This window comes from Coenobita brevimanus, chromosome 90 (genome assembly GCF_032717465.1).
Source record: "Coenobita brevimanus isolate Jiangsu-jjx chromosome 90, ASM3271746v2, whole genome shotgun sequence".
Lineage (NCBI taxonomy): Eukaryota > Metazoa > Arthropoda > Malacostraca > Decapoda > Coenobitidae > Coenobita > Coenobita brevimanus.
Genome location: NC_137043.1, coordinates 24,730,931 through 24,790,930, shown reverse-complemented (window position 1 = coordinate 24,790,930; position 60,000 = coordinate 24,730,931). Strand labels below are relative to the sequence as shown.

At 43.2% G+C, this 60,000-nt stretch overlaps 1 protein-coding gene across 1 annotated transcript; it reads right to left on the bottom strand.

Moving 5' to 3' along the window:
• Positions 1 to 13,355: 13,355 nt before the first annotated feature.
• Positions 13,356 to 35,968, bottom strand: Oda (Ornithine decarboxylase antizyme). Its single transcript, XM_080281643.1, has 5 exons — positions 35,934 to 35,968; positions 30,238 to 30,338; positions 27,699 to 27,880; positions 22,179 to 22,419; positions 13,356 to 15,677 (listed from the first exon to the last, which is right to left on the bottom strand). Exons 1-5 carry the CDS (start codon positions 35,966 to 35,968, stop codon positions 15,568 to 15,570), a joined length of 669 nt encoding a protein of 222 aa, XP_080137769.1. The 3' UTR covers positions 13,356 to 15,567.
• Positions 35,969 to 60,000: the final 24,032 nt, after the last annotated feature.

Genomic DNA, 60,000 nt, shown 5'->3' with positions numbered 1-60,000 from the left:
GAACAGCAGAAGCAGAATTGAAAATGAACTGGGAATGAAAACTTGAGGAATACCAACTTGCCTGTACAATGATCCCTTATTTATTGCACATAACTGGAACCAACCATGATGCGTGATAACAGAACTGCATGATAGCAAAAGCACAGAACCTATAGGATTTATTCTGATTGGTACCAGGCATCCCAAGCGCAAGCCCAAATTTTCCCTTTTATGGCAATTGATACCCACTAAATAAATACATACTCTTATGGTAATTGTAATGCTACGTGTTTTAGGGTCGGCTTCCCGTCACTCTAACGCCTAGTGTGTAGCTGGGTTCTCTTTCTAGACCGGAGCTTAGACAAATAAGAGAGAGGCAGGACACAAAAACTCAGGGCAACAACCTTACATATGTAAAATGCGTGGCTTGAAGAACAGTGCCCCCGAAGAATACCATAGTACCCCCGACGACAGGGCAGGCCAAACACAGCTTAGTATGCCCGAAAATGCGCCGACACCCCCACTCGGACCCCACGGGGTAGCCGCCACCAGTCACCACCACTCCCGGCAACAGCGACATATGTCAGCCCGGGCCGTGCGCCCCTGTGTCATGCAGCCACTACGCCGCCGCCACCGTAGGAGAAGGACACTACCTTCGCGGAGTGGAATTGCTGAGCCAGCTAGGGGTGGAGTTAGAAAAGATACTCCAGACGGCGCCCCTCTGGTAGAGACGATCTATGGTCGCTCCCAAAGTGTTCCGGTAGAGACGATCTATGGTCGCTCCCATCCTCGTGAGACGATCTATGGTCGCTCCGAAAGTGCTCCTGTAGAGACGATCTATGGTCGCTCCCATCCTCATAAGAATATCTATGGTCGCTCCAAAAGTGCTCCGGTAGAGACGATCTATGATCGCTCCCATCCTCGTGAGACGATCTATGGTCGCTCCGAAAGTGCTCCGGTAGAGACGATCTATGGTCGCTCCCATCCTTGTGAGACGATCTATGGTCGCTCCGAAAGTGCTCCGGTAGAGACGATCCATGGTCGCTCCCATCCTCGTGAGACGATCCATGGTCGCTCCCATCCTCGTGAGACGATCTATGGTCGCTCCCATCCTCGTGAGACGATCTATGGTCGCTCCGAAAGTGCTCCAGTAGAGACGATCTATGGTCGCTCCCATCCTCGTGAGACGATCCATGGTCGCTCCCATCCTCGTGAGACGATCCATGGTCGCTCCCATCCTCGTGAGACGATCCATGGTCGCTCCCATCCTCGTGAGACGATCTATAGTCATTCCGAGAGTGTCTTGGTAGAGACGACCTATTGTCGCTCCCTTCCTCGTGAGACGATCTACGGTCGCTCCGAGGGTGTGCAGAGAGAGGTGAGTAGAGAGACGTCCCCACGGCAGGAGACTGGAGCCCAGGCTTCCTGTCCCAGAGTGACCCAGACAGGCCTCCCAGCCTCCCCTGGTCTCTGTTCCCTACGCCTGGCTCTAGAGCAGACGCAACTGACAGACCCCAGTGGAAGTCGCTGCCGCAGCCCTCCCCTGTTGGCGCCCCTAGACGCTGGAGACCGCAGCCCACAGTCTCTCTCGGTTCTCCCCAGGACACCCGGGCGTGATCTCTCTATGCCCCCACGACGCCGGGACTTATCACAGAGGTTCCTGGAGCTATTCGGCCCCAGTCCCGAGGGCCACACGCCTGAGCCAAGCCCGGAAGCCACGGGAAGCCCAGGATGCGAGAGGACGCCCTTACGAGTTATCCCGTGCCCTCTCGGCACGCCTCGCATTGGCGGTGTACCTAGCCCGGCAGGATCGCTGACGACGTGTTCCTGCCTATCCCCCTGATGAATACGTGTGATATTGTAGCACGAGTGATTTAGGTTAAGTGTGATTTCCCCTAATGTAAGTATTGTGCAGTGATTTCATATAGTGAATATCGGGGTAAATAAGATCACAGTGAAAAGTTAAAGGACGAGAGTGTGAAACAAGATCTGATTGACTATACGTGTGAGTGACATCCCTGTCATACAATTAATAAACCTGTGCCGCCGGGAGATTCCCCTATAAAGACATACCCCCATTACTGTGAAGGAATATTGTGAAAGGAAGTATTAATAGTATTCTCTCCCTCCCCCACGCTACCCATAAATCTTGTTTATCACCCTCTCGCACTCCAATATCTCGAGTAAGTGTAAATCAAGAATAAAATCAATTACCAAGGTCTTTTGGCTAGTGGAAACCATATAAACTCCACGGCTAATATCTGCCGCCCTCCAGTATTACCATAACTTACCCCTAGCCGTCACAAGTCACTCCCCGCACCTTCCCTATCTCCTCATAGTGAGACTCAACCCCCCTCCCGCGCCCCCCCCGCGCGCCTATATTTACTGCACTCCTGATACACTAGGATTGTTTGTGTTGTCATTACTATCAGAGAAGCAAGTATCCTGCGAGATACACATATCCTAGATAAGGTTTTATATTGCTATATATTGTGCTGTAATATCTGCTGATTTGTCCTGTGTCTGACTGTGGTAATATACGTGTAAAGGTTGTTGCCTAGAGTTTTTGTGTCCTGCCTCTCTTTATTGCACTAGCTCCGGTCTCGAAAGAGGACCCCGCTCCACGTTAGGTGAAATAGGAACGAGAAGTCGAGCCTAATTTCACCTAGCATTACAATGTGTATTACTGAATTCTGCAGTGGAACGGGTAGATGTCACGAATACAGATATACTGGACAATTATAATTCTTAGGCCTAGATATGGGTTATTAGTATCGCGCAGGATACTACTCAGGTCAAGGTCGAGTAAGGTGAATAGCGCTTAGGGCAGAGGGGTTATATGCTATTACTGCAGGAAGTCCAAGTTTTATATATTGGTGGAGTGGGTGGGGCTATTTCACTGTTGGTAATTATTGCTTTAACACTGGGGTCTGTGTATGATCTTAGTATGATGCGGCGTTATTAGTTGGTAGCATATTCACTGTAATAGACCCGTTTTTCACTGCCTTGCCGTGTTCACGGTTTCACTGTTACCTTTACTCACTCCACCACTTATATATTGTCACTGATGCTTTTCTCACGGATTTACTTTATACTGTTAATTCACTGCTCTGGCTTCACTCCACTAGGTCATGGACACTGTGCTTTCACTGTCACTCCTTTCGGGTCTGGGCGTCGTGGCGGTCAGGTAACAAGCGGCGGAGGTGACTCAGTCTCACTACTGACGGGGCAGGGTTCCGCCGGGGGCCTCTGTGTTCAGGAGCCACGGGACCACGCGTACGGGCGTCCTCTCTCATTTGGGGCTGCTGGTGGCGAAGGGTCCCGCACTTTCAGGGCTTGGGGCGGGAGTCCGGCCCTCGGGGCTGGGGCCGAATAGCTGCCTGAACTTCTTGCTTAGGTGCCTGACTGAGGACGAAGATCTCCGGTGTCTGGGTGTAGGGAGGTCCTACCCAGGGGTCCTGGGGGCGGTTTGGAGGTCCCGAGGGCTGCAGTCCCTGGTGTTCAGAGCCGCCGTCAGGAGGGGACTGCGGCGTCAGCCTACGTTGGGGTCCGTCAGGCAAGTCCTCTCCAGATCCGGCGCAGGAAGAAGAGCCTGGTGGAAGTCATGGGGCCTCTCCAGTACTCCTCCAGGCTGGAGGCTCCCTCTGGGTCGTAGGTTGGTGAACAGGAGTCAGCACCTGACGGAGGAGCAGCTACCAGCCGTCTCCTGCCGTAGGGCCCGACTGGCCGTGGCCTTCTGGGGGTGCAGCTGCGGGCTGTCGCTAAGGCCTGGCTACTGGCCATGGCCTGGGAGAGAGAATGGCTACAGGCCGACTCAGGGGCACCTTCAGAGCGGCGACAGGCCGTCTCCTGATTCCCTCTGGAGTGGCTACAGACCGTCTCCTGCAGGAGGGTTGAGCGGCTACAGGCCGTCTCATTAGGGGCACCTTCAGAGCGGCTATAGGCCGTCTCCTGATGAAGGCAGGAGCGGCTACAGGCCGTCTCAGGGATGCTGACTGGAGCTGAAGTAACAGCTCCACCCCATGGTTGATTGTGGTCAGCTCGCCCGGAAGGTAGTCTTGTATTCCTGCTATGGTAGGAGCAGGCGAGCTCCGGGTCATAGGCGCGTGGCCCGGGCGGACTTATGTCGTTGTCACCCTGAGTCCCGGCACGCTGTCGGTGCTCCTCGGTGGGCTCCTTCCGGGGGTGTTAAGTCGCCCTCCGTGGCACTATACTGCATTTTGGTATCATAAACACACAAAGGCATGGTTAGATTAATAGAAATTTATGAAAAGAGCACAAAAAGGAAGAAACATGCACCATTGTAGAGACCTGAGATGGGCTTGAGGTATGGGGTTCCGAGGCTAGGGGGTGGAGAGTTGTCTCCACCACCTGCGATTAACCTCTCGGGTAGGGCCTGATCTTTGGATCTCTCAAAGCCACTAAAAACCACAGACACTGCACCATCATTGTCAGCCGAAACCAACTCTGGCATGCGAAATCAACGTTTTTGAGCCGAAAAATGCGCTGTTACGACAGGAGTGTAGATATTCACCTTGCAGTGATAACAAAACTGCTATAACTTAATGTACTATAACCAAATGATCACTGTACAGTATACAAAATAAGTGATCAGCGTATTAAACAGCTGAATCAAGTAATCTGCATGAAATCTTAAGCTTCACGTCATGAGAGGTTGAAAATGGTTAGAAACTTTTCTGACTCGTTTCTTTCATTAGGGTCCATTGTATGATAACTGTATTACTAGGTGTTTTGGGGGTTGCTTCCCGTCCCTCTAATGCTTAGTGTGTAGCTGGGTTCTCTTTCTAAACCGGAGCTTAAACAAATAGGAGAGAGGCAGGACACAAAAACTCAAGGCAACAACCTTACATGTGTATTACTGAATTCTTCAGTGGAATGGGTAGATGTCACGAATACAGATACACTGGACAATTATAATTCTTAGGCCTAGATATGGGTTATTAGTATCGCGCAGGATACTACTCAGGTCGAGATCGGGCAAGGTGAATAGCATTTAGGGCAGAGGGGTTATATGCTATTACTGCAGGAAGTCCAAGTTATATGTTCGGGGAGTGGGTGGTACTATTTCACTGTCGGTAATTATAACTTTAACACTGGGGTCTGTGTAGGATTATAGTATGATGCGGCGTTACCAGATGGTAACATATTCACTGTAATAGACCCGTATTTCACTGCCTTGCCGTGTTCACGGTTTCACTGTTACTTTTATTCACTCCACCACTTTTATATTGTCACTGGTGTTTCTCTTACTGACTTCCTTTATATGATTAATTCACTGCTCTGCCTTCACGTCACTAAGTCATGGACACTGTGCTTTCACTGTCACACCTTTCGGGTCTGGGCTTCATGGCGGTCAGGTACAACGTCGGCGGAGGTGACCCAGCCTCGCTACTGACGGGGCTGGGTTCCGCTGGGGGCCTCTGTGTTTAGGGGCCACTGGATCACGTGTAGGGGTGTCCACTCTCGTTCGGGGCTGCCGGTGGCGAAGGGTCCCACGCTTGCGGGGCTTGGGGCGGGAGTCCGGCCCTCGGGGCTGGAGCCGAATAGCTGCCTGAACTTCTTGCTCAGGCGCCTGACGGAAAAGATCTCCGGTGTCTGGGTGTAGGGAGGTCCCACCCGGGGGTCCTGGGGGCGGTCTGGAGGTCCCGAGGGCTGCAGTCCCTGGTGTTCAGAGACACCATCAGGAGGGGGACTGCGGCGTCGGCCTACAATGGGGTCCATCAGGGCGAGTCCTCTCCGAATCCGGCTGCAGGGAGAAGAGCCCGGTGGAAGTCACGGGGCCTCTCCAGTACTCCTTCAGGCTGGGGGCTCCCTCTGGGTCGTAAGTTGGTGAACAGAAATCAGCACCTGATGGAGGAGCGGCTACCGGCCATCTCTTGCCATAGGGCTCAGCTACTGGCCATGGCCTTTTGAGGGCACAGCTGCAGGCCGTCACTAAGGCGGGGCTACTGGCCATGGCCTGGGGAAAGGAGAGGCTACAGGCCGACTCAGGGGCAACTTCAGAGCGGCTACAGACCGTCTCCTGATTCCCTCTGGAGTGGCTACAGGCCGTCTCCTGCAGGAGGGTTGAGCAGCTACAGACTGTCTCGTTAGGGGCACCTTCAGAGCGGCTACAGGCCGTCTCCTGACGAAGGCGGGAGCTATCTCCTGTAGGAGGGTCGAGTGGCTACAGGCCGTCTCGTTAGGGGCACCTTCAGAGTGGCTACAGGCCATCTCCTGAGTCCCTCTGGAGCGGCTATAGGCCGTCTCCTGCAGGAGGGTTGAGCGGCTACAGGCCGTCTCATTAGGGGCACCTTCAGAACGGCTAAAGGCCGTCTCCTGCTGAAGGAGGGAGTGGTTACAGGCTGTCTCCTGTTTTCCTCCAGAGTGGCTGCAGGCCGTCTCCTGTAGGAGGGTTGAGTGGCTACCGGCCATCTCGTTAGGGGCACCTTCAGAGCGGCTACAAGCCGTCTCCTGACGAAGGCGGGAGCTGTCTCCTGTAGGAGGGTCGAGTGGCTACAGGCCGTCTCGTTAGGGGCACCTTCAGAGTGGCTACAGGCCATCTCCTGAGTCCCTCTGGAGCGGCTATAGGCCGACTCCTGCAGGAGGGTTGAGCGGCTACAGGCCGTCTCATTAGGGGCACCTTCAGAGCGGCTAAAGGCCGTCTCCTGATGAAGGAGGGAGCGGTTACAGGCTGTCTCCTGTTTTCCTCCAGAGTGGCTGCAGGCCGTCTCCTGTAGGAGGGTTGAGCGGCTACCGGCCATCTCGTTAGGGGCACCTTCAGAGTGGCTACAGGCCGTCTCCTGAGTCCCTCTGAAGCGGCTACAGGCCGTCTCCTGCAGGAGGGTTGAACGGCTACAGGCTGTCTCATTAGGGGCACCTTCAGAGCGGCTGCAGGCCGTCCCCTGTAGGAGGGTTGAGCGGCTACCGGCTGTCTCAGGGGTGCTGATTGGAGCTGGAGTTACAGCTCCATCCCGAAGTTGGTTGGGGACGGCTCGTCCAGAAAGTAGTCTTGTATTCCTGCTATGGTGGCGGCAGGCGAGCTCCGGGTCATAGGGGCGCGCTGCCCAGGCGGTCTTATGTCGCTATCGCTCTGAGTCCCAGCGCGCTGTCGGTGCTCCTCGGTGGGCTCCTTCTGGGGGTGCTAGGTCGCCCTTTGTGGCCCTATACTGTATTTTAATAACAAATTCGGTATCTCACTGTACAAGAAAATCTTCCAAAGACAGTGGTGTGATTGTGTATGAACACTCAATATCCATAATGCTTGGGTCAAAAGGCCTTATTGAAAATGCAAAATTTTAGAACGTAGAATCAGAATGATGGCAGTAATAGGAATATCATTTCATAAACTGGTTATAGGTAAAAAGTATTACCTCCCCCCCACACACACGGTCTTTAAAAAACAAATCTTCAAATATGCATTGATCGGAGTAGCCAGGTAACATCAACACATCATCGCATACAGTATACTCGTATTTTGGAAAACAGATTTTAAAGACTGGGTCTTCATATTTATGGGGTTTACTGCACTACCGGTATACATGGTGGTAGGTTGTGGTGACCATCATCACTTCGATGTACCTAGGAAGAAAATGTGGAAGTTGATAAACCAAGCAGTGAGGGATGCCTTCTATAACGAGAGGAGTAAAGGTGTGGTTGAACAGGGAGCACAGAGCTCTCAAGAACAATCTCTTGAGAGTTACTGATTAAGTGTGCGGATGGACAGGGGGCCCTCCAAGACATAAGGTAATATTGTGGTGGGATGTGGATGTAGGAGCCACAAGAAAAAAAAGAAAAGAAAAAAAAAAACTTTTCCGGGAATGGTAGACAGGTGGTAACAGAGAGCAATACTTGGCTACCAAACGTAGGGCTGGAAAAGAGGTATACAGGACAAAATCTGAGTCTCAGAGACTTTTACTGGATAACCTAAACAGGACTGAAATGGAAAATATGGTATTTAAGGTGACGAATCAGATGAGAGGGGAAAATATAGTATTTAAGGTGAAGATAATCAGATGAAACAGGAAAATATGGTATTTTAAGGTGACAAATCAGATGAGGAGGGAAAACAGGGATATCCTAGGTGAGCAATGTGTGAAGAATGATGAGAGGAAGGTAGTGGAGGACAGTGAGGACATTAAAGACGCCTGGAGAGTGCATTATAACCGGTTGCTGAATGAGGAGTTTCACTGGATCAAGGAAGGTATGTCAGCCGATCCACTGTTTGGCCCTTGGCCTTTGGTTGGTGCTTCTACCGTGAGCAGAGCAACTGACAGGATGCAGTTGGAGAAGGTGATACGTGTGTCTGGACTGATTGCAGAAATGTTGAAGGGCTCAAGAGATATAGGAATGGGGTTTGTTACTGATCTGATATATACAATTATATATGAGTGTGTTGTCCCAGATGACTGGCTATAGAGTACAATTGTAAATGTGTAAAGTGGAACGGTGATGCCCTGGAAAGAGGAAATCAAAGACATAAAACTTTTGGGCCAAGTAGCCTAATGAAGAAAATGAGAGAATCCTAGATGGTATAATCAGAGAAAGAGTGAATACTGATGAAATGCAGTTTGGGTTTATGTTAGGGAAAAGGACCACTGATACCATTTTCATTGTTCGACAGCTTCAGGAAAAATATATAGGAAAGAAAAGGCATCCGTGCTTTGTTTTTGTTTATTTGGAGGAGGCCTTTGACAGACTTCTTACGGAGGTGGTGAATGGGCAATGAGAAAGTTTGGAATCGAGGATTGGTTGGTCAGAGTGGTTATGGCTATGTATGCGGATGCTCGCACCCACGTGAAAGTGAATGGCGATTTGAGTGATATGTTTTCCGTGAACGTTGGCATGCTTCATGGGTAGGTCTTGAGCCCCATATTGTTTGTCATGGTGCTTGAAGCTCTCTCACACAGCTTGAGAAGTGAACTCCCATGGCAGACGCTGTATGCCGATGATTTGGTGGTGACTGCAGAAAATTGAATGGAGGTAAAGGAAAGATTTACGAAGTGGAGAGACAGGAAGGGGCACAAGAGTTTGAGAGTAAATATGGATAAAACAAAAGTGGTGATATCTAGGGCTGGTGTGGAACTGTCAGAGAGAGGGAGAGTGGCCACGAGCAGTTTGCCACAAGGGTGTGGGAAGTAACTCCATTTTGGGCAGTATTTGTGATAAGTGGGTGTATAATTTTTTCTAGTATTAGTAGTAGACTGTGAGATAATGCCGATTTCGTGTGTGTGGTGTGTGGGAAAGGGCATATAGAAACTGTCTGGCGTGAAACAAATGATCTTTCTCGTGAGTCTCTTGAGTGTGTGGAAGAGTTTTACTATTTGGGGGACATATTATGTGCTGGAGGTGGGACTCGGTGGATAGGGTAAAGAGTGGTTGGAGGAAATTCAGGGAGCTGTTGCCTCTCCTGACATTGAATGTCCTCTTCCTCTGTGTATGTGGCATGTGTTTGGTGTTCAACGCTGTATTTGCGAGAACTGAGGAGCAAGGGAAGAGGATATTTGTAGGCTCAAACATACAGAAATGACAGTGATAAGATGGATGCGTGGTGCGTCCTTGAGTGTGAGACCTGGGAGGGCTAGGTTCATGACTGAACAGCTGAGAGGAGGGATGGGACTAGAGTTTATTGGCGCTGTGATAAGGAGGAGCAGATTGAGATTGTTTGGGCATGTGGAGAGGATGGAAGACAACTGGATGCAGAAAGCGAGAAGTGTGAACGTCTGGGGAAGGGCTGGGAGAGGCAGACCGAAAAAGCCCTGGGATGAGGTCATAAAGTGTGACCTCAGGGATAAGGGGTCTGCCAAATAGTGTGGAGAGCTGCCACTAGGTGAACAAGTTCGATGCATGCAGGCATGCTGGAGCCTTTATAAACGATACGATATGACAGTAAATAACAAATGGTGTTGATATGAAGTTCGATACTGATTAGATGGATGTGCAGTGTGTCCTTGAATGACAGGCCCGGGGGAATTGGAATTGCAAACGACCATTTGTTATGGAATCCGAGACAACGTAGGCCTGCTCCACACCTGTAGTCTAGCATCGACACCATCTTGAATACTTTTGTCCGGTGGGACACAGATGAGTTATCCTGAGAAATAGGGATCTGTTTCATGTATAATTGTAATGGGGTCTATAAAGCTCGCGATGCATAGAAGCAAGGCGGGTATACTCTTTGGCTAAGTGGTAACATGCTCGCGTATGAAGCTCGAGGGGGGGGGGGCAGAGATCGAACCTCGGCCGAATGGTGTGATTAATTTGTTAAGTTTCATTTCGGTTATTAGTTATTACAATGGTTGGCAGCGGTGGGGTGTGAGGCGAGGCTTGGAGGGCAATGAACTATGTTGTTGGTTGGCTGACAGGGTCCTAGTCCTTACATCCCTGGGATATACCTGTCCGGTGTGGTCCGCAGCGTCCCCAATGGTGGCATCCGATACTACGCTACCGTGTGTTAGAAACTCACCAAATTAATCACCAATGGGAGAAATGAGTGATGTAATCGATAAAAGCCTGCGTTGCTTAGTGACATTCCAGGGATTTTGTCTGGCTCAGTGGTGCCGTGTGCGCATGTCAAGCGCGGGGGCTTGAGATCGAGTCTCGGCCTGTATGGTGTGATTAATTTAAGTTTCACTTCGGTTATTACATAACCAAGAATTTTCAACTGGAATAAATTCTTGGCTGTTCTCTGGCCATTACATATTGTGAATATTATCAGTACACAAACACGAGCAATTTTTTGGACCACTGACACTGTGAACCCTCCAGCATAAAGATGTTATATGGATGAATGTCATATACTGTATGCAAATGCTAACACCTGCAAATACCAGTCTCTGTTCATTATAACATTCTATAGAAGGAAATACAGTAAAAGAAATTTCTTGCCATAATGTTAAGAGCTCCAGATAATTTGTGAATGCCTTACCCTACCACTATTCACTCTTAGCACACTGGTTTGAGCTCTCATCAAAAGACGTGTCCATTGCTCTGGTGTCCAAACGCGATATTTTTGGGCAAATCCAAAATGAGCCTTGTGCATTTTTTTCTGGTATCATAGCTAACATGCCATTTCACCTCCTTTTGGAGATGCTGAATGTTGTGTGATGCCTTTTCCAGGATATTAGTGTGGTTTCTTTGTAACTCTGCTCGTCATGCAAGGAGTCTTTAGTACATCTTACCTCATAAGAGATCTGTGACCTTAGAAGTGCCATTTGATGCAAACTTTAGGCTGCAGTGTTGCACTTGCATTCTGGGATATTCTTTAACAGGGACCTTTTCTCCTTGTACAGTAAGGATTCTGATCTTTTCCTTAACATGCTCTTCCCAGGCATCTTGAACAAGGACTTTGAAGAACTGGGGGTCCACACACACACACACACACACGCATTTAAAAACCAATTGGACAGGCCTGGAAATGGTGCACATGCAACCTCCTGAAATGGAAGCCCCATGAGCACTGAAAGCTTATGGCTGGCAGTGTGTGACAGCAGACCTAGGATTCACCAAGTACAGTCAAACATCAACTGGTGAATTTCAGAGGTAGGAAAATGCAAGAAAATCATTCATCTTTGGCCCTATCTCTAAGAAAGTGTGTTGAAGACTTTTTGCAGTGGGCATATTTTGTAAAGCTTCCCCCCCCCCCCCCAAAAAAAAAAGAACCATTGTCTATGTACTTACTACCTCCTGCTGAATGCACATAACTTCAGGAATTATCATTTCAACCCTTTCAGCCCCAAAATATATATTTTTTATATTCTGGCAATGGACACGTAATATTTTTCAGCTTGGTAAGATGTCCTCTGGTTGAATGTCAAGCACATGGTAATTATGTACTGATGTAGTACTAGCTTGATTATGGCACAAAGATACTAGAAAACTTGGTTACGTGCAGAAGCAGGTGTTGTAACTATACCACCACTGCTTATCTAACCACCATGACTCACAGAATACTTCTAACCTCTTCAGTTTGAGTACATACTAATCTTTTCTACCTACTACCAAACAACTTCATTTACCATGCAGACCCTTCCTGTTAAAGGGTTTAATGAAGGCTATCATGCCTCGATTCATAGTAACTTTTAATCAGAAAAAATATTCCTGGATGCAAGAATGAAACAAAAATCAGATTGACAGGGTTTACAGACAAATAAAAATACTTTTTCCATCAGCGAATTGCAAGAACTTAGTAGCAGAGTAACCACAGTCTGTCTAGCAAAGCAGACTGATAAACCACAGGGATACACTTGTCCTTGCAGGGTCACCCTGTGTAGTAATTGATGTTCCCCTGTGGTGAACAGCACCTTGTCAGTGAAGTGCAGGGATAAGTGTGGAGGTTGATTTCTGGATGGATGCCACATTTGCAAATCTACAAAGTTAACCGACACCACAGTAGGCTCAACGTAGTTATTTGGTTACATAGCTAACAATCAGCATTGTAAGTAGTTTCAAGGGCTGTGAGAAACCACAAGACAGATCACTCAGTGTGGAGTCACCTTAGGAAGAGGCAGGCAGCACCACCTCATGGCAGTGGATGATGGTCACAACCACCTATCACCAGCAAGAGCCTTACAAAATGTGGTTTGATTCAAATGAGTAGTTTATTCTTAGAGCTCTAAGATTAAACATTAAATCATTAAGTGGAATGAAAGCCTCAACAATTAGATAGCCATTTTATGGAATGCCTGCAGTTAGTTGGTATGGTCAGGGTGCTGAAGAGGGTCACCTTCATATGGTGGCACCATGATGATTAGGCAGTGGAGTTGCCTAAATATAAAACATCACTCAATCCCCACCATATCCAACAACAAAAAGATGGTGTACTGCAGAAGGACAGCTTTGACCTGCAATCTACTGGGCTATGTTCAGATGAGCCTCGGGTTGGAAACTGTACTACTAAGAACAGTCAGCCTGCATACTACATGAAGGTGAAACTCATTCTGTCTTCCTGTGCTTCAGAAATTATAAAAAATTGTGAGCCTGCACTCCACACTGCAATTCAAAGTTTAGGTGTTCGTTCCTTAGAGCTCTGCTGTATAAACAAGATGCTACACTTGTTTTCATCACATAGCCGTAAAATCACACTTTTGTACTGTATAGTAGGACTGGTCATATTAAAACATTTGTATTGTTGTGTGATTTATTGAATAACAAAAAGGATCCTTGTAATACTAATCTCCCAGTAAAATGAACTGTAAGATAAATCCTTACTTGTAAAAACCTTAAAAATTACTTTCAAGTGAGTGACTAAAAAAAAAAAAAATGGTGTTGAACATACCAACTCCCAATCAACGCCATGAAACAAATGAGCATCTAATCATACTGGGGATTCTACTTAAAAAAATTATATGGAATGAAATAGCAACTGTATACTGATATTTTATTTTTTTTTTGTCATTTTGTAGTTTTCCACTTTTTTTTTTGGTAAGCTTTTGTTATATTTCCCAAATATATACGTGCCTACTAGCAAACAACAGGTCAGATGTCGTGTGGAGGGTGAGAGGGAGGCCACCCGATGCCAGGAGTCACCAGCAAGCAGAGGAACACAAACGAAAGTCCTGAATGCATTAATTTAGATTAAATGAACTGGTACAAGCCAATCCTAAACTGTCCCTTTATACATCTAGGGGTCTGAGGCCAGGCTACTGTAGTACAGTGCATCTAAGGATAGATGATCAGTCTACTTCCACTGGTGGCATTACATAATCGAAAAACCTCCAGTTACATCTAGGGGATCGAACCTATGTGCATGTCGAGGCCATCACTCCAACTGGGGCATTCTAAACACCAAACCACCAGGTGCCCTATGAAATGAACCAAAACAACACTAAAAATTCAGAACTAAATTAGAGGTACTGCAGCCACCATTAACTGATAAACAAGCACCACATCATTACTCAACTACCAGCTTCTCCATCCTCATATCTTCCATCTAACAGACAGTACAGAGCCAAAGTAAATAAGAGCATGGCTGGACTTTCATATTCGTCAATTATTAAAACATTCAGTGATTGTACCACACACATACAAACATACACAACACGCCCAGCAAATGTGCAAATCTTTGGTCCTCAGGCATTACAACTAGTCTATAAAAAAAGTAAATTCCCATACTAGCATGATTTACCACCCATAAAATACTGATGCAACAATGCACACTCCCACAATAAATCAATTATGAGCAAGAAAACTACTGTAACATTATCCTCACATGAATTATGATCAGAGCTAAGTGAAAGTGACAAGTGATGATTTTGATGCAAGATGTGACCTGAAGCAGTCAACTGAAGTTAAGCGATGTGCTACCACTGAACAACTATGGACCTTAAATTCATCACACTACAGATACTGTAAACCAAAACTGGGTATTCAGGATACGACTATTGCACAAGTAAGACTTGAGACCAGTAATGATAGAAGTTTGATATCAAAGTCCCTGATGAACAGAAACTGGTCAATATACCAGTTGGGAAAAAAAAAAAAAAAAAGTGACCAGTACCCATAAAAAATTCTGATATCCATATGGCTGCTGCAGAAATAATAAGACTTATGACTAGTACTGAAAAAATTTGGTATCCTTGTGCTTGCCCCTGCTTCCCATACACTGGCACCCCCTTCAATGCACCTGCCACAGAGCCACCTTCCTCGCCCCCCTCCACACCACCTGACAACGTGGGGATTGGAAAAAAAAGAAAAAAAAAAAGAATGTAGTTCCTCTCTCTGCCACACTCAACCAGGCAACACCAGTCTTCCAAAAAGCTCAAAACTTTACTTTCCCTCCTGGAATAATACTTTGTATCTGCTGAAATTAAACTATACAAAAAGTCTAATCATGCTCAATTTATATTGTATGAAAAAAAATAGCAAGTAAACAAAGGACAATGCTAAATTCATTATCTAAGTAACTGAAAATGTGACGAGCACAAAAATGAATACGCTTACATTATACAAACAGTATAAAACTTAAGGTAAGGATTCTGTAAAACATCCTGTCCTGTCAACCTTGCTTCCACTAACTTCCATACATAATATGCCACCAGGATTTACAAGTTGTTGCTCATAGTTCGCAATTCCCACCAAGATATCATTTGGGGTTATCTTAACTAGGATATTTATGCATACTTCCACCTTTAACCCCTCCAAACTGATGTTTTTTTTATTTTTTATTCCTAATAACTGCAGACAATTTTATTAAATTTGGGGGAGACTTCTGAACTGGAGAGGTAAAATGTACCATTCACTTAAATCTATGACGAGAGGTTTCCGCCAGGGTGAATAAAAATAGAGCAAGAACAAAATAAAACATTTCACCAGACTGAAGGGGTTAATATCCTAACAATCAAACAGGGCAAACAACAACATATTAACCTAAAATTTCTGCCATATACATGATCATCAATTAAGACCTCTGGTTAAACTACAATAACTGAAATCCCTAAACCTACCATTCAAAAAATTTAAAACATTATGAGCAACCACAACTATCCTGTATGGCAGATTGTTGTTTTAAGTACTGAACAAATGGGCAGCTCTAAATCTAGACTGGAGAGCCAGGTGTAGCCTGGGTGGATGTGGGCCGACGGGTGTGCTTCACTCGATCTCATACACCATGGAGAAGTGGTCAGGGCTGGGCGGGGCAAGTGGGTGGCCAGGTGGGAGGGCCACAAACCCCAGGAACATGAACGTTCGGATGAGCATTGCTGCAGGAGGAAAGAAGGTCATTTGCCTGATGAAGGTACATTTGCTTGAGTGCTTGTACTGATGTAGGTTGAAAAGCCAGAGGATGGATGAAAATACACCTGGCTTGGGAAACTGCTGAGGGTAGAAACAAAAATGTTTGGATGAGATTTGCTGCACAGAGAAAAATGTTTACCAGCAATGCCCTATGGAGAGAAAACCCTTCAGAAAAAATGAGACCGGTTAATTCTTGCATCTGAGGGTCGGACTAAAAAAAAGGATGCAAACCAATTTTTTCAGAGTGGCAGATTGCTGAAGCTGCAGTAATTAAGAAAACAGATACAACAGTGCTGCAAAGCGAGGGGTTGAAGGGAGTCTGTAAAAGGAGGGGAGTCTAAGCAAAAGTCTCTGACTCCACTCTATTCAGGGGAGCTGTGAGTAAGACGCCCCACCAAATGAGGGTTGTACTCCACATATGGGGTGAGTACAACCCCTGTACTATGTCAGCAGCCGTGTGGGGCATGAAGAAGGCTCAAAGTGATCTTTGAACACCTAATCTCTTGGAAGCAGGTTTTGCGAGAGGTAATGCTATCTTTCCATTACAGGTAGAGAAAATTAAATGCCAAGAACATAAAACATATGAAGGATTGAGCTGTAGCTTTATTGCTGAATACTGAAGCATACAACTACATGAAAAAGGTGGGACTAAACTGGTACTGACCTAGTGAGAATTAAGAACCAATTAAAATGTCACAGGGAGCTGGTAAGGAGAGAGAGGGCTTGAAGGGAGACCAAGATTCAGATGGAGAGATTGTGTGGAGCGAGATATAAGAACTGCATATTGCATAGAGAGCAACAACAAACAGAAGAATGAGGAGATGCACAGGAGCAGCCCAACTCAACTGGAAATATGACTATGAAAAAAGTCGAACAGGATTATTTAGCTCAAGGTCAGAAAAGAAATGATCAATGTTCTCTAACACTGTCATCACATACTGTTTTTCCTCTATCCAAGCACAACAATCCCTGATATATCAAACTAACTGGGGAGGCAAGGCTTATGATACACCTGATAATACCATATAGACAATATCTGTTGGGGTGATTTATGTCATCTGTTTTGATTTATACTAAATCTGGTTTGGTGGGTGCCTAACTAAACTATGTTTTCACACGAATTATGTGTGTATTTATACTGTGTACTGATACTGTATGGGCAAATACACTATTAAATACAGGTATCTGCTGGTATCCAAAGATCTGTCAGTTTCTGCTAATCCGAAGCATTATTATTATTATTATTATTAATTTTTTTCACCATAACCCTTTATCCAAATCAGCCTTCCCATTTATCTCAAAAAGGGCAAGATTTACTGAACTATACAAACTATTAGACAAAAATGCCCAGCCAACTCCCTAGAAACTTTAACAGTATCGTATTTTTTGCATCAAACCCTTTAATCAAATCAGCATTCCAGTGTATCTGGGAATAATCGTCCATGAACAACATTTGACAGAACCCCATTTACCCCAGGTGTTACTGACTAACCTGAATTATGTTGTAGATGTGCTTCTTTAAGTCTGCAATTATGACTAGCCTTGTATGGGGGGGGGGGAGGATGACTAAAACTGCATGATAATGCTGTCCAGTATGGCTAATGGACAAAACCCCATAAAACCCAGGAGTTACCAACTCATCTGAATTCTTGAAGGTGTTACACTTTTTTACTTCTCTATGTGTTAAGTGTTTATGACTGGTTATGTACCTGAGGAGGGGGGGGCTGTGATTAAGTCTACCATGACAACTTTATCTATCTATCTGACTATTGCCAGACGCCGTAATCCCGTACAGGGTGGCCACAAACAAATCGCCTCCATGTCGCCTTGTCCCCCGCCATTTCACTGCCCTGCTCCCAACTCACACCCCCCTCTCTCATATACCTCTCCACTCCATCCCTCCATCATCCTAGGCCTCTTCCTCCCTCTTCCCTCATCCTTTTCACTCACATACACTCTCCTCATCAGTCTCTCACCCTCCATCCTCTCCACATGGCCAAATCACCTCAGTGTGTTCCTCCTAATGCTTCCTATCACATCCACATCCACACCACAAAGCTCCTTTATATCCTCATTTGTCAGCCTGTCTCTCCGTGTGACTCCACAGGCTCCTCTTAAATAACTCATTTCTACTGCTCTCACTCTTGACTTGTGTCCTTCCAACAACATCCAAGCTTCACTTCCATACGTTACAGTTGGTATCACAAGACTGTCATGTAGTAACTTTTTCACTTCCTTGCGAACTTCCCTGTTTCTTATCACTGCTTTCATGGATCCAGCACCATTTCTTCCTTGTTGTACCCCTTCAAGCACTTCACCCTCCAAACTTCCATCCTTACTAATCACATTCACCAAGTACTTAAACATATTCACATTTTCCATTTCCTCACCATCCAACCTCACTGTATATTCACTGACTTCACCTCTCTCAAAGACAATCACTTTACTCTTCCCTACATTCACCTTTAGATTCAGTTTCTTACACACTCTCCCAAATTCATCCACCAAGCCTTGCAGCTTCCCTTAGTCTTCGCTCAACAACACAGTATCATCTGCAAACAACAGTACAGGGAGGTTCTAATCACTACCCTATCTCACTAGGGCCACTCCAACATCCATTGCCATACCTTGTATCTCTTATTACCCGACCCATGTACAAACTGAACAACCATGGAGACATGACATTCCTGTTTCAAACCAACCTTCAAAGAGAAAAATTCACTCAGTTCACCATCCACACATGCTGCAGCCTTAGCACCATCATACATACTCTTCACAGCATTCAACAACTTCCCATCTACTCTATATATTCTTAATACTTTCCACAATCTTTGTCTATCCACCCTGTCATATGCTTTCTCCAAATCCATGAAGGCTACAACTTCCTTCCCTTCTCTAGAAAGTCTTCCACTAAAGATGTAAGAATGAATATCTGATCTACACAACCCCTTCCCTTCCTAAAACCTCCCTGTTCTTCTCCAACTAATTCCTCTGTTATTTCCCTAAATCTGTCAATAAGTATCCTACCATACACTCTTCCTATTACAATAAGAAGACTAATGCCCCTATGATTACCAAATACTTCTTTTTCCCCTTTTCCTTTGTACAAGGGAATAATTATACCTGACTTCCAATCCTCCGGGACTCTACCTTCCTCCCAGGTCAAGCTGCAAATCTTCCACATCCATTCTACTACTACCTCTCCCCCATGCTTCAGCATTCCACCACACTCCATCAATTGATGGGGCTTTCCCCAGTTTGACTTTCTTCATTGCTTCCACAACTTCTATCCTACTGATTTCTTCCTGTCTTCTCACCTCCCTCCTCCTCCCAGCCATTCCCCAGCCACTTATACTCGCATTACTTCCATTCTCTATGTTCAACAATTCCTTAAAGTGTTCTCTCCATCTGTTCACTTTTCTCCCTTCTCCACTAGTAATCTACCATTTTTATCTTTCACACCCCCGCTAACTTCACTGCCACCCTATCTTATTCTGTTCACCCGTTTCCAGAACATTTTCTTACAGTCCCTCCACTTTACACTCAAATTCCTTCCAAATTCCTCATCCACTGTCATCTTACTCTCTCTTACTAATCTTTTCACCTCTCTCTTCCTTTCTAAATATAACCCTTTCTTCCGCCTCTCAACTTCTTCCACGCCCCTATTGCTCATCCATTCATTGTATGCTTTCTTCTTTTGTGCCACAGCCTGTTTCACCTCTTCATTCCACCATGCTGTTCCTTGCACCCCCTTCCATCTTCTCTTCACCCCACACACCACATCACATGCTGCACATATTTCTTTTGTAAATACCTTGCACACACCTTCTACGTCCCCCACCTGCTCTAATTCACATTTACCCAACAACTTTGTACAGTACAGAATTGCCACTGGACATAAACCCATCTAACTCAGGAATTAAAGACTTGTTTGAACTCTGCTGCAGATGTCGTGTGTAATTATGATTGGATATGTACTGGGAGTGGGGTAACTGAAGTCACATGAGTGACCTTCTATGGCCACCTGACAAAACTCCAAATAACCACATTATAACTCTCTCTCTCTCTCTCTATAAACAAACTTTACTTCTCAAAAGTCCTTCAGATAATGGAAGTAGCCTGTACCAGCAAGCAATAATAAACAGCAGCACAGAAAAAAGCCCACAAATATTACTTTTCTTCACCTTTCAATTTATCTTGTGGCTGTGTCACCTCTAACAATCAACCTTTTATTCAGTATATTTGAAGGCTGTCTGGTTGGCTCAAAGGCTTGATATAGCTGAAGGCTGGTTTAATGAACTCTGACATAGTAAGGGTTTATGTTACCAAATATAACAATGCTAAACCTAATTATATCACAGTATTAAGACAAATTTACAGATGTCCTTAACTTGCAGTCCAAAAATTTTTAAGCAAATCAGTTCAAGAGAAAAGGGATAAAAATAAATTTTTTCAGCAATATCTGTACAGACCTGTTGTCAGAAGAGATTAAAGTAAAACACAGTTTAAAAAGTGATCATCATCATTATCCTATGGTGCCAACAGTATAACCGTGCAGTTCTCCAGTTCTCTCCCCATTTCTCAAAATGGGGATGGAGGACTGGGAAAAGGTAACTTTCAGTCTGCAGTCCACTATGTCCAGAGGAACTTGAGGCCACAACAATTATGAAGTATTCTATTTATAGCAGACCCTGTACTGTATTTGTGTGGCAAATACTATCCATCTATCTATTGCCAGATGCCATAATCTCGCAAGGGGTGGCCACTTGACCGAGTTATTTGTTTTACAGGGAGAGGCACTAACCCTCCACCAACCCACTTGCTGACACGTAGGGAGCACGTATGGTTTGGTTATATGGTTACCACCCAGCGTAGTAAATGGTTTCTTGGCTTACAGGAAACCATTTGGCTTGTCACTCAATATAAAGCCACCTGTAAAGGAAAGAAAAGCAATAAGAAGTGACAGGAAAGATGGGAGAAATAGGAAGAGAGGAGGGAAGGCACAGAAAAAGAACAATAAAGGCTAAGGAAGAAGTAGGCAGCACTATATCAAGTGAGTGGATGATGGTCGCCACCACCTACCCATATATATTTCACTGAGCAAAGCAAAAAGTTACAAATCACATCACTGAAACCCATGTTGTATGGCTAACTGGTATAGTGAAATCCCAAAACTTTCCCAACTTCCTTTGGCCCTCCTAAAAAAATATACTCCTTCCTGATTATACCCAACATTCACTGTAGTACAGTACATATACAACATCTAAAACATCCTTTCTACCTATAGCCAGGAGTCATAATCCCCTAAGAGGTGGGAGTTTGTCTTTGAGTTAAGTGATTTTACAAGGAGGGACACTAACCCTCCACCAACCCACCTGCTGACACACAGGGAACATGTGTGGGTTGGTTTTATGTTTACCAACCAGCACTGTAAATGGTTTTCTGGCTTACATGAAAACCATTAGGCTTGTCACTCAATGTAATGCCACCTGAGAAGGAAAGAAGAGTAATATAAAGTGACAAAGATGAGGGGAAACAGGACGAAATAAAGGTGAAGGAAGTAGCTGGCAGCACTAAATCAAGTGAGTAGATGACGAATGACACCACTTACCATTCCTAAAATATCACTGTCTGAAACATCATTGGGCATAAAAATAAGCTAGAGTGTACAAAGTGGTAAACATATAAGTGATCACTTATCACAACAGGAGACTATGTGACATTTGGGTATTAGAGAAAGGGTATCTTCAGGTGACTTATCACCCTAGAGATAGGTGAAAAACTATTTTGAAAGCATAAAGCAATGAACAACTTAGTTAAAAGAAGAAAAAGTACATAGTAAGTGGTGGCAATTAGGTGAGGAAACAAGAGGCAGGTGGCAAGTGAATGTGTGCGAGTGGCCAGCTGAGAGTGTAAACAGATCATTTCATGTTCCATAACTTACCACTGTTTTTATCACCATTTGTCCTACAATTTAGCAGCGATGAATTATAAACATTTGTTTTAGCAAAATTCTACAAAAACACAATGCTTTGTTTATTCAAGGTGGGGCAAGTGTGCATCCCCATGATCTGACAGTGGAACTTTGGGGAGGATGGTATGTGACGGGAGCCAACTTCTGGGATTTTCCAGCATTATTATTTTTTTGTATTTATTTATTTATTTTAACATTTAGTGGGCCAGGTCAGGAATTCATTTTCCATGCAAAAAATGTTTGGAACTTGTAGGTCCACTTTATTTTTGTAACCTTACAATTTAAAAAACTTCCAATGGCTCTCTAGTTGTGAAAGGGTCAGTGAATGCCATATCTAACTTGTACTGTTCGAACACCTTCATTAAATTGAATAAAATCACCTGGAGCCAGAAGAAATACAAGATGTTCCTGGGCTCAAGGGATTAAATGGATTTCTCAGTTATGATACAAAGTACACAGATATAGTAAAGAAAAACTACCATACGAGACCAACCTCTGTCCGAGCGGTCCTTCCTGAAGCAAACGAGGACATGGGAGCACCCAAGTACCTCCTCAGCATATTCCAGGAGGGCCACAAAGGCCTCCTTGCTCCCCTCTGGGAGTTGTGTCACCCAGAGGTAGAGTCTCCGTCCTGCCACAGCCGTTTCCCATACCACTGTAGTCTGTTCTGCCAGTTGGAACTCAAAGCTCAGTCGCACACAGCCGCTCTTGGCTGCACTTACCACTTCAGTACCCTGTTAATTGGTTGAGGTGAAAATGTGGTCAATAAGTACATGAAGATGGAGTATGGGTATACCTTCTATGTAAAGAAAAATAATAATAATAATCTATCTATCTATAGCCCAACGCCCTAATCCCGCAAAGGGTGGCCGCAGACAAAACGCCTCCAAGTCACTATCACCCACCATTTGACTACCCTCCCCCCAACTCACCCCCCCCCCTCATATACCTCTCAACTCCATCCCTCCACCTCATCCTCGGTCTACCCCTCCCTCTCCCTCCCTCCACCTCACCTACATACACCTTCTTAGTCAGTCTTTCATTCTCCATTCTCTCCACATGTCCAAACCACCTCAGTGTATTTCTCCTAATCTTCTCAACCACATCCACATCTACCCCACAACGTTCCTTCACTTCTTCATTCGTCAACCTGTCCCTCCACGTCACTCCACATGCTCCTCTCAAGTAACTCATTTCCACTGCTCTCACTCTTGACTTGTTCCCCTCTTGCAAGGTCCACGCCTCGCTTCCATACGTCAGGGTAGGGATCACAATACCATCATGCAGTGACTTCTTAACTTCCATACTCACCTCATTATTTCTCATCACTGCTTTCAGTGTACCAACAACCTTTCTTCCCTGCTGTACCCTTTCACGTACTTCATTCCCCAAAGTTCCATCCTTACTCATCACACTACCCAAGTACTTGAATGCTCTCACATTCTCCATATCCTCACCATCCAACCTCACTGCACACTCTGTGACTTCATTCCTCTCAAACACCATAACTTTACTTCTGTTTACATTAACTTTCAGCTTCCTCCTCCTACACACTGTCCCAGATTCATTCACCAAACCTTGCAACTCCCATTCATCTTCACTCAACAATACTGTATCATCAGCAAACAGCAACACCGGAAGCTTCCAAATCTCACCCTCATTCATTAGGGCCAGCCCCACATCCACTGCCCTACCTTGCACCTCCTTTACAACCCCATCCATATATATATTAAACAGACATAGAGACATCACACACCCCTGTTTCAGTCCCACATCGAGATCAAAGAACTCACTCAGCTCACCATCCACTCGCACCGTAGCCCTAGCTCCCTCGTACATACTCTTCACAGCACTCAGCAATTTTCCCTCCACTCCATATATTCTTAATACCTTCCACATAACTTGCCTATCTATTCTGTCATAAGCTTTCTCCAAGTCCATGAAGGCAGCATACACTTTCCTTCCCTTCTCTAGATACTTCTCCACTAAACATCTTAGAACAAATATCTGATCTACACACCCTTTTCCCTTCCTAAATCCCCCTTTTCTTCTCCAACTAGCTCCTCTGTCATATGCCTAACCCTATCAATGAGTATTCTACCATATATTTTACCAGTCACACTAAGAAGGCAAATACCCCTATGGTTACCACATACTTCTCTCTCCCCTTTTCCTATGTACAGAGGAACAATTATACCTGATTTCCAGTCCTCTGGAACCCTTCCCTCTTCCCAAGCCAATCTACACAACTTCCACATCCACTCCACAACAATCTCACCCCCATACCTAAGCATTTCACCACACACTCCATCAATTCCTGGGGCCTTTCCCAGCTTAATCTTCTTCATCGCTTCCACTACTTCCGCCCTACTGATCTCTTCCTTCCTCCTCTCATCTCTTCTTCTCCCAGCCATTCCCCAACCACTTATACTCACACTGCTCTCACTCTCTACATTCAACAAATCCTCAAAGTGCTCCTTCCATCTCTTCAATTTCTCTCTCTTCTCCACCAACAATCTATTATTCCTATCTTTCACTCCCCTACTATTTCCCCTTTCACACTGCCTTACTTTCTTTACCTCCTTCCAAAACAATTTCTTACTCTCCCTCCATTTCACACTCAGATTCCTCCCAAACTCTTCATCCACTTTCTTCTTACTCTCCTTCACCAGTCTCTTAACCTCCCTTCTCCTGCCCACATATACCTCTCTCTTCTCTCTCTCATCTTCTCCCCTACCTCTACACGCCAACCATTCACCATATGCCTTCTTCTTTTGTTCCACAGCTCGTTTCACCTCATCATTCCACCATGCTGTCCCTTGCACACCCTTGCATCTCCTCCTCATTCCACAAACCGCCTCACACGCTGCGCCTATCTCTTCCGTGAATATCTTACATACGTCTTCCACCCCTTCCATCTGCTCTAGCTCATACCTTCCCAATCTTTCTTCCACTATGCTCTTATACTCTGTCATTTTCTCACTATCTTGCAATTTCTCCACTCTTCTCACAAAAGCTGCTTCCTCCTGTCTTCCCCTTCGTCTCCTCAACCACTTTCTTTGCAGCTCTACCTTGGCCATCACTAAGTGATGGTCCGAGACTCCATTCCCCCACCCTCTCCACACTCTTGCATCCAACACTTGTCTTCTCATTCGCTCATCCACACACACACGTAGTCTATCATTGCCTTTCGTTCAACAAGTTCACCATCCATCCTCCTCATTACTCTCCATGTATACTGGTGGATCATCTTATGACGAAAGTAGGTGTTGGCTATTGCCAACCCCTTACAAGCACAGATGTCCACCAAAGCACTACCATTCCCATCTACATTCCCATACAGAAGAATAAAGCTGAAAATTTTCCAGCTAAGTCAGCAAAGGAAGAAGAATAATTAAAAAGGCAAAATGAATGATGGCAGCAGCCTTTCACTGTCACTGCAATCCTTGAGGGGATGCTTGGGTTGAATTCCTGGGATGGAGCAACGAGTTTACTAATAAAAACTAAGAAAGCAATTAAATGATCTGATTGAAATCTCACAAATCCATGTACTGTACTTTATATATCAAGGGTGACTGTCTGAAGGGGCAAGCTGGAAGAAAATACTGTGGTAATGTTCGTTCTTGAGGATGCCAGTGTGAGGCCAAATGATATGAGAATATAAATGCACTACTGCAGCCACTGCATTTCATCCATCCATCGATCGTTTAATCCTACGTTGCCCCATGAGAAGCGTAGGAGCCTGGGGCTAGGAAAGTTGGTCCTGGCATTTAAGATGAGAGTGACCAGCCTCACTCATCCCTGACTGGCATTACGTGAGCAATAAATCCGAACCACCCCGTGGATATAAACCTTCACTGGCTCAATGCGATTGGAGCACCTTTATTACCCACTAAACCACCACATACCAAAATTTGGTTATATGGTTACCACCCAGCATAGTAAATAATTCCTTTAACGTAAACTCCTAGCTACAGTACTTCATTTCACTTCAAACAAACACCTGGGCTACACTGTATAAATATATAACAAAATTTAAAGGGGGGAGGGGGGTGGAACTTCATCAGGACAATTTTAGTCAAATATTTATACACACACTTGATGCAGTACTATTCTAAAATTTCATACTGTATAATGAAAGTTCAGAAAAACATTTGAAGCATCATGAATATGAAGCTTTATTATACCACAGTTGTACCAGGCTGCTACCCCAGTATGTAGCCACTTACCCACCCAGGTTGCTTTTTCTACATAAAAACCCAGGATTCATTTTGCAACTTTTTGTTTTTAATATTTTTGCAATTAGAATTATCCAAATATGGTAACTGCATAACAACATTACTTTCATCCTGTATCATTTAAACAGTTAAGTGCCACAGGCTTTAACTCACACCTTGTGCTTTGAGTGCTAACAAAAACAATGTACAACTTATGTAAACACCTGAAGATACTAGGTAAATCAAAAGCCTCCCCCATGACAGTCATAGACCACTCAGCCATCAGCAACTCCTGTACAGTAAACCAACCAAGGGAGTAATCAGTCTGGATGTTTTTTCTTTTCTATCCCTCATTGAGTGATACAGAGCAAATAAAATTACTGTACAGTTAGGTGCACTGGATAATGATCATGATTCTGCAGTAACATATTCAATTTTTGGTATGAAATATACTGGATAGACACACACACACACACACACACCCATCCACACCCACACCCACACACAATAATGCTTGTAAAACGATAACACCAAATTCCTAAGAAGTGTGAATTAACTCGCTGCACAGTTTGATGTCAACTTTCATCAGTGATGCTTCTTAAGCATTAAAAAAAAAAAAAAAAAAAAAAAAAGGTACTGTGGAGTCTCAAATATGTGCCTGTGATGGTGGTTTGCTTGTTTCATCCATTAAAGACAATGCAGTTTTGCTTTTTGGTGGTGCATTATTGTCATTGGTGGCGGTTTGGTTTTGCTTTCGCTGGTGCATTATGGTTCTGTTCAGTGAATTAGAGGGCTGGAAGTGGGTCTTGTTTTCAAAGTTGATATTAAGATTGGAAACTGGTCTCAGTTAGGCTCAAATGACACATATCTAGGTTAGGTTGCTTGGCATTTGGGTACGGCAATGCCTAAAACTGCTTGAAATTCATTGAATTCTTGTTTATTTTCACTATTAAAGGGGGGTGGGAAATAGGTTGGGGTTAATGTTTAAAAAGCATTTACTCCTCAAAGACCTAACAATATCTTTATATTTTACTTGTGGAATAAACATCACAGAAGAAAGTTGACTTAGAACTGTGCAATGAACTTATTTTACATTACTGTGAAGGAATCTGGTGTTAAAGAGTTGTAAACATTTACCTACACAGTAAACCCAATTATCCGTCATTGCTGCACTGAAAGTTTTCTTGTCACTTCACAAGAGCATGGTTTCAAGTTCTTCGAGAATACGGCTCAAAGTAGCCATTAAAAAAGAATAAATTAATGGAAATGGGGGGAAAGAATTCTTTCATAATTTGGTCTTGCAAAAGCTGTTCACGGGATCTGACAAGAACTGTAAATATCAAAAGACTGCCTCATCCAACACTACTATAAAAACTATTTCAACAGCAAAATATCTGGTTATACTTCATAATTCTTACAGTAACCAAATTAGCAGTATGGTGTATGAAACTTCAAAATGACCTAAAATGAAATATTTGGTAGTGGTGCCACACATTCATGACGGAAATGATACACACAGATTTCAGCTTCACAGAAGAGCCACATGCCTTATAAAAAGTTCTACAATCCTGTTATATATCATATGAAACCTGCACAGCTACAGCAAGTATACTGCAAAAAAGATGAATATGCTGTGAAATACTGGGGAAAAAAAAGTGCACCATTAACTCTCAAAATGAACTGTCAATAGATGTAAATAAACCAGGATGAGCAAGAAAACTCAAGAAAAAGTGGAATTTCCCAAGGTATTGAAACAAACAGGCTTGATATATTTTATATAAGGATTTTTCACCTACCGACACAGGCTTGGAGCGAGTGCCGGCCACAGGGGGCTCTAAAGGTTTCCCCACGCCGCTGCCCTCTGTGCTAGTAGACACGTAGGCGGCATGGGGGGCATCAAACCCACCACCGAGGCCCAGCACCCAGGTGGACCGAGAAGTGGCGCAGCCCCACACTGCTCCCACTACTACCTTCCGTACTGTTGAAGAAAAATGTACACATATTAGGTATGCTGTACCATATTAACCCTAATGTTATTTATTGGCTATAAGATACCAGAGTAAAGTAACAGTGCCAGAGCATTTGTTATCTACAGATACAACTTGCTTCCCCAGGGTGGTTTACCCCCAAACTTCAACCTATGGCTGTTTAAGTCCAACTGTTACTAATTTTTTATGAATGGAGGACATGTGTAATCTGGTGTATGGACTTTTTTTTTTTATTAATTGTTTTTCCTTCCTCTTATTTATTACTGTATATAAACTGTGTGTGTGATATAATATATATATATATATATATATATATATATATATATATATATATATAAATAACTGTGTCAAATGGCCACCCTTTGCAGGATTGTGGTGTCTGGCAATTGATAGATAGATAGATAAATATGTATGTATATAAAGTAATCTCTCCAATATCCGATGTAATACAGCCAAAAGCATGTACGGAAATTGGGTTCATCCGGTTATTGGGTCTGAGGCTTCTGGACAGGTACATATGGACCCTAACCCAGCCTAACTCAGAAAACTACCTACATATTGTACCTCCTTACCAGACATGCACAGCACCTATTTAAGACCCTATTCACATAAATAAAGGACACAAAGCATGGAATAAATGAAATGGAATTAAAGAATGAGGATTTAGAGGTGAGTATGGAAAATATTTAGCAGTTGACAGTGTACTTACAACACGTCCATGGTGGTTGTTACGAAGATTACCCCACCTCTAAGGCTCTGACAGTGGTGAAAATGCTCTTGAAGCATGTACAGTAATCCAGTGTTGTGCTGCACTTAATCCTTAACACTGTGAATTATAACTGTTTAAACAAAAACGAGAACAAGCAGCAGCTATCTTGACGATCGTTTACTCACGATGGTGGTTGAGCAGGAACTGGGGAGGTAAAGGGGAGCGGGAAGCACATGTAAACACAGCTGTTTAGCAGCGTGCGCCAAATTCAAATTACGGGTGAAAAAAATTCTTCTTCCTTTTTTTTTTTTTTTTTTGGGGGGGGAAGTAACCGGACATTGGGGTGTCCAAATATTGGGCATCCGGATATTAAAGAGATTACTGTATCTATCTATTGCCAGACACCTCAATCCCGTTCGGGGTGGCCACAAACAAACCGCCTCCATGTCGCCCTGTCCCCCGCCATTTCACTGCCCTGCTCCCAACTCACACCCCCTTCTCTCATATCTCTCCCCACCCCATCCCTCAATCTCATCCTCGGCCTCTCCCTCCCTCTTCCCCCTTCCACCTTACTCACATACACTCTCTTCATCAGTCTTTCACCCTCCATCCTATCCACATGGCCAAACCACCTCAGTGTATTCCTCCTAACGCTTCCTATCACATCCACATCCACGCCACAACGCTCCTTTATATCCTCATTTGTCAGCCTGTCTCTCCATGCGACTCCACAGGCTCCTCTTAAATAACTCATTTCCACTGCTCTCACTCTTGACTTGTGTCCTAACAACGTCCAAGCTTCACTTCCGTACGTTAGAGTTGGTATCACAAGACTGTCATGTAGTAACTTTTTCACTTCCATGCTCACTTCCCTGCTTCTCATCACTGCTTTCAAGGAACCAGCAACCTTCCTTCCCTGCTGTACCCTTTCAAGCACTTCACCCTCCAAACTTCCATCTTAACTCATCACACTACCCAAGTACTTAAACGTACTCACTTTTTCCAATTCCTCATCATCCAACCTCACTGTACATTCACTGGCTTCACCTCTCTCAAAGACCATCACTTTACTCTTCCCTACATTCACCTTTAGATTCCGTTTCTTACACACTCTCCCAAACTCATCCACCAAGCCTTGCAGCTCTCCTTCGTCTTCACTCAACAACACAGTATCATCTGCAAACAACAGTAAAGGGAGTTTCCAAACACTACCCTCTCTCACCAGGGCCACTCCAACATCCTCTACCCTACCTTGTACCTCTTTTATTACCCCACTCATGCACAGATTGAACAACCATGAGACATGACACATCCCTGTTTCAACCAAACCTTCAAAGATATATATATATAGATAGATAGACAGATATATATATATATATATATATATATATATATATATATATATATATATATATATATCTGCTAGCCACAAGCCATAAAGATGAAGCTATGAAATTACATTTTATCTACTACTATTTCTGTACTTTCGACAATCTAATGAGACTGACAGCTTTTAACCCCCATCACAATAATTCTTATCAACCTGATAACCTTCCCAGTCACTGTTTTAAGACTTTTTGTTTTTAATTTGATTTTTTTGCCATCAGATCAAGTGTTTGAGCTCGAACTCATCATCACCCTCATTTTCTTGTAATTTACGCCTCTTGGGCGGGTATGAGGGCAGCAATAAACCGCCAGCACAGTGGGAGGTACACTGGCGTGAATCCTCCATCGGTGGGCTACAAACGGGAACTGAATTACTATATATGCGGTATCTGGCAACTGCTGTGTGGCAGGGCCTGGCGACAGCTCCTGGTAGCATAGAGGGAGACTTAACATTCCCATGGAAACCACTGACACTTCCTTGTGTTTGAAATTATGGCGCGGAGACCCATTGCCTCACATGAGGCGATCAGTGTTGCCAGGGGTGGCCTGCATATCTTACTAAATATGCAGAATTTGGCAACTGTGGTATGGCAGGGTTTGGCAACAGTTCTGATGGTGTAGAAGGAGAGTCACCATTCCCATGGAACCACTGACGTTTCCTTGTGCTTGAAATTATGGTGCGGACTGCGAAGACCCATTGCCTCAAGTGAGCCAATCAGTGCGGCCGAGGGTGGCCTGCATGTCGCCTCATAATTATGAGGCGATAAGCGCGGTGGGGGTTAAACCCTTAACGGCAACATTCCTTTTAAAAGGACCTATCCACAGACTGCACCATTTCTTTTAAAATCCACACCTCTTTTTCAAAAGCCGCACCCTGTATTCTGCCGCAAGTACGTTGTGTATTCATCCGCTCGTGCTTGGGGTTGCCAGTTTGTCATTTTAGCTTCCTGCTGACTGCATTGCCCACACAAATGAGGCTAGTTTGCTACAGCAACACACAAAAACATCAAAAATGACGTTATTTCCGCTTATCTCTATGGTAACGTAGGAGCATCTAGACATTCACTAAAGTGCCAGTAGGTAAATAGAAAGGTTTAGCTTTCTTGTGCGTGTATTATTTTTTTTATGTGTATTAATAAAAAAATGTTTGACTTGAAAATGGGTGACTTTAGGGTGGATTGCTGCACTAGAGGCATCACTTTCGCCACCTTGGTTGCAGTCAAGAGGTTAATTTCTAAATGTGACAGACAGCAGAATCCAAAGTTGGCATCAAATGTCCTATCAACTCTCGTGCCTCTCTCTTTACAAACTTTGAAAAGCTGTGTGGTGGACCTACAGCAAAGACGTTTATGACACTGATCTGAGGCCAAAGACATCAGGGTTGGCTGCTGTGGCTTCAGTATTCTAATGTTCAAATTGCATGGAGAGAACAACAGAAGAGGTGACAGGACCTGAAGCTGACTGTACATCATCCTGCCCCAAACAGTCAACATACGGTATAGCTGTTACTGAAACGAGTACAATACAGTACATCACACATAACTAAAGGGAATGAAAAATGTACAGTACTATACTCAGTTTTTTTTTTTTTTTTTTTTTTTTTTTTTTTAATCAAGGCGAAGATGTACTTGACAGGCTGGTGATGATTGGCTTAATGCAACATTGTTTCATAATCTCTTTACTTGTTAGCATTATTAATTGACAGCATATATCTAAGGGGAAAATTTGGGTCAGTAAATGTTATTTGGACATGTTGCATTCATCCAATCATCACCAAACTGTCAAGTGCATCTTCGCCTCAATAAAAAAATGAGTATAGTACAACCTAAGTTGTGGCCACCCCAAATGGGATTGTGGCGTCTGGCAATAGACAGATAGATAGATAGACAACCTAAGTGTAGGAAAAGCTGTGCTTGTTCATGCTAGTCTTGTCAAAGTGCTAAGCAGTATTTTTAAGAGGCATGTCTGTTGTAGTGCCACTGACATCTTTCAAAAACAGATGAAGTCACAGAAAAGCTTTGGATTGCAAGCTATTAACCTCTTTCGTGCTAGGATGTTTCCATTTTGTTCTCTATACCCCATGCCAAGCAATTTTATTTAGCTCTGGAGACCCCTTCAAACAGAAGGGTTTAAACAAGGTTCTCTCCAAATCCTCTACTTTGAAAACTATCCAAAGCTGAATAAAATCATCCAGAAATATCTATCCATAATGAGATGCTTCAAAACTGAAAAAGGTGGCCTTAAATAACTGCCTCAATGCCACTCTGTCCTGCCATCAAGCTCCCCTCTTTAACTCCCCCCCTCCCCCCACACATCTCCATGTCATCCCTCCATCCCATCCTCAGCCTCCCCCTCTACCTTACTCACATATTTTTATAAACTCTCATTCTCCATTCCCATCACCGTGCTAAATTATTGATATTTCTCTTAATGCTTTCCAGCACATCCAAAGCACCATAATGCCCACTTCTCTACCTGTCTGTCTCTCCACATAGCTTCACATGCCCCCCTCGAATCGATGTCCAGTCCTCTCACTCAGTTTATGTCCTTCCAGCCGAGCTCTAGCTTCACTTTCAAATACAGTAAAGTCTTGATATACTGGACTGCAATATGCTGGAATTCGCTTTTATTGGAATCGAGGAGCCGAGTGGACTAAATTCTTATCTATCGAAAAAGTCTGATAAAGCCAGAGGCGATCTGGACTGCCTGACCACTTGAGCTATTTTCACAAGGTAAATATAAGACATGTTTATCAGTGTACAGTACAGTATTATTAGATATATTATACCATTTGATTATTGTAGTGAATGTACAATACAGTACAGTACTGCAATGGCAGTGAAAAATTGTTGGTGTGATCCAGACTAATGTTTCATATATCGGAAAAATTCCAAGTTTGCAGGGGGGAGTCCAGATGTCGCGTTATTGGAATTTCACTTTTTTCAGAATGGCTTGGGCCCCAATCAGTCCATTATAATGAGCTTTTAGCCTCCTGTTGAGTGGAGATCGCAATCCTGCCATGCAGTTTTTTTTTTTCTTTTCTGTTTTTACTTCCAAGCTCACTTTTCTATTCATTATCATTGATCTCAGAACCTACCATTGTCTTTTTACAATGAAATTAATCATATTACATCAATGTACGGTATTTCTTTCATGGGTATCGTGGACACAATTATCATGGGATGAAGTTTTGGTTAATTTTCGGTAGTTCACATCACCGACCCAGGAAATCTGACACAACTATGCTGTAGGAAACTTTGTTTTGAATCTATTCCACTATAAACTTGTATTCGGAAATATATATTCAATGTGAAAATCCTATATTCACCGCGGATCTCCGCCGACGTATGCAAATAGCCAGCCACATTTAACGTTTCAAACGTGTATTTTTTTATATCTGAAAGCTGGCTGTCAAACGCAAGTGAGGTTAGGTTTGGTTAAATCATTAAGTTTCCCATTGCTTTGACACGAGATACACGGACGTGTCCAGCCGGTGCAATGGTTGGTAAACAACGCGGCCAGACGGAGAGATCGTCGGTAAACACTGCCGTGCAACCTGGCCGCTTCCATAACTACCCAAAAATATGTTTATTTTGCATTGGGTACGCCTAATCTCCAAAACAAGTGATTTCCGAAAGAAAATGCCACTCAAATTCATTCAGATTGCACTAAAATCGACCAGAAAAAATATTTTTTTGATTTCGAAAGTGAACTACCGAAAATTGACCGCAGTTTTTTCACCTTACACATTTTTTTTTTCCCCAATAAACAAGTCACTACGTATTTTTTTTGACATTCTCGGCGTTATTTCAGAATAACACCTAACTAATGGAAACTATGCTCATCATTTAGTTTATGCAATTTTTAAACAAACTTTCTTCTAAACACATCTGTTGCAAATGCAATTTTTGGTACTGTACTTGGTAAATATGAAAGTGGGGGAGACTGTCTAGCCCCTAGCTCAGTCTGTTACAGTATGTTAAAATCAGATTAGGCTACGTAGGGCCAGGTTAGGTCAGACCAGGTCACATCAGGTTATTTTAAGGTAGATGCAATAAATGATGTACGAAGGGTGATCAGAAAGTAATGACAGTTCGTGCTATAACATGAAAACCTTAAATGATGGGAGGTAGGGGAGCAAGGAGAGTGCAGAGTTGCCTGTCCTTACGAGTTTGAACTTGTCGCCGTATGCCTGACTTTCCTTGTTTTATTGTTGTGAGTGAATGCTTCACTCTTGTTTTTGCTCTCTGGCCAGACACATGGTTTACTCGAAAGAAGGCTGCAGGTTCTACATTTTTACGAGGTGGAAACTGGGAAGGAAAGCAACAGAGATTCGAGGGGAATTATTACAAGTTTATCCAGACACTACTCCTTCCCTGGATTCGTGCTTTCACAGCAGGAAAAACTGAATTGAAAGATGAACAACGCTCTGGACGCCCCCGGACATCTGTGACCGAAGCAACAACTGTCCGTGCACGGTCCATCATTGACGAGGATCCAACTGTAACTCTTAGGTTCTTAGCCTTGGAGCTTGATATCAGTTATGGGAGTGCATATGACATCGTGCATGAACAGTTACACCTGAGGAAGAAGTGTTGTCGATGGATACCCCATTTGTTGACTGATGAGCAAAAGACTGAACGGGTGAGGATTTGTCGTGTCTGGCTTGCTGAATTTGAACCAAATGGTCCAAAACGGTTCTCAGATGTTGCTACTGGAGATGAGTGTTGGATTTCATTCTTCACAACCCGTGACAAGCAGTCAAACATGGTGTGGTTGGGTGAAGAAGACCCTCGACCTCAGATTTTGAAGGAAGGATTTCGCAGCCGGAAGCGCCTTTTCACCATCTTTTTCAATTCTCAAGGACCAAATGCGTGGATGTGATGCCTGAAAAGTCCACTATCACAGCCCAATACTACACAGACCAGGTCCTTCCACAAGTCTTGGAACACAAGGCCAACACCGCACCAACCCGCCGTCGGTCTCGCCTTTTGCTGCACCACGACAATGCTGCACCCCACAAAGCTCGCCTCACTATGCAGTACCTGGAACAAGGTATAACTCTGCTCCCCCACCCACCCTACTCCCCTGACCTGGCTCCCTGTGCCTTTTGGTTGTTTCCAAAAATTAAATCTGCCACCGCTGGGAAGCAATTTCATCGCATCCAAGACTTGGCACGGACCGTCAATTCAGAACTCCGAAGTATACCGTCTTCAGAGTACCACGCTTGCTTCATGAAGTGGAGAAAGAGAATGGAACGCTGCATAGAGGTTGGAGGGGAGTACTTTGAAGGAATGTGAGTCATAGTTTGATAGTTCTTCATGCTAATAAAAGTTTATGGACTCACTGTCATTTCTTTCTAATCACCCCTCGTAGTAGGAACTAGTGAATCTCCTCCCCCCCCACGTTCCTTACTAGGTACGTACATGACATCTGCAACACATGCTTATGAAAGTGCTTACTCTTGTTTAAATTCAGTAATGAGGATATCTATTTGTTTCTTGGGTGTACTTCCAAAAATTTACCTTATTTGCTTGGTTGCATTTTCTCAAACATTCTTAGTTTTGCTACAAAATGTATGGTAACTGTAAATTTTCAAAATAAAAAAGAACTCAAACTAAAGCACGAGTGTCTCACTAGAAATAACATTTAATGCTTTAACTACATGTACACTTATAAATCTCGTTAATCAAAGATTTATGCCAAAGGAAACCTGAAAAAAATAAGTTAAACATTTCATGTTAAGCAGATATGCTAATAACCAACATGGCAGACTGAGCAAGGTACACACACACACCAAAACTGAAATGGATAACCCACATGAAAACAGTACCATACCAAGAAACTGGCACAGCAATGATCGCCATTCCTGAACAATGAAAGTATTCAACAGATCAAGTTGGATTTATCAAATTTGGTCCTAGAAAATCAGTATAACAAATTCTCACCTGTTCTTTTTAATAACCTCGTGCTCCACAATCATCTTGATATCGCACATTGATTTCAGTATCGCACACTTTCCCTAGCAGTTGTAGTAGTTGTAGGTGGGGCGTAACCTTCGTATCGGACACTCTCCCTATGTTACGGCACTAACTGCCCTGACAAGTCTAAAAATTCAGTTAAAGGCAAGTATTTCTGCAGTCTTCGTGCATTTATATCACAGTTCAATATTGTACTGTTACTTTGCTTATTTAGTCCTGAGTATCAGCTTATCTGGCTTTTGCACTGTAACTGATAAAACTTTGTACTAAAAAAATAAATACATTTAAATTATCACAGTTCCGTTGTCTCGGTTCTGTATATTAAATACTAAACTATCATCTCCTGAGCAGTCCGTAGCTTTTCCTTTTACTGTCACGAGAAGAAAACGTGGAAGGCGAGCGATAAGTGATGCTACTTCGTTTTCCGCTCAAGCGCGAGTTGACAACTAATGTTTTTCTCGGTGCATTATACGTATCGAAGGGTTCTCTATCTAGCCTTTCCGCACGCGCCCTCTCCCAACATTGTCTTCGTCAGACTGTCCTCCGCAGCGCCAGTGAATTCCTTTTATATCTCACTGGGACGACCTATTTTTTATACTGCTGGCACCTTGTTTTACCCCCGGTCACATGTGCACACGTACACAAACACATACAACTAACGCGCCCACACGACTTGGGCGCGCGCGCGCGCGCGCACGCACGCACGCACACACACACACACACACACACACACACACACACACACACACACCTGGTAAATCTGATTACAGCCTATGGCCTGATTTAGTTACTGGTATGGATGACACCACCTACTTTGCTGGTGTCTGCACGAGTGGAAACCCTACAGAACTGGACTGTCAGCACTCTCAGCCTACCCCACTACTCTTCACCCGTTACAAAGATAGCCTGAAAATTATCCACAAAACCCTACCTACATAAAATTTGATAAAACCCGTAAAACAAAATCATCCAACACGGTAAACCAAACTATCAACGTGAAATACACACGAAACATTACAGAATAAAAACTATCCACCAGAAATAGCACGAAAGCAATAAACTGTATAATAATAAGCTTCCCTCAACATGGGTGTCACTCATCCAAAAATTTTCAACATAACCCTGAAATACCGAACCAATCTTAAAGTTGCGCAATCCAGAAATGTTTCCGTTGTCCTGCATTCAACAAATTCGTTCGATCTGGCATGGCAATTTGTTTTACTGTTCGAAAATAGATACCACAATATTAACATTCTTCTAGTGATACAGTGATCTGAATGCACCTGTCCGAGTGGCGGCGCTGCCTTGCCCATGATTTGAAACTCTTGGTTAATCGATCCGGGGGAATTTCCTTCAAGTACAGTAACCAGGGATGGAGGTCTACTACCTATAAATTCTCTCGAGTACGGCAGCCTTCCATCAGCCCCCCCCCCCCCCAACGCATCGAATGGGGTTATATGGGCTTGGGTTTCTTTTTAATCCCTTCTCTATTGTCACCAACAAGTCTGTCTACGTCACCAACATGTCTGTCTATCATGACTGACATTCCCTTCATCGCAGAAACTGGTACTGGTTATCCTAAAATGTAGGTTAACATCCCACTAAGATGATGTCAATAAAAGACTTTGCTAACTGGAGGGGTGAGATACATAGTATGCCTACATTTAACCCCTCTTGCTTGGGTGATCTAAACTGAATTAAATAATCTAGCAGCAATAATAAAAATTTTGTCCTCAGGAAGAAAGGGTTAAATAATCCTCGACAGGGTTTCCAAGGCGTATTTGGATTTCGCCAGTCACATTATCCATATCTCGGTGACTGAAAACTGACTGATAATTATTTAACCCCCCTTATCACATTTTTTTTTTCTTTTTTTTTGCTACCATCAGGCAATTATACTAAAATTTCTAACTGGAGGCAATTTTACTCATCTGACTTAAAACTGCCACTTCCCCATTTTCCATTGAGAGTTGTAAGAGTAGATTAACACTAGGATATGATACTACCCTCAGAAATGTCATGAAAAAGACGTAGACAATTTTTTTTTTTTTTTTTTTTTGCCACTGAGCAACGTGAGACACACACACACACACACACACACACACACACACACACACACACACACACACACACACAAATCTGGGCCGTCATGGGGAAACCTTTAGTTACAGGCTTGATTACCTTCACCACTAGAAATCCTCTAACTGGTACAAAACTGAAAAATAAAAGCCATCGGACTGCAGATGTCAATTTGAACGTGCCAAGGACCCTGGCGTTCCCCTTATACCACATTTATGTTGTTACCCACGTTTGGCACTTTACCCTGCCAATCTCCTACTTGCTGAGAGACGTAAAGGCATGTTTTGGAGCTTAGGTAACAGTATTGGTGTTCGCTGCCAATCAGTTTATACGTAAAATTATTCGGTGTTTATACTCGTTTACATACCGGTAACTATGGCCGTAGTACACACAGTGGTACGAAGCTATAAACATACATTAAGTGATACGAATTAAAATGGGTGTGTACCCCTCTTCTACGCGAGCTATCCTGACATTAACACCCCTCACACGACCACCACCGCCACCATCCCATTATCCCAAATTCCAAGGACAAAAGCCACTGCAATTCTCTATATAGCCCAATACAACGTCACCTGCAGTCTTCTATACCTCACGCCACCACTCGCTAACTTGGTGAAAAAAATCGCTAAAGACTGCTGATGACGTTAGCAGGTTTGGCTAGGTTTGCGCGTACTAGCTCATGCACACTTTTATCCTACCCCCACTTTACTCCCCACCTCTTGTTCTCCCTCCTCCTCTTTCTCTCCCTGCTATCCTTTTCCCCTCCACCCTTCTACGATTGCAATCTTGTTGGCATGAAGTTAGCTAGCGTCTGAGGGATTAATTTTCCATCTTACACATTTTGGAGGTGTTACGTGCCTCTTCTTTAGGGACATTTTTCATCTTACGCTCTTTTCTTAGCGATTTATTTTTCATCTTACGCTTTGTTTAATATCGCCACAGCCTGCAAGAGTAACAGAGAAGAGGCGCATTTGGCGGTAATGTGCAAAATAAATCGCTGAGAATGGTGTCAGATCTCAAAAGTCAACTAGACAGACGGTCCTAATCCTTCACAGGCTAACCTTTCCATGCTCTCGTTCCCTCATTTTACTGGCCTTTAATCTTATTCGGGCTCTTACGTTCCAAATCCCTTCATTTTTCGTCACCATGCTCCAAACCTCTCCTTAACGACATCTACTTGCTTACTAATGTTCCTTCCTTCGCCCGACTACTAAACCCTTCACAAAATTATAGTTACGGGTACATTCAAAATTGTATTATTGGTAAGGCCAGGTTTAACCTAGAAAAAAAAATATCCACTCTATATTCAAAGGCATATCAAACCACGCCAATTTGATAGTCTAAATTTATTTTTTCTACTTCCAGACGGTTTAATTTAGCAGATTTTTCCAACTGGAGGGGTTACATTAAGTCATCTGGTGGAAGCAAGAATTAGACTTTCACAACTAGTGCTACCCTAACCTTTCTTTGTATTAAAGTACTTTACCCTACCTCGCCCTTCCCCTATATACCATCATCCCTCAACCGTACAACACTCCATCCTTTCCCTACACCATCCCATCCTTTTCCTACACCGCCCCATCCTTTTCCCTACACCATCCCTCCCTTTTCCCTACACCACCCCTCCCTTTTCCCTACACCGCCCCATCCTTTTCCCTACACCACCCCTCCCTTTTCCCTACACCACCCTTCCCTTTTCCCTACACCACCTCATCCTTTTCCCTACACCACCCCATCCTTTTCCCTACACCACCCCTCCCTTTTCCCCACACCGTCCCACCCCTTTCCCTTACTGCACCTCCTGCCAAAGCTGTCCCTTGGAGCACAAATCACCCTCACGCGACCATGCACTCACGGGTATTTAAGAACATGGCAACAACTACTCAACAGGTGTCAGGCGGGAAGAGGTGAGGAGGATGTGGAACAGGGAATGGGGGTGGATGGAGTAGGAGGATGAATAAAGATGAGGGGGATTAGGGTGGATGGAATTGGGGAACAGATTAAGATGAGGGAGAGTGGGAGAGGAAATGGTTGATGGAGTACACAGGTTAGCTAAGTACGAAATGGACTCCCCCTCCTCCTACCTCACTCACCTCCAGGTTGTAAATAATAGGCGAAGGAGTGAAAAGAATGGCAAGGGAATAAAGGAAGTGGAGAAAAATATACTGGCAAGATGAAGTAAGGTGAGAGGGACTGGGAAATGTGATGGAAGGGGACGTGAAGGAGGTAGGAGACACTGAGGGGGGGCGGGGGTGGGAATATGAAGGCTGGTGAACTCAGTGATACAAGAAGAGTGATGAATAAAATAAAGTGAAGACAGAGTGACGAGGGATATAATGGGTAGGATGAGACGAGTTTGGATGCGAAGGAAGAAGCAATGATGGAAGGAAATGAGAAGTAGAGCTAGAAAGAGGAGACAAGTGCGTTGAGGCGAAGAAAGGTTATGAGACGACTGGGATGGAGAGGGATAAGTGGGATGGGATAACAGTGGGGGTGAGGGAAACATGAGGAGAGGGGGTAGAAGTAAAAGGTGTGTGTCTGGGGGGGGGGGAGTGGAGGTCATGATGTAATGGCATCGCCAACGTTAAATGAAAGATACAGTGACAAAGGTGAGAGTCAAGGGTAAGCAGAGGGCAGAAGTGAGGGCGGGAATGGAGACAGGTGACTAAGGAAAGAGCATTAAGGTGCAGAGCGAGAAGAAAGTGAGGAAGGGGGCGGAGTGAGGGGAGGAGAGAGAAAGGAGGGGTGAGGAAATTAGACCAGAGAGGGGAAGGTTATTATGTAAACGGAGTAGAAATACAAAAGGCGGAGGAAGAGCAAAAGTTGAATAATGGACATCCCAGGTGAATATACTGTACTGACAGATGGATGGGAGAGAGGGAGAAATAAGAGAGGAGAGGAGAGGATGGGGAAGGAAAGGTGATTATATACAAGACGAGAAAGGAAAACGAGAATAATGAGGAATGAGCAAAAGTAAATTAGTGACAAGGAAAAATGCGGGATGAGGGAGAAAGTGGATAAGATACAAGGTGGGGGAAAAAAAATGGAGAAGCAAAAGGTAGAAAAATGGATGTCAAAGGTGAAAAGACTGATAGACGGATGGGAGGAGAGTAGATAAATCTGTGACGGTGGTGGCGTGGGGGAAGGGGAGGGGGACTGAAGGGATTGCACAACCACCACCACCAGCACCACCACCCTGCTTGCACAATATCACCTCTACCGTGTTACAAGTCACGTTTCTTATTTTATTATAAGATTCTCAACTAGACCAAGAAATTTATTTAGCACAACATACCCTGTATCACTTATGCTTCACGTAATGGTTTCACCTGATCGAGATAAGTTACGGGAAAATTATATAAATGTTGATAAAGTTTTGTGGCGTCATTTGTCTTGCAACGTCCGACAGATGGGCGCGCTCACACACACACACACACACACACACACACACACACACACACACACACGTGAATCATAACACATCACCCATATTTTATCCTTCCACACATCCCTCCCTCTTATTTATAGACACAAGCTCTCCCCCTCTCCCCAACATTTTTTAAGGTAGGTCAGGATCGACAGAGGCTATATATATTCAGCCAAATTACACTACATCAAAGTCGCGTTGTTGCAATATGGAATGTGTTTTTAAATTTTTTCGTGACTAAATTGTGTGTATGATTACTTGTATATGCCTGTAAGATTACCTTCACTCAACGACAACACACTTCACAACCAAAACAAAGTGAACATTACATGCAAAACTATTCCTGATAAATATTAACCACTATGGAGACATTTACCGCAAAACTATGAACTTTTATGAATACGGCCCCGGCACCATAGGGTCATGTTTTACAGATTTACGGCCACCTCGTCAACATTCAACCCCAAGACGTATTTATATCTTACTCTTGCTTCCTCCCGATTCACAGTCAATCTTGGGTAGGATCTGTTACTGAAGGGGTTATTATTAAGGATATATCACGTACAGTCCATAAAGTCTCTCCTCAACATAGCATCGCTCGGCGGACGCAAGAACACTATGAAATACGTCATCGCATTCAAGGGGTTAAAAAAGTATATCGGGACGGCGGAGGAAAGCCACGTCTTGACGGACATATGTGGGACGTCTATCTTTGCTACCACCGTATTACTATATATTTAGCTTATGGACCCTTCAGAATTATGATGTTATATATTTTTTTTCGAATCTGGTGGACCTGTTATTAAGAGCACATAAAACTATAAAATGGACACTTCACTACGACGCCGTATTTTAGCCTTGATACATACAAAAGATGTTATTCAGACACTTTGCGAACTGGGAAGCAGGTAAAGCATTCATTAACCCATTCACCAGACGACTTTTCCAGACTGATTAAACCTCTCTAATATGCCATTTTCCTGCTACTTTGACGCTATTATGCAGCTTTAGTCTTAAAAATTGCGGCAAGATACAGCCTTCACTGGCCTCTAAATACCCTCACTATAACAAGTCCCCGGAGAGCAAGAATAAACCCTAAAAATAAGAGTTCACCGTACTCAAGGAGCCAAAAAACTTTCATACTTTCACTGAGAAGTCGGGACTTCAAGCGGCGACCTTGTGATAACTGTACATCCGTGAGCAATGATGTGTAATGACTCTATAGGATGTGTGTGTGTGTGTGTGTGTGTGTGTGTGTGTGTGTGTGTGTGTGTGTGTGTGTGTGTGTGTGTGTGTGTGTAATCAAGAACGCACCACCCAACTTAAACAAGAATATAAGCAATGTTGGGAGAAAAAAAAAAAAACGCATCAAGGACAAAACAGCAACTGATTAATGTTTATCACCCTCACACAACAGGCACTGCTGCATTAAAAAAGGTGATATCAGGCTCAGCTGGGTACCTGATGCGATTTGACGAAGAACAGATATAAATGGTGGCGGAGGACAAGTGGTTGGGGAACGAGGTTTGTTTTGGTTTATTTTTTCACCACACCTGGCGTTGGATGCGGGTACAGGTGAAGTGCACGGTGTTCCTCTTCACCTTTTCCTAAATTTTGGATGAAGGGTTAGTAGGACAGGACGGGACGGGAGGGGACTGGGTGGGGTCATGGGTTAGTCTCGTGTGAAGACTCTTTATAACTCTTACTGTTTGATGACTTATCTTTGGCCTCGAACTGAATGGGGTTTGATATAGCCTTCAAAAATTAATTATAAAACGTCTCCCTTACATAAAACAAATTCATCTAGTACCTGCAAGAATAAAACTCAAAGTACGCCATCAGACTGAAGGGGTTAGTCTTGCAGCAGGGGACAACCAACCATCAAAAGTTCCTCATTCAATTATCATCAGTTTATCGCAACGCTGGTTAGGTTTGGTAAATTATGACCATGGATCAGTGAATATGTATTACTGTAGTTGTGTATCAATTTATTTGTATGATTATGTGTGCCTGTAAAGCGAGGCACGCGTGCTCCAAATCCCAACACAAATTAATCTTAACTATTATGGTAACAATTTTCATTAGTTCGAAATCTTTAAACCTTTCGCTCATGAATTTATAGTTTAGTCTTGCTATCTTTGGACTATTTCTTCAGAAAACCGGAGATATAGTAGCAAAGGCACTAATGGGTTACATCAAACACTTCCAAATCAAACACTTCCAATCCAAACTTGTCAAGCAAAATAAAATACTCTTGAGACCCGGGAATTTGTCAGCACTAATATCCAAGTCAGGCAACTACTGAAACTGGAGGGATTAGCATTTGGCTCTCCTTAACCTATTCACTATTAGGGAGCTTTTCCAAGGCTGAATACAATAGTCTAGAAAGTGCAGGAATACACTAAAGAGGACGCAATCGGATTCACGGGCTTTGGGCGGAAATAGGAGTCTGATATAGAGCGCTGGGTCGGACTGTATTATTTTTTGACATCCTTCCTGCTATCTGGGTTAACCTCCATACACACAGTCCTAAGCCTGTGTGTGTGTGTGTGTGTGTGTGTGTGTGTGTGTGTGTGTGTGTGTGTGTGTGTGTGTGTGTGTATCGGCAGCATATATTTTAAGCACGTAAATTGTGTGTAAATGTACTAGATACGCAAATTTATTACAAAACTTCTCATCTTTTTCCACTCAGACCTATTGGCTGCTAGCCTGTTCCATCCAATCTCAGTTAAATTCCAAATTTTATCTTGCCATGTAAAATTTGTATGTTTATATAAATGTATAGAAGTAGTGTGTGTGTGTGTGTGTGTGTGTGTGTGTGTGTGTGTGTGTGTGTGTGTGTTTCAGGGTGTAGCCTCGAGCCACACAAACACTGCCAAACACGTGGGGTTTGTTGTATAAACAGCTGACTCCGGGCTGGCTACCTGCCCTACACGCCGCCTCACCTTTGCACCTCATCCCCCCCCCCCTCCCCTCTCTCTCGAACACAAAAAGCGCATATCAAGCTCTTTTGAGGCCAGCAACCGCTACATTATCAGAACAATGTCCGAGAATTACGGAGAGCAGGAGGAGGGGAGTTGGGGAGGGGGGAAGAGGGGGCGTGACGGATGGGATGGGATGGAAGAGAAGGGGGAGAGGAGGAGAGGGAAGAGAAGGGGGAGAGGAGGAGAGGGAAGAGAAGGGGGAGAGGAGGAGAGGGAAGATAAGACATGGGAGGGGAGGAGGTGGATGCTGCATAAAACACACACACACACACACACACACACACACACACACACGTGGGAGGGGAAAAGTGAGGTGCAGATACGCGAGATGGATGCAGATGTTCCTAAATTATGTCTCGCTAGATCTACATACACAAAGTTTCAATTATCGGCAGTTTTTTTTACGTGCCAGAAAACTAACGGAATTCTGAAGTTTAATTTTCGCGCTAATCCTGACATTTAAGCACTTTCTACCGAATTTCAAAACGATGTAAAATTTTAGCTATTTTTTAAGAATAAGTTTGGCGATAATTATGCCCTTTGGATTTTACAACCCTAGATGGGAGACGAAATGAAGACCTGGATGTAGGCTAAAGGCTGAAGGAAAGCAAGGCAGAAAAGAGAAAGGCTGGGAGAGAGAGAGAGAGAGAGAGAGAGAGAGAGAGAGAGAGAGAGAGAGAGAGAGAGAGAGAGAGAGAGGAACGCTTGAGTTACTGACATTGTGAACAGGGCTCCAAAAGAAAAAATACAGTTTCCGAATAAGCCAGTCTTGTTTTTATTCCGGTACATTTTCCTGCTGTATTTACGTATATCTGCACTAATACTTCCCACTACGATTTGCAGGATCAAGACCAATACAGCGATGCATAATATACTGTTCCCAATCCTACCAATTTAAATAACATACAGTAGTTTATGTAGTATTATTTTACTTCAGGTGCGATTTATCCTCCTGTGATGTGTGGGATAAAAACCACTAATGTATATATATAAAAAAAAAATGTTATTCCTACTATTACATATATAAAAAGTGACTTGAGGCTTGATTATTATCCCTTCGCCTCAAATATTCGTACCGGATTATTCATATCACGAGCAACGCGTTACCGTAAATACTGCAAAGGGGGTTGGAAGAAAGGACGGTACGGCGAACCGGATATTTCTGGTGCTAAGAAGGTTTGGGGAGAGGTAGGCAGGGAGAAAGGGAGGTAGGCAGGGTGGGAGGGAAGGAATGGGGAACAGGGAGGTAGGGAGGGAAGAAGGTATGGGGGAGAGGGAGATAGGGAGGGAGGGAAGAAGGTATGGGAGAGAGGGAGGTAGGGTGGGAGGGAAGGTTGTGTGTGTGTGTGTGTGTGTGTGTGTGTGTGAGAGAGAGAGAGAGAGAGAGAGAGAGAGAGAGAGAGAGGAGAATAAAGACTGGATGGGTGAGAGGAGGGGGTGAGGGCAGACAAGGAGGTAGTGCCAAGGTATAATTATCCACAATGGTATGCCAACACCACCATCACATATCCTTGCTAACACACACACACACACACACACACACACACACACACACACACACACACACACGATACATAAACACTCGGGTGACCTCCAGCAACCTCACTAACCTCAATTTCACTGGGTCACACGCCATAAACAGGCTAATCCTCTATTCCCAAAGGTCCCTTGAGAGTAATCATCTCTAATCCCAATCCAATCACGCAATTTCTCCCTAAATTAGTGTTTATTACTGTTAAGTTCACGACAAAGTAATACCGTACACAGAAAAAAAAAAAAACTAACCACACCCACTTCAAATTTGACAGCGATGAAACAGATGCAACTACAGTATATACTTGACAGGCGTACAGCTGGAGGCTTCAAGTATGAGCTAAATATAACCTTCACTAACCCACTCACTGCATTGCCTTCTTGAGTAAACTAATACTGGCTGAGAAAGAAAAAAAAAAAAAGTCCATGTAGAGAACGAGTGAAGATTATAGACATGGCGGCTGGCAATCATCAACCGGTAAGCTATGACACCATCTAGGCCATCTATAGCCATTAATCTACCACCAGACGACTAATCAGTTTATGTGTAACGTCCGCAAAGGGTAAAACTTTTAAAATCTGTCACGCGCCCTCTCGATGGCCCAAGGTCGTACTACTGTATCGTCGTCAGCCTTTAACAGCTCTTTATAAGCGACGTAATTTGCTTTTTCTTTTTTTTTTAAATATCCACATACCGGTTTACTGTACGTGAAAATATTAACATGCAATGTTCAAACAGAAACTAATAAAGCAGAGGTTCAACAGCCTCCTATGCTGACGAAGTTCCCCTCCCCCCAATATACGCCGACTTTATCCTCCCAATTCGTTCTTTAACTCGTGAACTTCCAAATTAGTCCATTTAAGTCGAGGATGTATATAATTCCCCCCCCCCCGAGACTTACGTAATTTCCTTCAGCTAAAAAGACTCTTGGTAGTGAAGCGGTTATTGAAGGCTACGTCTAACCCCTCAAGTGACGTCCCTCTGCCTGAATAAAATAATGGCAAGAATTATTGCACTAGGGCCTTGGGTTGAACGGGTAACTTCGCCTCTATAAACACTAATTACATTTCAATGCCGAAATAACCGCAAAAAACTATACCGCACGAAACTGAAATCTTGGTCCTACCGCGCAGAAGTATACATTTCGTGAACTTGAAACAGAGGTATTCACAGTGTTTAGTGAGTACAAGGGTAGCCATCAAATAACTACAGGACTTGTGTCTTGTACTCCATACCAATTTGTTTCTTGACAGTTCAACACGCTGCTTTTATTCTCCTCTCACTATCTCCACACCATTAAATCCAGCTTAGAAACTATACTATACTGGCTATATACAACCCTCACTAACATCTTCACTCTTTGGTAGCTCTCCCAATCTAAAACAGTCAAGTTGATGCAAGAATCATTTTTAGTGAGAACGTCTAAAAATTCACGGAATATTACGCAAGAGTAAAGTAAAGCAAGAAACACACACACACACACACACACACACACACACACACACACACACACACAGTACAGTAACGCCCCAAACATGATCCCTTCCCTCCCTATCACATTTCTTCACCCATACCCCCCTCCCCTCTCGCACTCATGCACAAGATGTTCGCAAGTGTGACACAAGAAACACTTGTACGATTTCAGTCAAGGTAATATTTAATGAAGAGAAGACCCACGCGTCATTTTGGCCTACACACTTCCTTCGAGAGAGAGAGAGAGAGAGAGAGAGAGAGAGTATCTTATCTCTAGTTAGGACGTGCTTCCTGCAACGATGATAAAACATTAACTGCGTGTTAGGTTAGTCCCTCCCAGTAAACTGTAAATGCTTTATAAGTTTGAGCATAGTTTACCATGTACTTTCTTCAGAGACTGGTTTAGATTCGGACCATCATTTATGCATCATTGTGCTTCATAATTTCTAAGCACATAATTTTTGAACCCCATAACCTCCCCCCCCCTCTCTCTCCTCCCTACCTGAACCCCATAACCTCCCCTCTCTCCTTCCACCACCCCGAAAGTCTTCTTTGCTGGGTGGTCTTCGTCAGTATCCCCTCCAACTACGCACTAACCCCCTGGCCAAGAACACGGGTGTCACCAAAACTGTCCCTGTTGCCCCCTACACAATGTGACATCAGTGGGAAAGATGTGGCAACGCTGCTTCAACGACAGACCACCAGATTTAAATGCCTGTAAGTGTGTATTGGTGGCACAAGTGACTTCGCACCTGTTGCCGATTTATATAACTGGATATTACACTACATCGTAATCCCACGAAATTTTGTTGTAAAAATAGTTTATCAGTAACAAGCAAGAGGATTCTGAGGTGGACTAAGAAAAAATACATCGCCAAGGAAGGTGTTACAAAAATCGTCGATGTATCAAATAACATGCGTGGGATTTTGAATGTCACGAAATCTAAGCCAATTATACTGAGCCTAAAATTTGTTCACTATGACTCTGATGTAACCCAAGGACATGCATATAAAGGTGGATATCAAGTGTGACTGATTAGGCTACCAGTAAGCGACACAGCCCTGAGGCACCTTCAGCCAGCAACCATGGCGTTCAAGCTTTCGATTACAGTACCCGATAAAGACATTCATGAGCACCAGTCTTATCGCACCTGCAACCAAAATAGAGACCTGGATTGTTAACTGACGGTTACTTGTACTGATGAAGAAGCACCGAGGTCAAAGTTGCCAACGCAAGTACGTGGGACAGCAACGCTAGGATGAAACTACTGCACTGTTAAGACCCATGTATTTATAATTATGCCAAGCTAAGAATGAATCCTGCATTAATAATTATGGTCAGCGAAAAAAAAAATCATGTAGGCCTATTTATAATTATGAACAGCTAAAAATGAATAATGGACTTATAATTATGCAAAACAATCCTGTATTTATATTTCTGCACAACTAATAATGAATCCTGTATTTATAAATATGCAAACCAAAGAATGAATCCTGTATTTATAATTACCCTGTATGTACAGCTGAGAATGAATCCTGTCTGACAATACACTGAATCACCGATATAAAAATAATTCAGTGTACTACTGTATATAGCACTGCTGGACTGAGAACGGTGCCAAAACCAAGGCAAGATGTAACATGACAGGGATGAACCAATTTATAACCATGTGCAGTACTATCAGGCTCTTATGACTCGCTCAGCTGAAGTTAACCATGGCATTGGCTGGAACTGACTACTCGAGCTGTCCTAACTACAAGGTTAATGATTCAGTAATAACCCAGGCTCCTACGACTAATTCGGCATTTCATCATCGCCTGCCGCTAGCTGGAACGGAACACAAAAGCTGTCCTGATAATGAGAGGGTCAATAACGAAGGCTATGGAAAATAATGACTAAGATAAAACTGGCGCAAATAATAAAGGAGCACTTACTGACGTCCAAAAATAGCTGGTACGAAAAATCTTAAATGTTAACCCCTTTCGCCTTAGTGCTTTACTTCGGCAACCTCCTGACAGTTTTATTCAGCCTACGGGGAATGAAGGGTATACAGTATATGGCCTTCAACAACTCTTTCACTAAATGATCTGTCTTATGTTGAATAATGTCCGCCTGATATCTGCAAGAATGAAATATGAAAGTAATAATACTGACGATAAATATGCTGTACTACACGGCACCACTGGGGTGAACTTGGCACTTGCAAGGCACCATAAATTTGTATTAAACGCTGAGATTAACCAACATTTACTATCAACAACAGTTAGAGGATGATCGAATATTAGCGAAAAGATCACTGATATAAAAATAACCTGCTTTACTCTATGGCACCACTGGGTTGAAAATGGTGCCAAAATTCAGTGAAGATGTGACACGGTGAGCTAAACCAACATTCTGCTTGCATGTGTCACCGCTGCAATTAAGCTGGCAGGTGTAGAACAACAACCAGGCAAACAGATCAATGTGCCTCATGGCCCCGTAAAGTGAGCCGGCAACGATGCTCAACATGACACTGAACAATGCTCCGGGGGCGTTGTGCCATCCCTCAAAACCGCATAACCGTACACAATGAAATTACCCTACGGTTACAAGAAAATGTTATTTTTAGCAGTCATCTATAACCTATCTTAATATTATAAGGAATAACAATACACAATTTTGTACACCATACCTTAAGGCTATACTGGTGCAATAAATTTAAATAAAATATCCATTCAGAAACCATTATCAAATGCTTAGTGGTGGTGTGACTGGTGTCCTTGCCTTGCATGCGAAAATTCGAACTCCTTTAGACGGGTTGAGGTATTTCGACTAATATGCAATGCCACCAGAACTGTAAAATTGCCATTATCTAGCCTCGGGTTCCCTGCACTTCGGAAGTGGTAATATGAGAGGCTTTTAGCATTCTAAAAATATGGGTCGGCTAAAATTTATATTCTTTTAATGTACAGAAGATTTTGTAATTGTTCTACTGGCCGATAGTTGTTCTGCTTATCATAAACACCAAAACTGCCAAGCAATCTGTGACATTTTAATACAACTACCCTACCGCCATACAGGCCCGAAAAATGGGCTAAATTACCCTACAGCTGACAACACCGCTCAGAGGATGTTTGGAGTGTGTTCCAAAGCACCACGAAACGTTTCAAACTATTTACGGATACTTGGCCTAAAATTACCACCTCCCCATCTTGAATGAAGAGCTGCTAACTAGATACTAAAGCTGTAATATGATGTTAGTCAAAATGTAGAGCCACAATACTGTCTTCTGCCAGAGCTACGTAAAATTAGGTGCAAAAGGAGGAAAATTTGGACCAAGTTAAGGTGAAAGAACTACAGTAACAAGGCGAAACAGGCAAACCAACAGGAAGAAGAAAAGGCTCTGTACATGTAATGGGTACAGACTACACGAGGATTATTTAATGTTTAAATTGTGTTAAGTCTCAACCTTCTAGAATACATGCAGCAGTCGACGTTATATAATGATCCATTGCACTGTCAGATGAACTAGGAAGAGGAACAAACTTCATCCACTAGTCTAATTTTCTGTGGATGTTACCATAATAATAATAATAATAAAAATAAACGAAAGCTTGCTACTAACATACTGAATAATGGGTGCCGGACAGACGCCTTCACGCCTAGGCAATGATATACCCGAGCAGGTTATTAAAATTGTCCCTCAACTCCCTCTCCATCCCCATGATGATTAAGGACTGCATAAGGGCAAGCTCAGCATGCAGTTTATAGAGGTCACTTAATATATACTGTGCGTGAGGCTGCATAAAGTGTAAACTAATGCTGCCTGCCGGAACCCGAGTGGGAGTACACTACAGACACCATAATTACAGCTACACGTCAGTTCCACGACATTTTACTTCCCCTACTTGTGGACGATTTTATATAGCCTAGGAAGAATTTTTCAAACTGAAGGGGTCAGATATAGCCATCATGACCATCTACAACCCTTAGTATAAAGCAGTCATCGTTATATTATAGTTATTATTATTCCAGGTGGCATTGCAGGCTTTGCAGCACCACGTTCTTACCTATTTATCTGCCCTTTTCACCTTAACATTCGTCTGTTAAAATCGTCGGGTTCAATTAAAAACACACAAGAGGATACTGAGGTGCAATGTGCTGAATGAATCGCTAAAGGAGAAGTGTAATGAAATCTCCGAGCCATTAGTAAACTAATGTGGTACTAGAAAAACTCGGGGGAACTGATAAATCTGCTGTACTGACAGCAGAGGAGTTTCTGGACTTACTATATGGCGTAATAATGCCAATTGTCAGAAGCCAAGTGAAGCACATTAAGGAAACCTTATAGGTAACTGCAACCCCGGAACGTCATTTTTTTTTTTTTTGCGTGTCCTTGTTGCTATCTGACAAATATATTCAACTTGTACAACTCTGTCTTCAAATGATGAGGCCGTGACTCAAGGGTTTTTCTATCCTCTAAAGTTCAAAAAGTTACTCATGAACTCTATAAGAGCCTGGGGATATCACTATATATAAATATAAATACACACACACACACACACATTATATATATATATATATATATATATATATATATATATATATATATATATACACACACACACACACACACACACACACACACACACACACACACACACATTATATATATACAGTACTAGGGTTGGACGCGCTGAAACAGGTGCTACACAGCAACTAGGGAGGGCAAGTCGTATTTGCTTTGGTTTCCCTTTCGTAACAGTTTTATCACACACTTGCCGTAGGTCTTTCGTCATGCGTCAACCATTCTTTAGGCCACATCAATAAAATTAAGTATCCTACTGGTAGGACCCCCCCCCCCAAAAAAAAAAAAGAAAAAAAAGTATAACTGATTTCACTCACCTTAACCCATTTGTGCCCAGTGTCAAATAAAGGCCGGAACAAAGCATTTTCAAAGGGTAATAAGGGGGTAACCCCAAGGTACGGACCTGTGAGCTTTGGACTATGAGCCGATAGTAGATTAGTATTCTTAGTATCCTTCCAGCAAAGTCCCTCACACAGGAACCCTGGCCACTAACGGTTAACTCTGCTGACGTCTTCTGTCTGTCCTTGTACCTTCCAATTATTTTAATCACCTTCGGGACTTCGAACTGTTAAAGTTAGATATAGCTCTAATAAATCCCCTTAAAACTACAGGGTTGTTCAAAGACAGGATTGATACCAGGAAGGCTAAATCAAAACGAGTCATCGGGTTATCTTCTACTAGGATGGGTTAGATACAAGCGCCATCAATTTAACAGAGGTCATTCCTAGGCTGAATCGTCTGGTAGTAGTAAAAAAAAAAAAAAAATGAAAAAAAAAAAAAAATAAAAAAAAAAATAAATAAATAAATAAAAACTGAAGATTTAAAGGAAAGCATCCATACTGTTACGGCCGGTGGATTTAAAGATCACCCACTTAAAGATCACCCACACCATTACACCAGAATTAAACAACCATCTAATTTACAATCCAGGTTCCCATTTATTCCAGGTACCAACAGTGACATGGAGGGAAAGGTTAACGAATGAAGAAGTGAAGGAACGTTGTGGGGTGGATGTGGATGAGAAGATTAGGAGAAATACACTGAGGTGGTTTGGACATGTGGAGAGAATGGAGAATGAAAGACTGACTAAAAGGGTGTATGTAGGTGAGGTGGAGGGAGGGAGAGGGAGGGGTAGACCGAGGATGAGGTGGAGGGATGGAGTTGAGATGTATATGAGGGAGGGGGGAGTGAGTTGGGGGGAGGGTAGTCAAATGGTGGGTGACAAAGCGACTTGGAGGCGTTTTGTCTGCGGCCACCCTTTGCGGGATAGGGCGTCGGGCTATAGATAGATAGATGGATAGATAGACCAACAGGATGGGGTTTATTGAGACCCTAGGGACGGGCCGGGGAGAGTGAAGGTGCTAAACCACACATATTTACACACGCCACCACAAGCTGATACCACGTGTTACTCAAGTCATTGTGTAAATTAAAACAACCCTGTACTCTACCCGATAACCTTCATAGTACATGTTTGTTTGTACCCTTGGGATGCAGGCAAGGACCAGGCCGGAACTAACACCCTGGCTACGATAACAAGTGTTTATTCACTTACTGTTATCACTTGCTGATATTTCGCTTACGAGACCCACCGTAGCAAAAGGGTTAATGGAGACTAACCGATTCACCAGGAAAGCAATTTTATTAAGCTGAGTAAAATCTCCTGATGCTCGCAAGAACACTAAGGACGTCATTTGACTGAAGTGGTTAACAGCGGTAAAAGCATCGTGAAATTACCTATATACAGTACATTAAAGTTTCTTCCAAAATATACAATGGTAGGCTACTATGGGCAGTGTCAAACACCCAGCTACAGCCTTCAATACCATGCCTTATTACTACCAACAAACTTCAGCACGACCTCAGTTAAAGAGACTACATACCTAACTTGTAAAGCTTAAATGCAGAAGACGACGAGCCTTATTATTGTTATTACTATTATTACCATACTATAATTATCATTATTACCATTATCTATTATTATTATTATAGCGATTATTATCGTAGTAGTAGTGGTATAGTAGTAGTGGTAAAGCAGTAGTAGTAAAGTAGTAGTAGTAGTAGTAGTAAAGTAGTAGTAGTAGTAGTAAAGTAGTAGTAGTAGTAAAGTAGTAGTAGTAGTAGTAAAGTAGTAGTAGTAGTAGTAGTAGTAGTAGTAGTAGTAGTAGTAGTAGTAGTAGTAGTAGTAGTAGTAGTAGTAGTAGTAGTAGTAGTAGTAGTAGTAGTAGTAGTAGTAGTAGTAGTAGTAGTAGTAGTAGTAGTAGTAGTAGTAGTAGTAGTAGTAGTAGTAGAGTAGTAGTAGTAGTAGTAGAGTAGTAGTAGTAGTAGTAGTAGTAGTAGAGTAGTAGTAGTAGTAGAGTAGTAGTAGTAGTAGAGTAGTAGTAGTAGTAGTAGTAGAGTAGTAGTAGTAGAGTAGTAGTAGTAGTAGTAGTAGTAGAGTAGTAGTAGTAGTAGAGTAGTAGTAGTAGTAGTAGAGTAGTAGTAGTAGTAGAGTAGTAGTAGTAGTAGAGTAGTAGTAGTAGTAGAGTAGTAGTAGTAGTATTTAGGGAACTTATGGATATTACATCTGATCAGCATGGAACCCACATTACAGAGTGCATCAGTTACCAAGGCTATACCGGCCAGACGCGTTCTGCCTTCGTCACGTGCACCGGAATCTACGGTCTAATACTGGGGACTCGTCTATCGTGAGCTGAGAGTTACGATTTTACTCTTACGTAACGAAGTAGATTAACAGACCTCACTTTTCCTTAGCGATTTATTTTGCACAGAACACCTTAACACTCTCTTGTAATTTTAACACCGACAAATATGGTTCCGGGAAGATAAGAATGCGGTGTGTTATGAATATATCGCCGATGAAGAAGTTATGAAATCCCTAAGCCACGTAGGATTTTAAAATGCACTTGGCCATAGGTTTCTTGTAAATGCTTAATAAAGGTGAATATGCCACATCATTTCGAACCATTCACAAATATGGCGATACACTGCAACCAGTAATCCAGCGGGGCATATCAACCAGGGTGTGAATAACCCCTGTACAATCTGGCGCTACAATCAGCAGTAATAATCCATACTTAGTTGCCCCATCAAATGAAAGCAGTGAAAGTACTTTCAATTTCTCTCTCTCCCTCTTTGCTGTCTTGGGCATCTGGCTTCCTGGTACATAGCTAAATATCTACCACGTATCTGTTCGTACTAACGTCAACCATGGCGACTACTAGTCTATTAGTTCGCCAGCTCCCCCCACCCTTGTGTGTGTGTGTGTGTGTGTGTGTGTCACGTACAACAAACGGACTGTCAATCTGTGATAACCTCCAAAAGAGAAGTTTTATAAAAATTCAGGACATTCTTAAGTACAGCCGGAATATCATACTGCGCAGGTAACAGAGCACTAAAAGGAAAACGAAATTAAAATGACAAAAAAAAAAGGCGGTGGTGCGTGCCGAGAAACCTTGTGTGACGTCAGGCGAGGACATTTTTACTCCCGGATGAGCGGCACTTGATACATATATTGTGGTGTGTGCGTCATGGCGGTGTGAATGAACCGACGATGCTGCCCTCAATGATTCGCCCTTTCAAGAGATTTTACGTTGTTACCATCTACCCTCTGGTCCACCCTCATACAGGCTCTTGACATACATTACAATGACCTCATCTCCACATCAATTAATCTCTCAAGTTCGATAACGCATTTCAAATTCATGTTTGTTACTCCCAGACGATATTATTAAGCTTTTGTAGACTTCTCGAACTGGAGAGGTTAGCTACAGCAGCCCTTAGCTTCATTACGAAAGGATTATCCCAAGCTGAAATAAAATCGTCTGGTGGCAGCATGAGTAAAATGTAAAACGTAACCAGACTGAAGGTATTAAGTATTTAAGCAATTCCTTTTCTTAAATACCAAGCCCGTCAGATTGGTGGACTTACCGTTTCTCCACCGTCCATACTGTACGATATTCTACCCAGCTGTACAATCATGGTTCTGGATGTTGAGATTCATGCAGGTCTTACTCTGTCTTCCTGGTTCTGCAATCGATAGACACTCACCTAGGCCGTACGAACCTACTTACTGCTACCCACTGGATCACCCACTTACTCCTCCCTCACCCTGTTTATAACCTAGTTTCACCAGTATGCCAACTATTCTGAAAACATCACAAATCCCACTGCACTTTAGTCTGCACTCTTGTTCCTACTATACTCTGTTGCTAATTTCCCATCCTGTCCCCAGTGATCTATTTTCCTATCGTCTTGAACACTACCGTAATAGCTTGTTCCCTGTCATGTCCCAAATAAGTCTCCCATCTTAACCTCAATACTGTTGCTAATTTCCTATCCTGTTCCCAATATTCTGTTCTTTTTCTATTGCTTTAATGCTCTACTGATGTTATGCTTGTCCCTATAAATATGCCACTGTTTTCCTATCTTGTTCAAAATCTGGTTTTCTTATTCTAGGTGGTCTGCTGCTTACGTCCCGTCTAGCTGTCCTATACTGTACACTGCTCTATGGCATTCCGGATATTCTTCTATTTTCCCATCTAGTTTCCAGTACCGTTTCTGTTTTTCTACCCAGTTCTCAATACTATTTTCGTGTTCTGATATTTTGCTTCTATCTTCCCATTCAGTTTCCAATACCGTTTCTGTTTTCCTACCCTGTTTCCAATACTCTATTTTCCCGTCGTGTCCTGGATACTCTGCTTCTGTTTCCCATCTTGCTTATTTTGGCTTCTATCTTCATAACAGGAAAATTCTGTCATCAATTTCCTGTCTTTTATCCGTAATAGTCGTGGCCAAAGACAACAGACAGAACAGGCGATCTTAACTTAAATAAATGAATAAATGCGACCAAAAAATGCTGCCAGTTGCCATTCTGCGCCATTTTTCTTTTTAACCACTAGAAAAACGCCAATTACTGACCAAAAGCGGAGGTATAAATCAAGACACAAAAACAGGCATAACTTCAAAGCTTTTATGTAAATTTCTTCCGCATTCCACTCTTCACTCTTACGCATTTTTTTTTTTTTTTATCGGATATGTATTACCTGGTGGTTTATTTTTAAGTCACTGTAAAACAACTCTTCACTAACGCTTGGCGCATGTTTACTAACACTTGGCTTATGTTTACTATACGTACCGTCATGCACCACCTCCACGACTCCACATAATGAAGGGCATATTAACACGGCTCCACAACGTAAATATTATAAATCACATAAAACAAGGCACCATCGTGCTGAAGGGGTGACACAACAGGCCAATAGTTTAACGTGTTCAAAGGCTTCCAATCAACATAAGCATTTTTTTTTTTCATTGTATATACTTTACATGATACCAGTCTCAGGGATAAGTATTTTATTTTTTTTTTTTACCATTTACTTCTACACGGTGGTGAAAAAAAAAAATCAGGCAGAATTTATAAGAAAATCTGTAGTACTGCCTTTCGCGCCATTAAAAACCAACAAACTACGAGACTGATGGGCGTAAAGAAAAATTAACCCCCTCGAGGACGCATTATTATTATTACCGGTATTATTTTTTGCCATACAAATTTACTCATCTTTCAACAAACTAGTGATGAGATCTGAGAAGACTATCACCACCATACAATTAGAAGTCTATTGAAATTAATAAAAATCAGAATGCAAATTATAATACAAAACTCCTCGAAGTAAATTATTTTAAAAAAGGACCAGACAACCTCCTGTAATTCCAGTTACCTGATATCATTATCCCACCCTAATCAATACTGCACAGCCTGGTAATCAATCCCTCGTTTGGGCTAACAAGGTAGGGACAAATTTTAATTGCTACCTGCAGATACGTCAATACTTCGAACGCCATGAGGGACATATGTACATAGGAAGCACACACACACACTTCATGTAATTGGAACTCAGGTGAATATAACATTTTTGCTACCACAAGACAACTACAAAGCTACACGTAACTTTTCCAACAAGAGGGAATATATGCAGCCTTCATTTAACTTCACCACCTGAAAACTCCCTACCGCTAAATAACATCTTCCGGCAGTAGCGAGAAAAATGTCACACACATGCTGAAGGTGTTAATTACTGCTACTCACCTCCTACAACCTTCCTGACCTTCACATTACACACTCCTGCAACCTTCCTCACCTTCACATTACACACTCCTGTAACCTTCCTGACCTTCACATTACATACTCCTGCAACCTTCCTCACCTTCACATTACACACTCCTGTAACCTTCCTGACCTTCACATTACATACTCCTGCAACCTTCCTCACCTTCACATTACATACTCCTGTAACCTTCCTCACCTTCACATTACACACTCCTGCAACCTTCCTCACCTTCACATTACACACTCCTGTAACCTTCCTCACCTTCACATTACACACTCCTGCAACCTTCCTCACCTTCACATTACACACTCCTGTAACCTTCCTCACCTTCACATTACATACTCCTGCAACCTTCCTCACCTTCACATTACACACTCCTGCAACCTTCCTCACCTTCACATTACATACTCCTGCAACCTTCCTCACCTTCACATTACACACTCCTGCAACCTTCCTCACCTTCACATTACACACTCCTGCAACCTTCCTCACCTTCACATTACACACTCCTGCAACCTTCCTCACCTTCACATTACACACTCCTGCAACCTTCCTCACCTTCACATTACATACTCCTGTAACCTTCCTCACCTTCACATTACATACTCCTGCAACCTTCCTCACCTTCACATTACACACTCCTGTAACCTTCCTCACCTTCACATTACATACTCCTGCAACCTTCCTCACCTTCACATTACATACTCCTGCAACCTTCCTCACCTTCACATTACATACTCCTGCAACCTTCCTCACCTTCACATTACACACTCCTGCAACCTTTCTCACCTTCACATTACACACTCCTGCAACCTTCCTCACCTTCACATTACATACTCCAGCAACCTTCCTCACCTTCACATTACATACTCCTGCAACCTTCCTCACCTTCACATTACACACTCCTGCAATCTTCCTCACCTTCACATTACACACTCCTGCAACCTTCCTCACCTTCACATTACACACTCCTGCAACCTTCCTCACCTTCACATTACATACTCCTTCAACCTTCCTCATCTTCACATTACACACTCCTGCAACCTTCCTCACCTTCACATTACACACTCAACCTTCCTCACCTTCACATTACACACTCCTGCAACCTTCCTCACCTTCACATTACACACTCAACCTTCCTCACCTTCACATTACATACTCCTGCAACCTTCCTCACCTTCACATTACATACTCCTGCAACCTTCCTCACCTTCACATTACATACTCCTGCAACCTTCCTCACCTTCACATTACATACTCCTGCAACCTTCCTCACCTTCACATTACATACTCCTGCAACCTTCCTCACCTTCACATTACACACTCCTACAACCTTCCTCACCTTCACATTACATACTCCTGCAACCTTCCTCACCTTCAAATTACATACTCCTGCAACCTTCCTCACCTTCACATTACATACTCCTGCAACCTTCCTCACCTTCACATTACATACTCCTGCAACCTCCCTCACCTTCACAATCTCTCTCCCTCACTTCCTTACCCCTCATAGCTAGTAAAGCTCCCTCCCCCTTCACATACCTTCATCCCTGCTTCCCCCCTCTTACATCCTCCTTCTTGCTTTACTATCCTTATCCTTCAACATGTAGAGTTAGATCTTGTAGTCATAGCTTTCTCTAACAAGCAGCCTCGAAAGGACCATAAGGTCTGTTGCTGTTTGCTTTCCTGTGTAATCCCTCTAACCACCCTCTCACCCTTCCCCTTTACATCGTCTCCATCAAATCTTACCCTCCCTTAACCTTTACCCACCCTCATTAACCCCTCACCTCCCTGCCTCCCTCCCTTAACCTTTACCCACCCTCATTAACCCCTCACCTCCCTGCCTCCCTCCCTTA

Bases quoted from the DNA above. Each gene is read 5' to 3' on its own strand.
- Oda (XM_080281643.1), bottom strand. From the start codon at position 35,968: ATGATTGTGGAGCACGAGGTTATTAAAAAGAACAG. The intron at 30,339-35,933 runs GTGAGAATTTGT...TCCCGTTTGTAG, and splicing joins GAGGTTATTAAAAAGAACAG to CCCACCGATGGAGGATTCAC. The intron at 27,881-30,237 runs GTGATGATGAGT...TTTCTTCAACAG, and splicing joins TAAATTACAAGAAAATGAGG to TACGGAAGGTAGTAGTGGGA.